The sequence below is a fragment of the Diachasma alloeum genome, unplaced genomic scaffold (assembly GCF_001412515.2).
Source record: "Diachasma alloeum isolate Michigan unplaced genomic scaffold, Dall2.0 Dall_scaffold_01026, whole genome shotgun sequence".
NCBI classification, from domain to species: domain Eukaryota; kingdom Metazoa; phylum Arthropoda; class Insecta; order Hymenoptera; family Braconidae; genus Diachasma; species Diachasma alloeum.
Window position 1 is genome coordinate 121,468 of NW_021681138.1, and position 72,089 is coordinate 193,556.

Sequence of the window (72,089 nt, forward strand, 5' to 3'; positions counted from 1 at the left end):
TCGGAATTCATGGCTGAATTCCTGTCCGGACGTGAGCCTGAAATTCAGATCTGGACGTCATTTTTTTATTGTATGTGGACATAAATTGATGGCTAATTATAAATTCATCTGCCGACTTGACCATGAATTCCTGTCTAGACATAAATTCATGTCCGGACCTTACTCTATATCCAATAATCATTCTCTGGAACTCATTCAAAAGTTGTTACATCACTCGTGTCTGAAACTTTTAGCAATTCATTGACATTCTCCCCTTTTTTGTTCCAGGAGTTTACGAGTTTGTACCTTTGGAGAAGGGCGATGGACAGAGGCTACAGATCAACGCCCAGAATTGTATCCACTGCAAGACGTGTGACATCAAGGACCCCAGCCAGAACATCAACTGGGTGGTGCCAGAGGGTGGTGGCGGCCCTGCCTACAACGGCATGTAAGATCCAACGATTAATGATGTTTCGATTCATCCATCGCATGATCAAGTACAAGTCTTCCCCCAGTGAACTCATGAAAGTCAGGGTTCATTAGTGAAGTGGTGAAGCGTAAACAAATAAATAATTCTCTGAAATTTTGATGAATGAGCAATCATCACGAGAATTGACAGTTCGGGGAAATCGCGTTTGACTTATTACGTTTTACCATTTCGTGATTGAATTCTTGTTGTTCATCCTATACGTACTGTATAAATATTTTTATATTAGTCTTTTTTTTATATTACTGTAACTTAAGTTAAGCCTAATGATCATTAGGAATTTCTGCAAGCCAATCAATGCAAGACTGTAGAGAAAACAATGAGGTTTATTCATTGAGAGAATTATCCCATGTTCAAGACTACGCACAAGTGCCTTTAAAGTCTTATCTATGTGTAAATATATTCATTAAAAAGTAAATTGGAGGATCTATTCAATGGTCATGTAGATATTTCGTGGTTTGATTAGTGCGAAAGGCAGGCAGGTATTTTTATGAGGAATGAGTTTATGTGGATCTCTTTTTATATCGTGTTGAATCTGTTTTAAATTGTTTATTGAATCTGTAAGTCGATATTTGATATGATCGAATAAAGAATTTACGGTCATTTTTGGAATAATTATTGGATTAATCGTCGTTATTTCGGTTTGATTGCCCCCCGATAATAGAAATCGCGTCATTTATTTCTGCGGATTGTTCATTGGAGCGGACAATTGTCAATCATGAAACTCAATCTCCTCCATTCAAATCAGTATTGATTCTGTTATGAATTACCAATCAACGGAAAATGATTCTTCCCAGAATAATAATAATGATAAATTTTAATATTATCTGCTATAGAACATACGTTGGATATATACATAATTATCACCAAAATGTTCATAAAATTGAAGGTGAGTACGTCGAACATTCGGTGGAGATTATTCACAATCGAGTCATCACAAACTTAGAGTTGTAATCAAATTTCTCATTCAATTTATTCCACTTTGTTTGACTTTGTTGGAGTTAATCATGAGACAATCATAACCCCATCCATTCAAATCAGTATTGATTCCGTTAATCCTCTGATGGAAATATCAAGTTCACCCGCAATAATCGCGAATTATCAATCAACAGAAATTGATTTCTGTTAGAATGATAATAATGATAAGTTTTAATATTATCTACTATATAAAATACGGTAGGGATGTAGGTAATCATCATCAAAATGTTCTTGAAATTGAAGAGCAGAATGACGAACATTCGGTGGAGATTATTCACGACCGAGTCATTACAAAGTTAGGGTTGTAATCACTCTCATTTTATCGCTTCAATTTCATTTGACATTTCTGCGGTTTGATTAGACAGAAGGTATTCCAGTATTTTCACGAGGAAAGAATACATATAAATGTTTTTTTACATGATATAACGAAGCATTTGAGGTCATTTTCGGAACAATTTTCGGATTAATCATCATCACTTGAGTGTGAATAGCCCACGGTAATATGAATTGCGCCCAAATCCGCTGAATCTACATAATAATAGCCATTGGCCGGGGGTAATTCAGTATTTCACCGCGTACATATTGATTTGTTATCGAAATTGCCGTTATTATCATTCTTGGGGTTAATCTTACCCTTCCGCCTCACCCAAAATTGTCGTGATATATCTACGGGGATTTTATCATGCCAACCGGTGGGTGAAATACAACCCGGAAGGTGCGTCATCGTGTACGTAATTTTGCTGCTGTCAGGATCCATTTGTATCACGTTGAAACCCCCCTGAGAAAGTAATCAAACATAATGGCCCACTGATTTCGATGGGCTTGTCATCCTCTTTGTGTTAGCTCTGTTTCCACGCCCCCTCGCCATATGCACCACTTGAGTGAGACTATTGAGAGAGACGTGGAAGAATCCAATATGATTTTTACTGTTTTTTTTCAATTTTTATAGACAATTGCGAGATACTGCGACTTTACGATTGAATTCTTCTTTCAAAATGAAAATTCTTCAGTTCCTTATGGTTGAAAATATAAAGGAGGGTAATTACGGTGCGCCAAGGTTTATGAGGGGATTTTTATTCACGACGCGATTAATTTTTGACTGAAGCGATTGAATATTTTTGCTCGGATTTCTAGTTTGAAATATCAAAATTAACAAATTTGTCAATTTTCATTCAAATATTTTTATTCGTTGATAAAAAATGGAAATTGTTTAAAGTTTTGACAACCGCATTGTCAACTGCATGTGGAAACAATGGTTTTCAGGATGAGAAATTAATTGTTCATGAATTAATTATAAAAAACTTTATTATTTCCAAACTCCCAATTAATTTTTCCATTTTTCTAAAAAAATTTCTTTCCAATTTTTTCAGTTTTTCAATTTTTTTCGACGGTTTTCTGATCTTTAACGATACCTTCAAATTCTTCAAAATCTTGAAAATTTACTGTACCCCCATTTCCTCCCGAATTATCCAAGACACTTTCTCCCCCTCGCCTTAATCCCCGAGGGAATAAATTGAATTTATCTCCCAAATATCATTAAAATCCCCTTCACAAAATTTTTTAATTATTCCAAAAACTCTGAAAGATGCAAATTTCCACTCGTTTCGCAAAAACCCTAAATCAATCCTTCCAGTAACACTTCTTTGTTCCTGTATCCCCCTATCTTGCCTTCAAGCCCCTCCCCTGAGCATCACTCAGTCAATTTAAATTCTCGGAACTGCTCCCTCACTCTCGCCATCACTCCAATCCTGAATCTAGCCATCTCTGTCTTAAACTTCTCCTTTCTGTCGGGTGAAAGCGGCATAGGGGCGCCGAGGGGGTGGAGGGTTTGTCGACAGAACTTTCCCGGGCTAGGCTGGCGTTGTCATGGCAACTCTGGCAACCCATTGCCAATTCGCAGGAGGGTTGCACTCGTACGTGCGTTTACCCGTCGCCCCTGGATAGCCCCCCCCCCCCAATGCGATCAGTGTCTCTTCTGAAAATGTTACTGGCTCCTGCGGACACTGTTGCGCTTGGCCTTCAACTCAATGTCTCATTACTTTGCCCACTGACAACGATGAGCTCACTCCAGTTGAGTACAAACATTTGGTGGAATTTATTCACAAAGTTGGATTAGTAATCAAATTTTCTCATTTTATCACTTCAATTTTGCTGGAATTTTCTGGAGTCAATTATGCATGCTAATTGTTCGTTGGAGTGAACAATTGTTGATCTTGAAATGTGTCTCTGGTGTTAATTCTGTTAATCCCTTGATGGAGATGTGTTGTTTAATTATTTTCAGAATAATCACAGTGACAGGTTTTTTCGTTGTCTGCTGTAGAAAATAGGTTGAAGATGAACGTAATTATGACTGAAATGTTTATTAAACCGATGATCAGAATGTCAAACATTTGGTGGAAATTATTCACAACCAAATCATCACAAAGTTATAGTTTCAATCAAATTTTCGCGTTTCATGGCTTCAACTTCGCTTGACTCTCCTGAAGTCTAGCAGGTCTGTTGATTATTCATTGAAGTGAACAATGATCAATCATGAGGCTTATCTCCATCCATTCAAATCAGTATTGATTCTGTTAATCCTCTGATGGAGATATCTAATTCACCAGCAATAATAGTGAATTATCAATCAACAGAATATGATTCTTTCAAAATTAACAATAATGACAGTTTGCAATATCATCTGATATAGAAAATACGTTGGAGATGTACCTAATAATCAACAAAATGTTCATGAAACCTACAATGAGAATTAGGAACCTTCAGTGGAAATTATTCACAAGCAAATCATCACAAAGTTAGAGTTTCAATCAAATTTTCGCATTTCATCACTTCAACTTCGCTTGATTCTCCTGAAGTCAATCACGTCCGTTGATAATTCACTGAAGTGAACAATTGTCAACCGTGAGATGTGTCTCCATTGCCTATCCATTCATCAGCCGTAATTATAAACCATTAATCAACAGAAAAACTTATCTTCAGAATAATACCAATAATGATAGTTTTTATAATTTCCTCGCGTAGAAATGACAGTAGAGATGCGCATAATCATACTCATCAAATTGACAAGCATTTGGTGAAGTTTACACGCGAAGAAGTCATTACAAAGTTAGATTAGTAATCAACCTCCTTATTTTATTTCCTCAGCCTGCTTTGACTTTTCTGCAGCCAATTATTTCCGCTGATTATTCATTCGAGTGAATAACTGTCATTCACAAGATGCATCTTCATTTCCTCATATCAATCTCATTGCAAATTATAAAACAGCAGATAATAATTAGCCTTTAAATAATGAAAATAATGAATGATGTTTGGGATGATGTTCAATGAAATAATTACTCGATCACGAAAAAGTATCTTCATCCATCCATATCACTGATAACCCCGTTAATCACTTGACGGACAAGTCCAGTCCATCAACAATGATCGTGAATGACGGAGACGTAGGCCCTGAAAAGGCAGCAATTAACAGATGATTGATGAAACATGTCGATAGCACAAGTAATTCCAATTAGTCTGTCACAGCCCTGTGCCGATTGGCCCGGAAGCTCTATCAGTGATGTTACTAAAATTAATCCGATTAATTGACACGTCGGAATAGGCAGCAACAGACAGGCTACAAAATGATTCCAAATGCTGCGCATACATCAGCTGAAATGGAGCATCAAATAAGATAATTCATTGGCATTCCCAGTATTAACACCATTGTACATCCGTATGCCCACTGATGATCTGCATTCTGGAGATACCGGAGAGATGTAATTACCCTCCATCATTAATGGAAATGAAAATTCTCATTTTCCGAGCGACTTGCAGCGCAATGATAGTCTATCACCTGCTGTGAAATGTGATATTGCGAATTCAGCGAGAGGCATAATGGACAAACAGTAATGAACTGGAGGATGATAGGCTATCGTGGGGTAATTTGTTGGAAGTGGAGTGGTTGAGATGGAGAGGGCCTTGACAGAGTTTATGTCATTCAATATTCCGTGGTCATTGGTAGGATTCTTGATTCCGGGATTACTAATTTCGGAATTAATAGTTGAGGGGGTTTGGATAGAAGACTGTATGAACTAGAATTCCTGAAATTTCTCAGACCCAGAGAGATGGTTCAGCTGAATTAAATAAACATTTTTTAATTAATCCTCGGCGTTAATTATATCCTAGAGTTTATATTTTTTGGATATTCAAGCTGGAGGATAGCTATTTTGGCAATCGAGTTTTTGTTCAATCAAATTAGACATAAAAATGTGTCTTATGGGCGCAGCGCCGCCCGTTTTGTTTTTTTTTTAATTTTAGCGTGTTTCTCGACGCTTAAAAATTCTGAAAAAATTAGTTCCAAGTTCAATCCGTTTATTAAGCGGTGGCGTTGTCCGTTTTTTTTCTCGGGAATCGAAAAGCGGCGCCGCGCCGCCCGGTGTGAGTGAGTCTCTGCCGACCACTCGAGCGCCAGTGTTGCTACATTCACTGCCTCACTCGAAACGCGCGTGTAGTGATAAACACTAATGTGGCAATAGCGCTATGCTAACCGTCTGACGGATGAAGGCTGGCGGACGAGCACGAGTGATCGAGGGTTAATCTAAGATGTTTGATAGACAGGACATTTTCATGTCTTGAACTACAAGTCACCAAATTGAAGACATTTCAAATCTCAAATGGATTCAAACATAGTATTATTGCAAAGTCTTATTTTCCCAACTCAGGGAAAAAATAAATTATTTTCATGCAACACCGTCGACTATTGAGAAAAAATGACTGAAGTATTTGGAAAAACAACTGAGACCTCACGACTTCGAAACAAAAAATCCTCGAGTGAGACACCTAGAATGCATGTCTCAGTATCTTAATTTGAGACACAAAAAATTAAGTCTGGGGACGTAAACGTCTGAAAAAGGCAATAAAACTGTCTTAAATGCCGATACAAATTTTTCGACTGTTAAATTCCTCAAAATTCTTTTCAAATTCACTCCCATTCCTCCAAATTGAATCTTCAATCAAATCCTATTCAACTATCAGATATCCTCTCATCATCCTTCACCAGACTGCCCAAACAAACGTGAAATCCCTTCCGGACTAATTCCCCTAATTACGCCGAATTACAATTAAACTCTAAAACACTCTCAGATTGCACCACCCATCTTCCGATTCAGCTGCGTACCCTCGATCAATGTAATAGCGTACATTAGCCAATTGTCACCGTAATTTCAGTCACGTCAGTGTCGTATAGCTCACTCAGTGTCCATGTAGTTTGAGCCCTTATCGCAAGGATACGAGCCAAAGCGTTTACACGCCACTACAGTGTGTCACACGTGCACGTGTGAATGTGTATAGTCTCGTGGTGACTCACAGCAAACACCATTGTCCATCGTGTATGGGGGATACTGGTCCACCTAACTGCACATTAGGAAATCGGGAATTATTAGTGTGGAAGGAAGCGTCTTGAGGACGTCTCAATTTGAGCGGCAAAGGGGTGAAAACGTCATCATTTAGTTTCACTGAAATTTCGAGGAAATTCGTCATTTAAAATTCAAAATTCCATGGAAAAATCTGTGGAAACTGCAATTTTCAATTCAAATATTCCATGACAATTGATAGAAATCTGGAAAATTCACCTGAATGTGCAATGAAAATGTCACTTAATTGAAAATTCAGCATAAATTAGAATTTAATGTAAAATACCAAATAATTTTCTCCGTGAAGCTTTCATTGAAAAATCAATGATTCCCCAACATGAAAGACTGAATTTTCCTTGAATTTTGAAGATGAATGAGAAATTTTGTGAGCATTTTCGTTTGAAATTGAATTCAGACTCACAACATCGATAATTCAGATCACGCTGGGGCTGAAATTTCAAGAAATTTCTAACGGTGTAGAATATCTTGAATGCGCGTCTCAATGTCTTATCTTAAGAGACTGTTTAGTCCCACACTACAATGACCAAACCTAAAGCAAACATAATTTCTCTGTTTCACCCTCCATTATGGTTTTGTTGTCTAGCTCCGGCAGTTGTTGCTCCTCATGGCGTAACGGAGAACAAAGAATGGGGGGGAAAAAAGTCAAAGAGACGTATACAGACTCGTTAGTGACAGATGCGGGGGAACGTTATCGATTAGCTCTCAGAGGTCATTTGGAATTGATGTTGGTTGAGGCATAAAAATAGAGATCTACAAGCGTGAAACTTCACATCTGTCCATCATCATTTTGAGCCCCAATGGAAATGTATTATCGGAATCATATTTCGGATGGCGATATTCTGACGCACATTCGAGTAACTGTGGGACAATTTTTATGATTATTGGGGGCCATCGGGAGGTGTTTGCAATGCACTTAGGGGTGTATAAAGTTGTTATTGTTTGAAGTTGAATGCGAATGGCTGTTTGCAAATTGCTGTGATTTCATGGGGTTTCCGGGGAAATTGTTTGTAATGGGGGATTACGCTTTATGGAACAATATTCTCGAGTAATAATAGTCGTTGCGGCGGTGACCAATTTTTTATTGAAGAAAATGATAGAGTGATGTATGACATTTAGTTGCAGGACAATTCTGTTAAAATGTTCAAAAAGAAAATATTCTATAGAAAAAGTCAATAGAATTAAATTTTTCTAAGCAATTCATTCCATGCAGATATTCATTTTTCTTTTCTTTTCATCAAGAAAATCAAAGCAAAAAAAACTTGGAAAACTTGAGCTGAGGAAATTCTATAGAAGATATCTCAACAGAATAAGTTGTATAGAAAAATCGAATTTTTTTGACTTTTTCTATAGAATTGGTTGCATTGAACATTTCAATCTATAGAAAAAGTCAATAGAATTCTATTTTTCTATGCAATTTATTCCATTCCGATATTCATTTTTCTTCTCTTTTCATCAAGACAATCAAAGCAAAAAATTTGGAAAACTTGAGCTGGGGAAATTTTATAGAAGATATCTCAACAGAATAAGTGATAGAAAAATCGAATTTTGTTGACTTTTTCTATATAATTTTTTGCATTGAACATTTCAATAGAATCGGCCGAAAACCAATAGAATGTTCAATATAAAATCAACAGAATTCTCTAGCGAATTCGCTACATTATTTCATCAAATTTTTTCGTGCATTATCTTCGAGTCATGAGGTCACTCAATGACGGAGATATTACCGATTTTCTGGAAATGTTGACCCGTGTCCCATGAAACGACTGTCAACCTATTATTCACCATGAAAACCACATGGTGATAAAGGATGGATCACTAAATATGATTTATGGATATCTTACTAAAGTTTCATATCTCCACATTTGTACAAGTCAAGTCATATCGTTGATGCACTTTAACAGCAAATCCAACGCACTGTAGACTTGGGCATTATACGCCGTTAACTCGGCGTATAGACACTGGGTTTCAGGTCAGTGCATGTTGGTGCACAAAGGTTGGCAATTCAGTAAGTCGTAAAAGTGGTGTTAGTGGACGAGGGCAAATTCAGGGAGAGAATTAGTTGGATGGAGTGTTACCATTCGCATTCGTATTTCCAGTATTGTGGCTCGTTTTGATGAGTGAGAAGAGGGGGAGGACTGTAAAGGGGAGGTTTATGGGGCTGACTCCTCAAATTTGATGATGATGAATGCATCCAGATAAATAACGCATTCGAATCGAATAAAACTCGTTATTTAAAGTTTTCATATTTATTTGAAGAATATTTGGTAACAATGTAGTCAATTAAAGTTTATGGATCCTAAATTTGCGATTTTTTTCATTTCTTTCCGTGAATAACTATATTGGACTCATGAAATTCGAAATCAGAACAGATACATTTACTTCACACGAAAAAATTTCGTAGGAAGACCCAGAGAATTCAGTAGAAAATTCTATTAAACTTGCAAATTATCTATTCATCCTAATAAAGAACCATTGGATGTTAATAATTGCTTATCTTATATAGCTAATCAAGTCTCCATTCGTATTTCCAAAATTGTGGCTCGTTTTGACGAGAGAGAAGAGGGGGAGGACTGTAAAGGGGAGGTTTATGGGGCTGACTCCTTAAATTTTATGATGGCGAATGCGTCCAGATAAATAACGCATTTGAATCGAATAAAACTCTTTATTTAAAGTTTTCATATTTATTTAAAGAATATTTGGTAACAATATACTCAATTAAAATTTATGGTTCAAAATTTTCGAAATCAGAATAAATATATTTATTTCACACGAAAAAATTTCATAGAAAGACCTAGAGAATTCAACCGAATATTCTATTAAATTAAATCAGTAGCGAAGTGGTCAAACGGTTTAAGTCGATTTTGGCTATTGTCCTGTTTTCAATGAATATCTTGAAATCTAAGGGAGCTAGCAAAATTTTGCTCATAATTTTGCCTTTTTAGGAGCACTCAATTCGCTCTACAGAAAAGTTTATTATGAAAATCTCGCTATCTCCCTTAAATTAGGAAATATGTCTGGAAAACTCAACTAAAGATTAAATTGACTTAACCCGTTTGACCACTTCGCTACTGGAATCCTTAACTGAAAATAATTTTTTGCTCAATTTTTTATTTCTATGAAATTATTCCTATCAAACTTGAATATCCTCTATTCATCCTAATAAAAAAATTCATTGAATCTTAACAAATGCTTATCTTCGATGTCTAAACAATCGTTCAATCCCAATCTAATGTATTCTTCATTCCTAAAATGTTTAATCAAATTGACTGAAAATTCTCAATCTCCTTTTAACGAAGTTTTCATTATTCCCACCTCCGCCACTCAACTTCTACAAATTCCACAGTGACCCAATTCCCCCAGATGTTTCTCTTCACAGATTTTTAGGGATTGATGTATCGTTCGCCAACTGTCGAGAATCGAAACCCCCAGTCATCGAAATTATTTGCAGTTGGAATCCCATTATTACCGGGATCAGTGGCGTTCATTTAATACATATTATCATTCATTCATCGTTCTCATCCACATTTTTACAAGCCAACGGTCGGCATGCTCACATGCCCGTGGAGAATCCTCTAGCATTTGAAAAGGCGAAACTGAGACAGACAGAGTGGCAACCGGCCGCTCGCTCTTGGCTATTCGTGCCACGTGTCGGCTGCGTGCCATTTTCCTCAGTATGACGCTCACCACTCAACTCTCTCTCTCTGTCTTACACCCCTCGTTATGCTAATTTTTATGCAGCCCTGTAGAATTGGTGAGAACATGTGCGGACGACAGCCACTGAAAGGCCTCTACTCTGCGCAGGAGCTTTGCATGAGTTTGCGAATTCTCGGTGTAAAGTATGTGCGGATGTATAAACACTTTCGTGAATGTAGATACGTGTTTCGATGGTTATCGATGCTGGTACTTAATGAATTGGTTTTATGGGGTTTTCAGGATGTGAATATTTGAATTATGGTGATGATGTATGAATATTCAAGCCGTTTTGTATTGTTTTTGCTTCCGAGTAGAAGTTTTGCGATCGTTCAAATTTAAGTTTTGAATTTTTTGTATTATGTCGACCCAATATGATCCAAAAAGCCCGAAAATGCAATTTTTAGACCTCGTCCATACGTGTGTGTATGTGCGCACGTATGTAACAAAGTTTGGCTTCAATTGTTCGCTAATGAATCAATCGCCAGTAATTAAAATTGCATTCATCGATTTTTTTTTTTAATTTTGGAATTTTTTCAAAAATCGGTTGTCCCAGGATAACTAAAAGAAATGTATTGCGTTGATTGAATGATGACTTAAAGAATTCGTTTGGATGTCCTTCTGACCGAGTTCAAAGATAATTACGATATAGTTATGTTGGTTGATTTGATTTTTATGATGATTGTTGAAAATTTCGAATTTTTCATGAATTTTTCTGAAAGTGAGCTTTCTGATGGTTTCTTCAAATGTGATGTTTCAAATTCATTCAAGTGTGGATAAATAAAATTTTTCTATCAACATTTCAGTAGTGAAGCGGTAAACCGGGTCAAGTCGATTTTGACTTTTGGCCATTTTTTGGCAAATATCTCGGAATCTAAGAGAGATAGCAAAATTTTGCTCATTACCTTTTTTATAACCCTCAGTTGGCTCTACAAAAAAGGTCATGACAAAAATTTTTCTATCTCTTTTAGATTCCCAGATATTCGTCAAAAACTGGTCAATAGTCAAAATCGACTTAACCCGATTTACCGCTTCGTTACTGATTTTATCGAAGGGCTGAGGGGAAAGATAGAACTGTAAAAAAGACGATCGGTTGTATAGAAGAAATGGATAATAAGAATAGTGATGATGATAACATTTAACTAAGTTGAAAATCTGACAAAAATAGTTGAAAAGAAATCTTATTCAATTTGATGAAATGAAATAAACAATGAATTATACGTGATAGAAGAACATTATGTGCAAAATAACCATTCGGAAGCATATTGCTAATTTATTAGCAAAAATAACTGTAACGTTTGAAGACAAAACCAATTTCCCACTTGTTTTTCTTGAAATGATGTTTATCATTTGCAGTTGTACATTTTACGATGCACAATATAATCTTTGCAAAATGGACTGCAAACAATTAAGAGTTTTGTCATTTTCTAATTAATTAATTAATCGTGAAGGGAACTGTCAAAAGATATGTTATTTCTCTTCGTCAAACTAAAAGTCCATTCTTTAAAATGGCATCAAGTCACCTGGATTAATCCTGACACGACGTTATTATTATTTTAATTCAATAAATCCGGTCATTAATTATGTTTTTAATCATTAATCAAATCTTCCACCCCGACAGCGTCACAAATTAAATCATCCTCAAAATTTACGACAAAAATGTCCAAAAATCCTCCCAACATTAATTATAACTCATAAAAAACAGTCTCAATTTCAAAATTTACGAGGTCGTCAGGAAAATCGAATGTAGTTGCCAGGGCGTGGATGGAAGACACCCGGCACATCTCGCTGGGCCCCTCGTCCCACTTTGTATTTTTTTTTCCTCCACTACTATACCGAAGATGTGTGTACGCACCGCACGGCAGATGGCACGGACTACAACGGCCAACAGCTGCCGAAAAAAGTTGCCTCTGTATATTACTTCACTCGATATCATCTTTCTCGCTCGCTTCGTTCTACAATTGGTGGCCGCACGGTTTTTTCAGGGTTGTAAAACGAGCCCCCCTCATGTGTCGTTACCGGATCCACGGTTAGAAACCTGTTGTTGCTGTGCGCACGGGGCACAGTGGTGGACCTATCCGGCACGGGCCGAAGCCTCCCAGACAGACGAAATAGTATATTTCGTAACGAGTGCAGAAAAGTGTTTTTTGGCGAGTGGGAGGTTTCGCCTCCCACTCGCCTTCGGCTCGTGATATAATCCCACGAGCTAAAAAACATTTTTTCACGAGTTACGAACAATATTTTTCATCACAATGTGGCGGAAATTGGACTTTTAGGCACGCGGAGCGTGCCGAAAAGTTCACTTTTCGTCACAGGGTGATGAAAAAATAATTATCGAATTAATTGTGACTCTTCATTCCGCGAACACACAGCTCTTGATCTCACCACTGCAGGAACTAGTATCTGGAATTGAGACACTTTTGTCCGTTTTCAAAAATATCGTTTGCAACTTATATAGCAAATACCTGCAAACAGGAATACAACATCAATTAATATGAAATTCCCCAAAATATTGCCATATTGATTAAACTCAAGAGTCACTCCTGACCAAAGTTTAGTAAAAAAATTTATCAATGATAGTTCATAGACTTTTTTAAATACTAGTTTTTAAGGAATGTAAATAATGTAAATACTGATTGTTTATATATGAATAAAAACCTGTTTAAAAAAAAATAAAGTGGGTAAGTTCGTTGCCTCACGTGCGAAAGGTTCCAAGTTCAAAACCCGGCCGGGCAAAATGGTGAGATCTAACCATTTAAGGTCTGGATCATCATCGCAACATACCCTAACTGGGTCGAAGCGATGTAAAATAAGGATAAAAAAATGCCTCAAACCAAGAAGTCTTGAAGAAACTAATATAACAGCGTTGGAAAAATCAAAAACAACTCAAGAACATTTTTTACGGACAATCAAATGTGCAGAATAATTCTGTTCTCATTCAACTCAAGACACATTTCATCCCCCAACTTTCATTGTTCCTTTCATTTCACCCAAAAATAGACACTAGAATTATATCAAGCCAAAGTTCAAACTAATTATGCAGCGGACAGTAGGAGACCATGAATATGACGTGCTCAAACATTTTCCCAAGTTCTTGATTAAATTAAAGTAAACTCATTATCAATTTAACCGGGATTTTCACAGTCACTTGGAATTCCTCGAGTTTTCATATTATTGAGGGTATACGGAGAGGCACTGGCAGCTGTGAAAACACCGCAGCTGCTGGCAACGGCAATCCTCTCTTTTCAGGAATATTCACATGTTTATGATATTTTCTTTTTTCCGTTTGCACCTATTGTCAGTTGAAATAATTTAATTGCGCGACTGGTGGAGTGATATTGTATCCGTGCAGAAGTAATCGGTCCACAGCGTGAGAGAGCGATTATCAAAATTGAGCAAGTTAACGAGGGTATTAATGAAATTTTGTGATGTTAAAAGATATTAAATTCGCAACGTAATCCCGAATGTCAATTTCAATTAATTCGCGTACAATGCGTAGGTTCATAATATTTTCATGGCATTATACACAGAATAATGGGGTTTTTGTATCCCGGGGTAATCATGAGTATCAATGATTTTCGCTCCAATCCATTATTACGACATCCGAGAATCCAATGTCAAAATTTTATCAGCGATCGTAATTCACAATGCGCTGTAATGATAATCGCTCTCTAGCGCTGTCATGATACCCAGTTCGTTCAGACAGATTTTAGTTGTGCTCGATAAAGCGTGTATGGATGATCCCAGCCACATGTTGCCTTTTTTCATTTAACCACAGGACCTTTGGGTTAAAACCGAAATACCTGACATTATGTCGATCCATTCGGGCCCCTTATTTCCATTATTTTCAACTGTCGAAGTTTGTTATTCGATTTTTTTTGACCGATTGTAATTGTTTGTTCAGAACTCGACAGAACTCTAATCTAGTTAATTCAGAACAATAATAAGAGTGAATTCCACTCGGTTTTATTTAATCATTTAATTTAATTCAATTTATTTTATCTTTATGCAATGATTCAGTTGCAAATTTAAATGTCGAAATTTTCATTCAAGTTAATTCATTTGGGATTAATGACTTCTGGGATTTTCAATATTTTTTGGTAGTTTCCGTCTAATTTTGGACGAATGTTGTTCATTCGTTGATAGTTTGCCTTTTGGAAATAAATTAAGGAATGCCCAGAGCTAAATATATATTCAGGGCCGAGATCCAATACTCTATTATGACATGCGAGAATCCAATACGAAAATTTTATCAGCGATCGTAATTCACATCCGCTGTAATGATACTAGCGCCCGGTTCATTCAGATAGATTTAGTTATGCTCGATAAAGCGTGTATGGATGATCCCAGCTACATGTTGCATTTTTTCATTTAACCACAGGACCTTTGGGTTAAAACCGAAATGCCTGACATTATGTCGATCCATTCGGGCCCCTTATTTCCATTATTTTCAACTGTCGAAGTTTGTTATTCGAAATTTTTCTGACGGATTGTAAGAATTTGTATTCACAACTCTAATAAGAGTGAATTGCAGTCGATTTTATTTAATCTTTATGCGACAATTAAATTGGAAATCAAATGTCGAAATTTTTATTCAAGTCAATTCATTTGGAATTTATGACTTCTGGTATTTTCAATATCATTGAGTAGTCTTTGTCCAATTTCGCACAAATGTTATTCATTCGTTGATAATTTCCCCTTTGAAAATAAATTAAATAATGTCTATAGCCAAATATATATTCATACCTGAGCATCAATGATTTTCGCTTCAATCCGATATTATGACTTCCCAGAATCCAATACGAAAATTTTATCAGCGATCGTAGTTCACATCCGCTGTAATGATACTAGCGCCCGGTTCATTCAGATAGATTTATTATAGTTATGCTCGATAAAGCGTGCATGGATGATCCCAGCCACATGTTGCGTTTTTCATTACCCACCGGACCTTTGGATTAAAACCAAAATACCTGGCACCATGGCGATCCCTTTAGGATACTCGGCCGCTCATTTCCATTATTTTAACCTGTCGAAATTTGTTATTCAGAATTCCTATGACGGACTGTAACAATTTATGCCACAGTAATTTATGTAACAACCTTAATAAGAGTGAATTCCACTGAATTTTGAAACATTGAACGATTTTCAGGCGACAATTTAATCGTAAATTGAAATGTCGAAATTTGCATTCCTCCAATTCATTTAGGATTCATGACGTCTGACATTTTTAAAAATTTTCAGTACTTTTTTCCCTCAATTTCGCAAAAATGTGGTTCAAAAAGGTATATTCGTGGATAATGTGCCTTTTGAAAATGAATAAATTGAAGCCACTGAATGATTTTAATTTGAATAAGCTGAATTATGTATTGTGAATACGTGAATTGCTTCTGCGAAAGATGTACAAATACTCTTTCCTACATTCCTTTTTATGTTTTCTTTTTTTATGTATATTTTTCTCCTATGTACATTTGTATTATCAGGATTTCCCCTGTGCACATGATCTCATGTATAAAAAAACAGTGAATAAATAACAATAAAAATAATAAGTTGATGTCCAGAGTTAAATGTCCAGAACGACTTTATCTCAACCTTTTGTTGTGGTATCGCTTATTCTTAGCAATTCAATAACAATTTAGTTTATGAACTAAATAATAATTATTGCCATTGATTATTAAATTTTTGGTTTTTATTCATTGCCCATAAAACGGAGGAAAAAATTCTTCCACAGTTATTTCCAAACGCAAATTAAGAACTGTTACAGTAATTTTTACCAAATTATCCAATAAAAATTTTGACATTAAAATTTATTGTCAGGAAGAAAAATAACTAAATACAAATAACTTCATTTCAACTACAAATATCTGCAATTCCAAAAAAATTCTACTTCCTTCAAAATTTTCTGACGTTATTTTCACAATAATCCAATCTAAAATCAAGATCGTCGAACTTGAATCAGAACTTCAACGAAAAAAGCCATCAAATTCGCAATAAAACTCGCTATAGCCATTTCATTCTCCCCAAATAAAACGGAATCTGATAAAATCACATGAAACACACACATGATCACAGCCAGAAAGAAAGGGGGATGTAAACCAGGATTTGCAAATTGCATGCAGAAAAAATAATGAGAGCTACATGTTATTGTTCGCTGTGCGCGCTGACAATGGCTCGTGGCAGGCAGCTGTTGCGATTTTTGACCCCCTCTCACTTCACTTTTTTTTTATAATCCGTCGCGCATAGGCCAGTTCAGGATCTAGACGTGTGCCCCATAGGAAATCATCAAAAGGGAAATCATTCATGGTTTTTGTTATGTCCTCAACTTGGCTGTTCAGGCGCAAATCGTAGTGTCAGAATTGCCTGCTATATTTCTCATCGAAATATTGAATGGTGCGACCCTGAATCACTGGGGGTTGAACAACAATGAAGAGGGGGGGGGGGACCTCCTGGAGCCACGTGCCACCTATGGGAATAATGCGGCAACGGTCCACGTGCCTCGGCTGTGTTCATTGGGCGTTGATCCTGGAAATAAGGGGGCCACTGGCGGCTGGCTCGATTCACTCGTTTCATTATTCGATAAATTCCTCTTTTTTATCCACCAGTGGATTTCATCCACTGATGAATTCTATCATGAAGAGCATTATTGAATTATTTGTCCCCTTGATCATGCGAGGAATGAGTTTTGGTGATCAAAGGGAAATTGGGGTGACAAATCAGTCGCGAAATGGTGGAAATTTGCAACTGTATTAAAAGATCCAAAAGTTCATTTTTGAAAAAAAATCGACGTGTTCGGCGTGAAATATTTTCTGGAGGATTTGAACCTATTTGAAATCCCGTTCTTTCGCATTCGCGTATTCATTGAAATTAATAATCGGATAACTTGTCGATCGTTTTACATGATTTGATGACGATTTTTTTAAATTAATTCGATTTTATGAAGGGGTTTCAAAATTCATTTAAAATATTTTTTTAGGTATATCCAATTTATTGTATTGTTCATCAGTAGATTTCCTTTTATTAACTAATTCTATCATTAACAACAGCATTAAATTATTCATTCTCTTGATTATACGAGGGATGGGTTCTGGTAATGAAGGACAAATTGCAGTAACAATTTTTTTTCATATTATTATGCATATTCGCTAGATTTGCATTGTCAGAATATTTCATTAAAATTATCAATTGGACAACTTGTATTTAATTGTTCTAAGTCATGTTTTAATGTAGAAATAATTATTTCTGGGGAATAGGTATATCCACAATTTTGTTTACAATCCATTCGGATCAACGCGTAATTCCCTCTTGTATTCATCAATGCGTTTCATTTTATTGACGAATTTTATCACGAGAAACATCATTGAATTATTTGTCCCCTTCATCAAAAAGTTTCGGTAGTCAATGTAAAAATGCGTTAACAAATATTTTCTGGACGCAAAAATTTATTTTTCGTATTAACTAGAATTTAATTGTCTGAGTATCCCATTCATTGTCATTCTCACATTCATCGACATTTCAATTAAATAACTTTGATTTAATTGGTTTATCTCTTACGTGAGACTTGTCAAATCCATTAGTTCTAATGTAGAAGTTTGGGAATATAATAAAAATACTTTATTAGGCATTCATCACAACATCATAATTCCTCAACACATGAGCCTGTGGATTTCAGTGTTGAACCAAGACCTCGTATTGTCTCAAAGGAATCTCCTGTCCATTGTAAGGGATGTACAGACTTCCATGGCTAGGGTGTACCTGGCGAATGAAGAGAATAGCGAGATATGTTGGATTACGATGTCAAGACGTATAGTGCTATTTCAATAGTGATGATGATTGCGGCGAACGTATTCATTCGCTGTTGGTTTATCGCAGAGGAATATCAATGATCTTTGCGCTATTATGATATTACCTTTCCTACGCATGGTACCCCATTGTGGATGGCTCGACCCACGTAGAGAGGCTCTCCTGAACTTGTTCGACCACCGTCGACAGCGCCAGGAGGAACGTGACCGTTACTTGATGGTATCCATCTAAACTCCGCTGGCATCAACACCTGATGCCAATGAGGACACAGGACATTTGATAATTAGACACAATTTTCCTTGCAATTTTCAATTTTTTAAAATTATTTTGCTTTCATTCATCTTTCATTGATTTTAAGGGTATCCAAGTATCTTTCATAATTTGGTATACACCGCACTATTGATTCAACCATTTTTAATCATCAAATTTGTCAATTTAGTAGCGAAGCGGTAAACCAGGTCAAGTCGATTTTGACTATTGCCCAGTTTTTGACGAATATCTCGGAATCTAAAAGAGATAGAAAATTTTTGGTCAAGACCTTTTTTGTAGGGCCAATTGAGGTTATAAAAAAGGTTATGAGAAAAATTTTGCTATCTCTTTTATATTCCGAGATATTCATCAAAAACTGACCAAAAGTCAAAATCGACTTAACCCGGTTTATCGCTTCACTACTAAATTCAATTGCGTGAGAGAAATTTAAAAAAATATCACAGAATTATTATTTTTTTAAACATTCATTGTTTATAAATAAATAATTGAAATTGTTTAAACTTTCGGAATAGACTCTCCAAAACCAGTGACATTTTCCTGAAAGTCGATTTTTTTCAATTTCCCCATGAATCTTCCTAAAAGTACAATTTCTATATTTTTTAAGATTATTAGAATATTTCAAAAGAACAACGCTCATTGGAGAATTGAAACAATTCAAAACTCCACTTACGAACTTAATCACCCCCTCTCCCTCTATTAAAAACAAGAGAGTCAAAAATCATTAAAATACTACACTAATTTACCATAAATAGTAGACTAAATATCTCAAATTAATGATTTAAGAAGCTAAATCAATAAAATTAATGATGCAAGAAGTGCAAATATTTCGCTTAAGTTAACAACACATTACTACTAGTGTAAATAAATCTTGCAGATTTGCGCACTTTAAACAATAAAAAAAAATTACAAAACAGTTCAAGGCAAGAAATCACACCAGACTTCAAAGACTTTAAATAATAAAATTCCCCGGCAATGAAAATTATCGCGCTACCAAAGGGTTAATTAAATTTGATGAATTACCTCAAAATCATGTTTTATAATTTCACTCCCGCCGTAGGCAACATAGGCGACCCCATGCTCGGGTTTAGCCTTGGCCGGTAGAATATCGCCCTGATGATGGGCCCTGCCGACAACAAGACAGCTACCATCGAGGTCATGGCCCACTGTTACCATCCCAGGTACGACATAACGTGCACCTGAGTACCTCACCCACCTGTAACCTCCTACCAGAGAAGATATCCAACCGATGCTTTGATTCGGCATTACAATTCCGTGTGGTGAATTTATATGAGCACGGGGAAATGGATGAATCCGAAGCGCTGTACTGTGAAGCCAATTGTGACAAGCAGTGTGTAACTGTGGAATGGATTTGCTCGGTGGATTACGTTTGCGGTTAGACAGTAAACTTGTGCATGAGAAATCCCAACAGTTCACTGCTTATCAGTACTTGGCCACAATTATATTCTGAGGTGGAACATGAATATTCGACGAGTGATTTCACTGTTTTTTTATTCTGGGGTGATTTGCCGGCGGAGGAAGGGGAAATTACTTCTGCCGGAAGAGTTTGCTTTCTAACAAAAGATATGGGCAATGTCACAAATCGAATCTCGAGTCGTTCTAATTGAACTGAATACCATTCTATGAAACATGAATAAACGAATCATAATTGTCCAAATCATTTAGGTCAGAGGAAAATGGAATAATTCTACTTGCTTAATACTGCGTTTACTCAAGTTTTCTTCGAACAAAGGTGATTAGAATTAATAGCTAGAATTGCGGAGCAATTCACGTAATTCGCAATATAGAATCGTCTTCCGGCAATTTTTATAGGAATGGAAGAGAAGAAATGTGAAACGTTCCGCGAATTCTCAGGTTCATCACCGGGAAATGTACGAAATTGTCACGTAATTTTTCCCGAAGAAGTAAAATCTTAGAGAAATTTGCCGACTTATTGTGCCTCGAAAATCAAAAATTCTTGAACATTGAACAATTTTTATGAAGCTGGTGAGTTATTTCTACGTTCCGTCCCGTAAAATTTCTCAATCGTTGGGGAAAAATTACGGAACGACTTGTTGTCCCCACAGCGGTGAGTCATCAGACGGGTGGTTAATTTTTACGGAACAAATCGTAGAATTTACGTGGCGATTCGTACAATTTCAATTCCGACTCACACTTTTTATTGAATTTCACTTTGCTCGCAGATTACGTTTCGAAACGTAATTTTTACGTTTTGTTCTGGTAATTTTTATTGAGTTTTTCTCTCCGTATATCTCATATTTGAAACTGCAATGCATCAGATAATGAATTGATACTGACCACAATCTAATCGATTCCCAGGAAAAAAAAAAAAACTACATTGTCTCAACAAAAACATCACTTTACAGCGATGTAGATATAAATCGAGTGTCCACGTTCTTATCAAAACGACATTCGTCAAATACAAAGTACTGAACATATTGACCGAGCAATATTTACGATCCCCTCCATCATATCTGTGTGCATTAATCGAGATTTTTGACATTTTCGAAGGTTTTGTTCGGCCTTTTATGCTCGGTTGCTTCTGAGGCAGTTGGGGGCCCTAACTACGCTAGATTTTCATATTTAGATGGGAGTGCCACCGTGATTACCATATATATCGCCACATATCTGCACACAGGGGCCAGATTTATGTATACGACAAAATAACTGGAGAATATTTCTGGCAACTGAGTATGACGGCGCTTATCGTTTTCCGATATCCGGAGCATTTTTATCAGTAAAGCCTCTTATCTAGCTCAGGTGGCGTCCTTCCTCGACTGTCGACTTACGGAATCGAACCGAATCGCGGCTGCTATTAGCGCACTGTCGCTTTTTTTGGGAAGTTAGAAAATAAGGACAACTCATGAAAAAAAGTTGTTTAATTAGTACGAGGAAATCACTAGAGCTTACGGTGTTTGGTGGAATTGTGAGTCGTCTACGGACGAAGAAATTACGTAGAGAAACATAACGAATTGGCTAGAAAATTTTATTGGACAATATTTGGCCGATTCTATTAAAAAATTCCGCAGTTAATCTTCGCGTTTTGTAAAAGAAAAATGTTCATTGGAGAATATTCTATAGAAAAAAAGCAATAGAATTAAATTTTCCTATACAATTTCTTTTATTGAGATATTTTCTATAGAAATCCTACGGTTCAATTTTTTTAAAATCTTTTTCAAGTGTTGTTTGATTTTTTTAAAGAAAAGAGAAGAAAAATAGAGTGGAAAGAACTTGGAAAACTCATGTAGAATTCCTATAGAAAGTCTCTCAATAGAAATCGTTGTATAGAAAATTGCCATTCTACTGACTTTTATCTATAAAATACTTTTTCTATCGCACATACTCCATAAAAAAAATCATGGAATTTCGAATAGAAATTCAATAGAATTTTCTATCGATTTTACGAGGTTTTCTGCAGTTCTAGAAGCATCACTGCTCTCCGCCTCCTCAGGAAAAATTACGTTTCAATACGTAATAAATGCGCTTCAATCCATAAAATTCCCAGAACTCAAGAGGGAAAATTTATCTTGCACTCGGCATTTCTTCCGTGGTTTCACGTAAGAATTCCCGAAAGGGCATTTCGCCTCACTTTTACATTCTGTCACGTAGTATTCCCTGAAGTTTTTTTTCCCTTCCTCGCGGAATGCAAAAGGAGAAAAAATTCCTGGAAAAATTCATGAGCAAAACGATCAACGTTTCGCAATTTGCTCAATTGGAAAAATTATCGTGCAGCACTGGAAAAAAATCTCTCTGTTCAAGGAAAGTTGCTGCAAGATAATTTTCCCGAGGGTGTGCTGACGCAGGAATTGTCCAAGAATTTTTCCTCCATGCGGCTTTTTAATCTTTTTCCACTTCCGGTTATTGCAATCTTGCGCATTAACATAAAAAATAATTCACACTTAATATATTTATTCAAAACTAAATAATGCCTGAAAATTCCAGGCAGAAAGCCCATTCGGATTATTAATGTCTAAGCGAAAACTTTCAAAAATTCAAGAGATCATAATTTTTTTAAATTTTTTTTTCATCAGTAAATAATCAAAATTGTCGCAACTTCAGAAAAATTCTGAATACGTGAAAATTTTTGACAACTGCGAAAATTATTTTCAAGATTATGATTCAATTGTTTATAAATTATTCATGAAACTGAGATAACAAGCTCTAAACTTGCAATTTGTTACTCATTTTATGAATCTCTCTGACAAAGTGGACTTTCTAGTTTTTTTTACATTTTTGCAATGTTTGCTAACATTTCAGTAGTGAAGCGGTAAACCGGGCTATGTCGATTTTGACTTTTGGCCAAATTTTGACGAATATCTCGGAATCTAAAAGACACAGCAAAATTTTTCTCATAACATTTTTTATAACCCTCAATTGACTCTACAAAAAAGGTTATAATAAAAAATTTCTATCCCTTTTAGATTCCGAGATATTCGTCAAAAACTGGTCAATAGTCAAAATCGACTTAACCCGGTTTACCGCTTCGCTACTGATTTCAAATTGTAGTATAAATAATAAACCGATATTGAACAAAAAAAATTAGCAAGGAGATTGAGTATTCCTGAATAGTTGAACAACTATCCAAACCGAGGATATTTATTCCCCTCAGAAATGCCGATCGCACATTAAAATAATTCCCGAAACCCCGAACTTTCTCCGGAAACTATAATCACGATTTAATACATCGAATTTCAATCAATTCAAAATGGCAATGATTGAGATGAGTGGGTTTGAAGAGGGATGGTCCCCCAATCACGATCGATTATATCATTATGGGATGATTTAGAGAGGAAAAAATTTCTACCTGGCATTTTTGATTTTGAAATATTGCTGAGCCACCGATTCCCGAGTTTCTTCTCCTCGATCCACTTCCTCGCTAGTGGCCTGATCGTAGAGCAACTGCCAAGTGCCAACCGAGTCGGTAGACCCACTCGACACCGCCCACTGTGACGTAATTCAGATAACAGGGTGAAAAAACGGTTTGACTGACAAGAGAGGGAGATTGGATTCGCGGAAGGGCTGACGCACAGAGATTCGGGGTCCGGACGTCTTGACATGTCTGATAAATTCAAGGCCATTTCCAGCAAAACTTGAATACTTGTATGGAAATCATTTCTTTTTTTTTTTTTTTTTTTTTTTTTTTATTGGTTTATAGTATAGAACCCATATGAGGGTTATTTACACTGTCGGTGAAAAATCATTTCTTGAGAAGATGTTTGATAAATAGAGAATTAGTGTCTGCAATTAAGACACTTTTATCAAACTTGATATTAATATTGATTGGAACAATGCACGGAGAAATTTTTCTTAGAATCCTTTCTTAAAAAAAGCATGGGCAATATCTCGAATGGAAAATGAGAACAAACAAAAGAGAATTGACTACCACTCTGTGCAACACGAATCAACGACTCATAATTGTCCAAATCAAGATTCCAAATGAAGTTTTGTTTTTTAATTTGGTGCTGCAAACACGAGACGACAATATTCTAAGCGCGGAATTATATTGATGAGGTGAACAACGGATTAATTGAAGTGCCGCGTGAACTAAGTAAAAATTGATAACAGCGTGGGCACAGACTTTTACCAGAGTATCAACAAACATTGAATTCCAGAAATTCATACTCTAAAGTGTGTTCTAGAAGGAACTTAATTGTCATCATCATGAAAATTTAACAGCTGATAAATTGGGATATGATTTTGATCGCTTGTATTGCTTCTTTCAATGAGAATGATTGTAAACAATTAATTGAAATCCCGGCCGCCAGCGCTTTCTGCAAAAACTCGTTAATTTTCTCAAGAATCCAAAATTTTTCCAAAATTCTCCAGAAGACCAGAAAAAGTCCGGAAATTTTTTAGTAAAGCTGCAAAATATTTACCAAATCTCTAGAAAACCTAGCAATTTTCTCAATTTGTGATAGGAAACCCCCGAATTCTCTCGAACATTCTAGCAAATCCGAGAATTATTCACCTTAGAAAAAATGCTATAGGATTTCATCTAGGATTTCCCAGGGTAAATTCAATCGGTAAAATCCAATAGGAAATCCTAGAGGCGGTCTCATTCGAAATATCCTACAAAAAATGTTCGAATTTTCTATAAAAAATTTCTTTTCACGTGAATCGCGTAAAAAAAATGGCCACAGACTTATTTCATCTAAAATCAATGAAATATTCTTGACGTCCACCTATAACTGCTGGACAGAATTAATTTCTCCCCCTCCACTACTCCGAGGTTTCAGGACAATGTCCTTTGTTCCACTTCACTGCAAACTAAATCGAGAGAATAAATATCAATCAGTGAATTTAATGGTAGGATTTACGCCCGGAATTACATTCTATCTTTACAGCAAACAGTTTACGACAATGTTCGGAAATGGAGTCTGAGGTTGTGAACAATTGCGTAATTATCCTGCTCAGCACAAAGGAAGAGCGTGGCATAGGGCAAAGCGGTGTTTGGTGTAAATAGTGAACCCCTCGCCTTCCCCTCTCCGCCCCCGGGAAAGCACTAGTGCGCATCGAGCTTCATTCACACCACGGAGCAACGATAAATTACTTTTTCACGGACACTGATCGAATTTGCCCGGGGAAACGGTATTCCTGGAATTCTATTCGGACAGATATCCAGATGAAGGGTGTGAATGATAGTTTATGGAGTGTAGTATTTTTTTAGAGAGCTTCAAAGATTTTTAAGTGCTTCAAACTTTTTTTTGCATTTAAATTTTTTCTTCAAGATTTTTTGAAATCTTTTTTCGTAAGTAATTGATGGGCAATCATTTTCACAATTTCATAATCAATTTACTTATATTCAAAATGTTTTCAGGAATCGATTTTTTGTAAAATAATCATTTCTAAGGAGAATACAATGATTTACATTATTAATTCATCAAAAGAATATGGATGAAAATAAATCTTTTGTAAAATCTATTATTTGATGTCCTCACACGGATTTTAATCCTTTTCCACCAAAATCTGATAGCTTCTGCTGACGTACTCCGTCCAATAATAAGAATAGTATAGCAAGCCGCTGTTGTGTGACACCTGACAAAAAAAAGAAAATGCACTTTCCTTCTGCATTGGATGACTGAAATTATTAAAGGGATCATTACCTTCCCTGCAACGTCGTAGTCATTGTGAGTGGTTCGACCAACGTAGAGAGGCTCGCCTTCTTTCGTTCGGCCCGCCACGATTGCATTGTCAGGGATTCGAAGATTATTAACCTTCACCCATTCATAGTCATCCCTATCCATCATCAAAACCTGCATTGAATTGACGTTGAAGACATTTGATATTGATTTACTGGATTAATCGATGGTACACTGTTAGAAATTTCTTGAAATTTCATAGAAATCTGGTAGTAATTCTCATAAAAGTGACATTGAATCCAATTCAGGGGGAAAATGGTGATGAAATTTCACAGTTTGATTGAATTTTCAATGAAACATGAATATTCAGAAACAAAACAAAATGATATGGATTTTTAATTTTTCCTCGAATTCTCCGAATTTTCACTGAATAATTGAACTGAAAAATGAAGTATTCTATTCATTTTCTGAAAATTCAAACTGAAAATCAATCTAATATTTAATATTTCAATTTTCAATCACGAGATTTCCGGAGATTTCAGTGGCAATTTAAAAATTTCTGAGATTTGACACGGAAAATTCGGACAAAAATTTTGAACAGTGCAGTGCTTCGTTGTGATGTAAATATTGTCCGTGAAAAGCCACTGATTACCGAAAAACGATACATGTTCCATTCTCTGTTCTGATGAGCGCAGAAAGCTATCCCCTGTGCCGGTCTAGCCTTGCAAGGAATGAGATCGTCGTCCCTCCAGCACCTAGCGACGACGAGGGTAGATCCATCGCTGTCCTCCCCCACTTTGACCATTCTACGTTTGACAGAACGCTTGTCGGACCAGTCCACCCAATCTGTTTCGAAAACAAACCCACTGTAACAATCTGTCGCATCTTCAAGAGGTCTTAATTTAAGGATGTTTAGCCAGTGTCGATAAATCGTCGGTAAATGTATATTTTTTACTGGTCAAGCAAAATTCTGTAAAAAATTAATCGCCATAGTCTCAGCAGAAATGGATAAACTAGAATAGAATACTTTATTTCCCTGATGCTACTGTTACAGTTTTACATCTACACAAGCCAAACAAAAATATCTCCAAAACAATCCAATAAATTGTTTTTATGTCTGTAATGTATAATAACTAATGATAATATCACAGTGTCACAATTTGAGCGAGTGTTCGATTTCTAGTCTCTTAAAATTTCTTTTCACCATAGTCTCTCAACACTTTCTCTATCTTGGCTAGCCCCGAATAAACTGATGGGGCTCTGATGGGGCTGTGAATAAACTAATTTTTACTGATACACAAGCTCTTATGAAATTTATGTTTAAATTGATAATTCACTCACTAGAACACTCTAAAAATAGAAATAAAAATTGAAGGTAATGTGTAAAATCATACTGAATTCAATGGCCAGAGAAAAATCTGGGGTACCCGGGCAAAAAGAGGAAATATTTGAATGATTCTATCCCATATAAGCGCATGTTAGCGCATGTATTTGGTGCATTTTGTCCATTTCATTTCTAAATAATGAACGTCGCTTGGTGGATTGAAATTTGTATCAAAGTAAAGGGAATACCTTCATCTCTCAGTGTAAAAAAATTAAGTGTTTTTAAGTACTTGCGATTTCCGATAAACATCTTCAAGACACAAAAATGTTATTAAAATGTTAATGTCGTTTTCCGTCGGAAAACAAGAGGTTTGATGGACAAGACATTTTTATAATGCCTTCAAGTACAAGCCACCGAATTTAAGACGTTTTTTATGTCACAATTCAAGGCACGTGAAGACTATTCAGTCGCTAGTCATTTATGGCGGCGGAGCCACGAGACGACATTAACCCCGCTGAGACCTGGAATCATAAAACGTTTTCGGTGACTTATCCATTTTCTTCCGATTTTCTTCAGTTCTGAATGTATTACATTAGATTAGATTAGAAGCAATTTACTATTTTCCTGAGACACAATAATCCCCGAAGGGAAAACCCCAATATAACATCATTATTACAAAAGAATCATATTAATTATTTACATTATTATAACTTTGTTTTCGTTTAATTTTTCATCGCTGATTAGTTTTCATTCGCTATTTAGTTTACGTATTTGTTTTGTTTACTATTTTGTTTGTTTTTAATTTAATAATTTAATTATTGAGAGCGTTGGAGGAGTGATGAGGATGGGCAACGTTAACAAATGTAGAATAAAGTAATGATTGGATCTGCTGACATAAATGATGCAATTATCATAATTATTGTGCCTTTTTGACAGGTCATAGTCCAGAGCAGTGAATACGTCGATCAGACAAACAAGTCGTACCGTACAATTCAGTAGCGAAGCGGTAAACCGGGTTAAGTCGATTTTTACTATTGGCTAGTTTTTGACGAATATCTCGGAATCTAAAAGAGATAGAAAGATTTTTGTCATGACCTTTTTTGTAGAGCCAATAGAGCGTTATAAAAAAAGTCATGAGAAAAATTTTGCTATCTCTCTTAGATTCCGAGATATTCAGCAAAAACTGGCTAATAGTCAAAATCGACTTATCTCGGTTTACCGCTTCACTACTGAATTCATTGACAAATTTCTTGAAAAGAGTACGATATTCGTCAGCTGCGTATTGCCGCAACAGAATATGATCATCATAGGATAATGAATGAGGTGGACTTACGCATTATTTATCGCGAATAACTGAACTGGTCGTGATACTCGGACGATTCTCGCCTAACTGCGCCTCGAAAAACGCATCCGACTTGATGACTCAAAGTTACTATATTTAGCTATATGTGTTTGCAATAACGTTCTTATCATCATTCAACGGAGCTCTTCGGCTAGGGGAAATGCTCAATCCCGAGAAATACAGATACCTATGTGCAGCGGCAAAATACAAATCGCTCGAGTGCTCATTTTATCTGGTTTTTCATTAATTTTTTTTCAATTTCTGGATTTACCGGAAAATTATGACGATAATTATCGTAATTGGGGTATCATCTACTGTTATCATCTTACATCTGAACATCTTATCATTTATCTTATCATTTGCTGGGAAGACTATTTTCAAAATCAAGGTCAAGAAACAGTCACCATGAATGGAATTGGAATTTTCAAAGAGTGAAAGAAAGGATTTAAAAAACATTGTGATGTAGTTAACGGTCTTGTTAATTTAATTACTCGCATTCATTTTGCAACTATGAACATATATTCAGCATTTATTCATTAACATTAATCATTCAATCATCATCATTTAGTCATTTAATTTTATTCATTTACTAATAATCTCAAACAGAAATTCTGTTTGAGATTTATAGTAAATGAATAAAATTATAATTTGCTGTTTCATGTAACAAAAAACTTAATCTCATCGGTTCGTTCCGAGGAATTTTATATAGAAAATATATCAATTGATTAAACTTGTACAGAACAATCCAATTCAATTGATTTTTTTTATAAAATATATCCCAATAAAGATTTCTATTTTTAAACAAGTAAAAAAAAGTAATAACAAGAATTAATGCAATAAAATTGCAACTATGAAATATTCAGCTTTTGTTGAACTGAAAACGACTCTCAGTCCGAGTCTTTCAATAAACTTGTCATTCACTGTTACCAGTAACCAAAAATAGTGAACAATACTTGGGATGGCGAATAATGAAATTGATCACATAATCACTTCCACGCAGATTGCCAAGACAACTCCATTCATTCAAAAAGAGATAATCCCAACCCCATCAGTCGTAAACACTGTCAAATAACAACAAAGCGACCCTGCGTTACGCAAAATACCGACTGGAATACCCTCCATAACACAAAGGTATACGAAATTAGAACAGCCCCCAGCTTATATCACAGGCCTGCGGATTACACCGTAGGACACGTTTACCAATGTCCACGTGCAAACGATTTGTTGAGCTCATTACTCAGCGCAAATACGAACCGACATGCGTAATTACCAAAAATCCATAAAACATTGCATCACCTCTGTAATTCAAATGTCACCCATATTCCACCAAAATTGTTGCATTTTCCGTTTCTCCATCGAGTCAACAAATTTATCATCAAATGCATCTCCCACTCGCTTCCTATCTCATAATTAGCGAAACTTTTTGCCGTGAACAGGCCAAACAATAACAACCCCGCGGCAAAAACATATCTGACATTATAGTCTAGCACTGGGGATTCAATTAGCATGAAATTATCCGATATGGCTCATGGCATTCAATGAAAAGTTAACACGAGATAAAACACTGACACAAGAGTAATTACCACTCGCCGGATAACGTTAACATAGTAAATCTGTTTTTATCGAGTTAAGATGGATGAATTATTCATTGAATTTTAGCAATTAGTAGTCCTCAGAGTTGTTTTAATATCATACGGGATAGGGTTGTTTAATTTAGGGGGTGGGGGTAATTAGATATTCTAAATATCGAATTAGAATATAAATTCAACGGAATTCATAATTTTTTCAGCAACAGGAAGCGAATTTTTCAAACTTTTAATAATGTGAAAATTCAAGAACACATTTACCGAAATTTTTGGGATTTCTATTTATTTTTATGAAATAATTAAACTGGAAATTGTGAATTTTTAGTGACAGAATTTTTTGTAATTTCGGTGGAACTGTCATTCCATAGAACTCTACATCAATTTCGATTTTTGGATGAAGAGGCGAGGGAGGGGATCATAAAGTAGCAAATATCACGGAAAATTTGATGAAGTTTTAAATATTTAAACAACAGGAAGATGAGAATTCCCCACATAAATATTTATCTGAATTTTACTCATTTCCGTTAATTGTACGGAATAATTGGACTGAAATTTACTACTTTCATTTATTTTTTCATCAAATTTTGTATTTTTCATGACAACATTCCTGGAAATCTCAGAAAAAACAGTGACTAGATGGGAATTCCCAATAATTTTTAACAATGCAGTACTGAAAATCGAATTGAAGAATTCTTCGTAAATACTGAATATTATTAAAAAATATACGTTACATAATGACACACATCTCAACAATTTTTATAAACGAAAAATTAATTGATACACTTAAAAATTGTCGTCTCAATTTTCCGTGCCAAATTCCGGAAATTTTTATCTTGTTCAAGTACCACTGAAATTTCAGTAAATCTTGTCATTGAAAAATCAAATATTCCATTCATTTTCCATTAAATGATTTGGAAATCAATAAAATACTTGATATCTCAGTTCAATTATTCCGTGAACATTCATAAAAATCAGGAAAATTCAGGGAAAGATTGAAAATTCATGTCATTGTGTTTCTGAATCTTCATGTTCCCCTAAAAATTCAATCAAGTTGTGAAATTTCCATCCCAAACTAGAATTTTCATAACCATTTTTTCCCTAAATTCGATTCAACGTCACTCTCCTAAGATTCACTATAATATCTCCCACGAAATTTCAAAAAAATTTCAACAGTCTAGCAAAACATCAATCGAATATTTTTGATACTTGAAAAAATTGATGGGCTCACCCTCAAGGGACTCCCCCGTCACGCCCATATCGCATAACAAATTGCTAAATTTCTATTCCCGGGTTAATACACATTTTTATCATGTCGCGCTAATGAATCTGGTATTATTTAGCACGCGATGAGGTTTGAAGTCCAGGGTCTCATTGCAATTATGCAATTTCTCCGTAGGTATAATTTTAACTCGCGTGCCATGCAAACGTTCCTTCATTAGTCAAGAAAGAGAAATAAATGAAACGAATGAGACGTGATTAAAGAAAGAATTGCTGGGATATTGTTGTGGGGCTTTTGCAATACCGCAATGCGACATCCTCAGCGGTTTCAACGGTTTTTACTGCGCTCAATATTCATGGGATTGTAAGTGGATTACTTTGCCAAATATTTGGATGGAGTGATTCGTTGAGGGAGAATTGTAATCACGCAATGCAAATGTTTTTTTTTATTTGAATGAGTTATCTCACGTTGGATAATCTCGCAATGATCCTCCCCATTTCCCTCTGGGAGGATATCACTCCTTTCTCGTTGGGTCAATATAATAAAAAAAATGAGACAATTGGTTCCGAAAAATAAGTCTGAAGACGGGATCTTCTGTATTGGTTTGTTGCTTTGCTTTTGTATTGGCTTTCACATTTACAAAATCTTTATTAATGTCTCCACTGTGAGGAGTTGAATATTTCGCGGTTAAAATTATTTGAGAGGGCAATTCGTTCGTTGTCTGCATCTGATTATTTTATTTTTTACGTTAATACTGAAATAAGGTAAATGATTAGGTATTTTTATGATTTTTTTACCTGATAATTGGTCTTTGTGCTGTTGGATCTCTATACAGTGATAAATAAATGAATAAATAAATAAATAGATGAATAAATGAATGAATGAATAAATAAATAAATTCACTACCAGTCCCGCATCGTCAAATTATGATACGGATTTCGCCGATAATTTAATGAAATACTAATACATTACATTACATTTATAGTTTATACTTTTTTATTGAATTTTTAACTATCCGTAACCTTAGTCAAGGACATTTTCATCTATTCTACTATTACGACGGAGATATCATTATTAAAAAATTGCGAATCCCGCAACTTGCAGCGTGACGTAGCACCCCTCGGGAGTAAATTATTGAAATTTCTTACGGAAATTTCGGGTACACTTCTGGAAATTTTTATCACGCTTCAGTTCCACTGAAATTGCGAGGAATTTCGTCATGGAACATTCAGAATTTCATGGAAAAATGAATAACTGCGATTTTCAGTTCATTTATTTTCTGAGAATTTGCAAAAATCCAGAAAATTTCGGTAAATATGTTCTTGAATTTTCAATTTATTGAAAACTCACTATAATTCGGCACTGAATACTCAACAATCGGGAAATATCCGATAATTTTGGAGGTCTCGTGGTATTACTACTGAAAATTCAAATTTTGTGAAATGCTGTTCAAGTCATAAATTTCATCGAATTTTCCGTCAATTCTGAAATTTAACTTTTTTTCCCGTCTAAATCGCATTCAATATCAGCCTCCTCACAATTCCAGTCGACTGTCCACGAAATTTCAATTTTTTTCTAACAATATTGCACCAGTTGACGTGAAACGGATTTTTCTCTTTGATTTCCCAAAGAACCACCGCCTTCAGCCGTCTACGACTGTCCTTATCAACTAAAATAATTACTCAAATCATATTGCACTCTCCAACAATCCCTAGAACTGTCAGAATCCTTCAAATTCAATAGCCGACGTCATCCGGACGGCCTCGGGGACAGGGCTAAAGAATTTTATTGGATTCAAACTCAAAAAATCCCACGGACATAATTTTTCGACAGTTCATTCAGCAGCAGGTGCTCGCCCACTCTTCAATTCCAAAGTGGATGGCGGAGACTCGGGATGTTTCAGGGTAAAAGCCGAGTTATTACACTGGATATCCCATTGATTTAGATGTGGGGGAAGGGAAAGGGGGGGGGGGGGGGGTCGTAAAGTTTCTCGGGGAAAGTACATTGACGACATTGAGAGGCACTGCGATACAGTAAGCCCCTGGATGTCCTGAGCTATGAAGCCAATTTATATCGGGTGGTAGTAAACGAGGATGGAACAGCGAGCCGGTCATTCTTCGTGTTGATGACTTGTCCAGTGGTGAAGGTTATCACGGCATAAAAGGAGCGTTAAAATTTTGGAATTGAAGACAGTGAAACGGTGGCTTAACAGCGAGATTGATGAATTCAGGGGGGGGGGGGGGTCGGAATGGAAAAAAGGGGTGGAGTTTTAGAGGGGGTTTAATATTTCAAGGATCAGAGAAGTAGGTCGGAGAGGCTGGGAGCATGCATCAGTGTCTTTCGGAGTGGATTCTCTTGCAATTCGAGAACTAGGAAATTACTGACGATTTGGTTGACTCACATTTCGAAGAGCAGTCGAACAATAACGTAGGCTGGTGGATATTTTTGGGTGACATTGCCGATTACATCTTTGGGGAATTGTTTATGAAGGGATATTTACACTGGATCGCAAGGAATTGAGTGCTTGAAAGTTGCGGGTTTGATGCAGAAATCAAGAGGAAATGCAAATTTCAATTCAATTGTTTCATAAGAATTATTTTAAAGAGGAAAATTGTGATCAGGGATTAATTTAATTAGGAAAACTGTGGTAAACAAATTCTTGATTTTTCATTTGATGGTAAAGTCAAGTAAGTTGGAGAATTCACGTTGAATTCCTATTCTTGACCATTTGAATTATTTGTGAAATTTGAAACTGCAACTCCACCCTACAGCCATAGAGGGGTGAAATCCATCCTTATGGCACACTCTTTACCCCCTTCTGGCTCTACGACATTGTTACAACTCCCCTCCCCCGATAACATAAATTTTAAATTGATGGAAATTGTTATCCACTGACAGTTCTACTAAAATTTCAAAGAATCGCATAATTGGAATTTCGCAATCAACTGAAAAAATCAATAAGAAATGTTTATTAAAAAATCGGATAATTTGAAATTTCGTCATTCCTTCATTTCCTCCTCAACAAGAATGATCAGAATGAAATAATAATAAGTGAAATTGTCTCATGTCAAATGAATTATTCCAAACACGTAAATTGGGTATTCTAATGCAGTCCTGAAACAATCCGTTGGATTTCATCGCAACAATTGTTCAATTCACGGCGTTTAATCCATTCCCGCGCTCTTTCCCCAAAAGATTGAAATAGTTTCCCCCTATGCCACAACGCAATAACATTCATTCCTGGAATAGCTGTCCATCTCCCCGAAATTTTATAATTAATGTTCGCTTCCCCGGGAATGAGTTCCGTTACTCACCCCCTGACACGGCAAATTGATGAAATGAATTCGTTTCACGTGTCGGGACTCTTTGTTCACACGAGTAGAAAAATATTTTCATTGAATTTTCCACGTGTACCGGTGAGAAAACAGACGACGTGAGCTACTAGTAATGCAGGCGCAGCTCTTATTACATTATTTTGCTTTGTGAAGCTGTTCAGAGTTGTTCCAAGGGTTTACAGTGACAAAGTGGTCTCCGAATGAAAATGAAAATGGAATCGTGCGTGATGTTGAACATCTTGCATTAATTATTTACATACTGACGGAAGGATTTAATTGCTGTTAACGAGGCTTTCAACTATTAACACCATTCAGTAATAGTTAACGAGTGGCATTAATAATTAAGAAGTCTTGTCAACAGCCACAGGTAATTGCCAATGCGATTCGGAGGGGACAATTATGAAATTTTAATTGTGATTAAAAATTCAATGGAACTGGAAATTGTTAAGCAACAGGAAAAATGAGAACTCTTAAATTTTATTTAATTCTGAATTCATTTCTAGCGAGTTTTATGGAATGATTGAAATAAAATTCACTTTTCCCACTGACTTTTTTATCAAATTGCAGAATTTTGCAAATTTTAATAACGAAATCTCTTGGAATTTCAGTGGAAATGCCACTCGATGAAAATTTCCAAAAAGTTTACTTGGAGCGATAAATTTTCAACAGTGTATTTGAAGATTGATGTTTTGTTTGATCATGCGAGTGTGAAAATATGACTGCAAATTCAAAGGATTTTAACATTTTTGAGCAGCAGGAAAACGACAATTCCCGAACTTACTGGAATTTTCAATGAAAAAATGAATGTTCAGTATTAAATTTCCCTAAATTTTTGGTTAACTGAACGTTCTAAAATATATTTACGTGAATTTTCTCGATTTTTCATCAATTTTCATGGGATAAATGCACTGAAATTAACAATTTGAATCGATTTTTTTGGCAAATTGTGAGTTTTCCTGATTTTCATGGGCTAATTGCACTGAAATTAACAATTTCCAGCGGTTTTTTTGCCAAACTGTGAATATTCGATCAAACCACGAACATTAACTACAAAATTACGGAGAATTTTCAATTAATTTGAAAATCAAAAAATATATTTCGCTAAATTATCATGATTTGAATTCAGTCTCATGGAGTAATTGAATTGGAATTCACTTCCCATCGATTTGTTCATCAAATTACGAATTTCCGATGATTTGCCAAAAATTCCCTCAATAAAAAATCACTTAAAAATTCTTGGCTTGTCCATCATATGTGATTATGGCTTTTTCAACATTTTATTATTGAAACAGATACCCTGAGTCTCCTCAAGCATTAAAATCCTTAACCCCTCGGCCTGCTTCACTCAAATCCCCCTAATTCAGCCCACAAAATAGAGAAACTCCGAGCCCAGTTTGCAGAGAATTCCACCCATAATTATGAAATTAATTGGAATACCGTAGCGTCTCTTAACTGAAGCGAAACATCGAACGGATACATCGAAGTACCACGTAGAACGTACGTAATTGGGACAATAGTGTCATAAGGGCAGCTCAGAGTTGGTCCAATCAAACTTTGACGAGGGCAGGTCTCTCCTTTGATGCATGAGAGACCCACCAGCGCAAATACCCCAGGCTGCGTGAAACCTTCTAACGAGAGAAGCCCTTTGCACCGATACCCGCTTATTATTTCGTCGCATTTCACGTGTACACCCGCTCTGCGTTATCCATGGTGTGCATAAACCGGTGAAAACTTTTTGAAAAGTTTTCCGACTGTGACGTCAGGGGGCAATAGAGAACTGCGGAAGTGATTTACTCGGATGATGGAGAATGGCTTAAGCCGGATTTATGCATAATCTCTGTTTCCAGAGTTGAATGGCTAAAGGAGTTTTCAGTAACTTTTTAATATTTTTAATTATTCATTAGAATTTTAGCAATTTGGAGAAAACTCCATTGAGCGCAAAAACTAGTGTTTTTAAGACGTCTTGATGTAAGAAATGAGATACAGTTCTTAATTTTGTGATGACTAAAAATTCAAATGTCTTGGAATCACATGTTTTTTGTTTAAAAATAACACATTTTATTTATGTTATTATTTTATTCATTATTTATTCATTTATTTACTTATTCATTGATTCATTTATTACCCCATTTAAAAAATTCTTGAGGAAAACTTTATTGAACGCAAAAACTAGTGTTTTTAAGACGTCTTGATGTAAGAAATGAGATACAATTAATAATGTCTTGGAATTGTCATGGAGTCAATTTTTTTTTGTTTAAAAACAACACATTTGATTTACAACACACATTTTATGTTATTCATTGTTTATTTATTCATTTATTTACTTATTTACTCATTTATTTATTCACTTACTTATTTAGTTATTCATTTATTCATTTAATACCCCATTCAAAAAATGTTTCGTTTTGTAAGAAGTTCCCAATTGTTCATAAATCCAAAATTTTTCACTTAACATTTGAGGAATAACCCTTAAACATATGCAGAAACATAAAAAAATAGTTTACAGAGAATAAAAACAAAATACGGAAGCCGGGGAGTGAGAAATGAAGGGTCGAATGGTTGTGGATAAACCATGGGCCAAAATCCTGCACCACATCCTGCAGCACTTGAAAAGTTCACCGGGTGTTTCCCGTACATCACTTGTGAATAAATGTTTTACGATATACAATGTCGTAACGACACCGAGGGAAAGCCAAAGACCCAGGACGTATTGCGACCTTCCGACCGGAAATTCGTGGTTGACTTCATACGTTGGACACGGAAATCCGATTTGGCTCGATTTCTCTTCACTCTTATTGTCACCAGATGCATCATGTGGTCTTGGTTGGATATTTCATTAGGTTTTCGATTTCACGGGTATTTCACGAGAGAAAATTCAATTTCTGGGGACAATTTCGAGGGGAGGTGGTTATCTTCACTGTTGAAATTGAAAAAAATTAAAATTTTATCGGGAGATTAGCAGTATTTTTTTAGGAAAGTGGCATGGGCGATGGTTTGTGAAAAATTAAATGAATTTTTATGAATTTTATCATTTTTATGTAATTGTTGAACTAAAATTTAGAGTTTTCCTTGATTTTCCATGAAATTTGCAATTTTTAATGATTCATTCCTTTCGAATTTCAGTAAAGCTGTGACTTATGAACAATTTCCATATTTTTAATTTTTGTAGAGCGGGGGGTAAATTCTTGAGCAGCAGAAAGTCGAAAATTCCCCAACTCGCTTGAATTTTTAGTCAGAATGTGATTGAAAACTAAAAAATTTATCCAATTTAAAAAATGAAAAAAATTTATTTCTCTGAATTTTCCTGATTTTTATGAATTGTTATGGAATAATTCAATTGAAATTAACAATTGTTCTTTATTTTTCCCTCGACTTGTTAATTTCTAATGACGGATTTCCTTAAAAATTCAGCAGAAGTGGCGCATGATAAGAATTTCCATTCATTTGCAATTTTCGATTTAGGGGAAGGAATTAAATGTCGAATAATAAAACGTAAATTTTCGTCCTACTGAACGATCAATAATATAGTTTCGTGGAATGCACTCTAAAAGTTATAATAAATAAAAATAATGATGAAAATCATAATTTTCAGAGTGTAATTGAACCGAAATTTAAAATTTCCATTCATTATTTTCTTCAAATTATAAATTGTTCATAATAAAATTCCTGGAAATATCCGTATAACCGTCATCATTGACCCAAAAAATTTCCAAACTAATGTCCCATTCACGTTCAAGTATACTGAAGATTCTGAAATTACTGTTGATTCCATTCCCCGATTAGTCAGGTCAACAGCTGTCACTCAATCCCTCAATGACAACTATCTCCAAAATTGAATACCTGCGAGCCTCCAGCATCCACCGAATGATCCCCGTAATGCATTTCCCTTCGGCGTCAGAATCACCCATTGAAAACACGCAAATCCATTGTCAGCGTCAAATCAAACAGAAAATCCTTCATTCGCTTCAAGTTGATTAGCCACTGTACCATGAATTTCTCTCCACATCTCCCTCGCATTACCCAGTTAGGCTGGTACATCATCCAATTAGGATAACCATTCCACTGTTGCATACCGAATTCATTGGCACTTGCGCATGTGCACCAGTTGAATTACCATTATCAAATCCAGTCATGAGCGTCAGCCCTTTCTGATCCCGCCCCAGGATATAAAACCCAGCTCCATGACCATCAACACGTCCCACCGCACCTCCTACGCACGGAAAACACCTCTGCGTTATTTGATATTCATCCAATCCGAACTAAATCCACCGAGGAGTTTTTTTCACCGTTATGTATTCCTCTCCACTTTTTCATTTTCCTGTGGAAAGGATTGTTACATTCACACGGTGAATGGGGCATGGCCAGCGGGTATTTCAGGAATGAAAAAAAATCACGGTGGAAAATATCGAATAGGAGTTCACTGTACACTCAATAAAACGGGGAAAACTTTTAACAAGAGTTTCGAAATGTTTTTTAACTGCGGAATGGAAAACTGTTGGCGATGATTTAGGTACAACAATGAATGCTGATTGCCGATACCCGGGGGAGTGTTTTTTGAGAGAGGGTAAGCGAATTTTAATGAGCGAATTCAATTTTCAATTGATCTCCGAGGAATTTTTAATTGCAGTGAGGGAAACTATTAGTTCTGCTGAACTAATAGTGGTGAATCAATTTACTTGGGGGCAATAAAGAAAGTTTTCACTTAAATAGGATAATTTTCGGAGTAGTAATTGTTCTCGTGAGACATTTACATGTCTTTCGGGTAAATACATTCGTTCTACGGAGACTTATATGAGCCTCCGGTTTTATCAAGGGAATGTTATTGAGTTGTGTGTATCTTTGTCCAATAATCACTTATCATCTCCACGGAACAAATGATAATTTGAAGAAGAAACTACAATTCTCTTGATAACTGTGTTATTGTCAAACTAAATAATTTCGAGGGGACAATTTTTTTTTTGGGAAAAAAATATTTTTTCGTCGTTAATGTATTCTTTCTATGGTATAAATCTGTGGAGTTTTCACAGATCAAATGATTGTCGCACAATAGATTATATTTTTCCTGCCACCAGTTCGAATTCTTCTAGGGATATTTCTGATGATCACGAAAAAAATTTAATTTTTGTGAAAGATATTAAATTTTCTTCTATTAAGTTGGTTAATTTCCCTCAAGTAAATCTGTTTCACTCCATCAAATATTCTCACGTGGAACATATAGTGTTTCGGTAGAGCTAATTTTTTCTCTCAGTACGCGGGAGATATTAAGTTCCAAAACAGAAAGCCTGGATCGAAAAATAGCTCGGAGAAGATATCTCATGTTGAAAGTTGTGATTTTTCTTGAAAATTTTTATCAAGTGACAGTTCCGGTGAGATTTTGCGGAATTTTGTTATTCAAAATTCACCATTTGCTGAAGAAATCAGAATTTTAAATTGAATAATTTTTGAAAATTCCTAGAAATCAAGAAAATTCATGGAAATATCGTTTTTAATTTTCCTTTCATTGAAATTTCACAGTAATTTGTTACTGAATACTAATATTTTGATAAGAAATTTCGGTAATGCGACTAAATTTAATCCTCTTGCTACTTAAAAATTCACAATTCCGTTAAATTTACGGTGAAATTTGAAATTTCATTATCTTTTCCCCAATTAATCGAACTCAATGTCGCTTTCCTGAAAATTACCACTAAATTCTCGAAGAAATTTTCAACTTTTCTACCGGGGGGTTAAAAAAAAGCGTATCTCCACACATTCACCCCTTACAATTACGTCCGACTTGCGACTTTGTAATATTATATGAATATTAATAACAATTATTACATAAACTACAAGAAAACCTTTCAACTTCGCGGCGGTAAAAATATATAATTTATATATTCTCGGAAATAATCAGTTCTTTTTTCCACATCAATTTTAACTTCCCAGTCGTTCCCAATAACGCAAGCAATTACAAAGATTATAATCCACCCGATAAAGCTGCTGTAAACAAGCAGTTATTTGGAAGAACATTGGGCACGCATTGTGCGGAATACACTATTCAATCGATTGGGTGGGATCGCTAGTTACTGGCTTCAGATTCATATAATTAGGCGATCGGTGTGTGGTGGAACATTAATTGGAGGATTTGTAATCCATCCCTGAAGAAATTAAATGCCTGTGGGTTCATTACAATGCGCATGAATTAAGCCAACTATCTGCATAAATATGCTTGGGGACAATAGCGCCTGGTGAATTAGTGGTTCAACTCGATTAGTGTTATGGGTGATGAACAAACAACAATAGTTTCGATTCATTAATTATTCATTGTAAACCACGGGAAAAATAGGATTCTTGTTGCAAATTTTCGAATGGAAATTTTTTATTTGAGAAAACGGGTGGAAAAAATTCACAAACGGGAATGCAAAGGGACGATGTCAAAACATGAGGGATGTTGTATCTATTGTCGATCATATGAATAGAAAATTCAGACGGAAAATTAAGACGAGGAATTGAAAATTGAAGTTAAGGGTAATTAATTCGATAAAAACTTCCAGTGCATTTCTATTGAAGACTATTAGCTTTCGACTAATTCTATTGAATAACTCCACAATTTTATTGTGCATTTTTTTGGGTAGAAAATATTTTATAGAAACAATTATAAGAATTTCATCTGTCTATACAACCTCGTTACGACAAGGCAGAACCTCTCACGCACGGAAACAATTAATAGAAAAATCGAACGAATTCGTTGGAAAATTCTATTGGTTTTCTATTGAACTTTCTTAAATAGAAAATAATTTTTCAATCGAAAAAGGCAATAAAATTCGATTTTTCAATATGACTTATTCTCTTCAGATATTTTCTACAGAATTTCCTCAGCTCAAATTTTCTAATTTTTTTTTCACTCTATTTTTCTTTTTTTCTCATCAAGAAAATCAAACAAAAAAACTTGAAAAATTTGAGTTGAAGGAATTCTATAGAAAATATCTCAGTAGAATAAGTTGCACAGAAAAACCGAAATCTTTCAACTTTTTCTATAGAATATTTTCTTCTGAACATTTCAATAGAATCGGCCAAAAACTAATACAGATCACCAGAAATCCAATAGAATTGTTTAGCGAATTCGCTAGGTTTTTCTATCAATTTTTTTCCTCCCTGCTAGTTCATTAAACAATTATTTATGCGAATCATGTATGTTGATTCAATAATTTTCTAAATTTTTTCTCTTCACACCTCGCATACATCCCCGAAACCGCCCAAAGATGATCTTATCATGCTGATGCCCCAGAGGCTATGATCACTACCACTTCCTTTTATGATCTAAGTACGGCGGAGATGAAATTTTCAAGGGGTACGATAACCGTGAATAATACGGATAGACCGTATGCTGAATCCCCAGGGAGTTCATGGGGTTTCGCAGAGAGCATAGGTGGGTGGGATCGAAGCGGAGCGCCCGGTTTTTTCTTCCGGTAGTGAAATAGGTATGCGTATATGTGTGAAAGACTGGCATACACTTCCCAGAATATGGACCGTAACTTTATTCTCCCCGGCATTCTGATTTCACCTCGGTGAGCGCTATGACATTCCGGGTCCATATCGATTTTCGGAGATATGAATTAATATCGTCTTTCCAGGGAATTGCCAGGGACTATTTGTCTGGGAATTTGCGGGCTTGGGTCAGCGCAGGAAATTCCACGGGTTTCGAATATTCCCCGCGAAGAGTTGTTTTTTACGGAGTTATTTTCAGGGGAGAATACCGAGGGGGGAGATATCAGGAAGGAGGGGAAAATTCTTGGATTGTACTGGTAGAGAAGGAATTGAACACGGAGAGAAATTTTTTAGAAAAATTCTAGTGCTAGCACGGGAAAAGAGGCACAAAGTGACGGCCAGAAAAAAATTCAAGTGACGGCACTAGAAATTTTATTGGGGAAAACGTGAATTTTTCTCCGTATTTCTGCGAAAATTTCACAGAAATCCCCAGAAATTTTACTAGAAATACCAAGAAATTTTACCTTAACAACACTAGAATTTTTCACAGCCGGTGGATTGGGATTTTTCCAGTACTCGTACTAGAATTTTTCTAGAAAATTTCTCGCCGAGAAATTTCACGGAAAGCTTGGCAGCAACTAGACCCGACGCGCGCACGTCTATTGTATCACTTCATTGACTTGTGAACCGCTTGCTTTTCTTCATTTAAATTTTAAGTGTATTAACTGTTAATTTATTATTTTTATGTACTCATAAATGTATTATAAAAATGAATAAGACATGGAGAACAAAGTTAGAGAATAATTACCGAACGAGTCAAGTAATCGCGAAGTGAACCCGATTTTCAGGTCTTTTTCACGCTGTTCGAAATTTTTTGAAATTTCATGGAAGATATTATAGTAAACCTCATGAGAGTGACGTTGAATCAGATTTTGGGGAAAAATAGTTATGAAATTTTAAGTTTTAGGTAGAATTCAAGGAAATTCATGAGCTTTCAATGGGAGTAAGATGGAAATTTCATAACTTTATCAAATTTTCAATGGAACATGCGTATTCACAAATAAAATCACATGAATTTTCAATTTTTCCTTGATTTTTCTGAATTTTCACGGAACAATTTAACTGAAAAATCGAGTATTTTATTGATTTTTAGATCACTTGAACCGAAACTTAATGGAATATTTGATTTTTCAATGTCAATATTTCCTGCAATTCCAGGGGAATTTGAATTTGAAGCATGATATCCAAAAATATCCCCGGAATTCCAATTTTCAAAAAAAAATCAAAATTTTTGCAAATTTTCAAATAAATCACCATAACGATTATTGCTATCACTTTCATCTTGGAACTCGGTCAAAAGAACATCCAAACAAATTTTTTAAGTCATCATTTAATCAATTCAGAACATTTTTTTCGCTATCGTCAGACAACCGATTTTCGAAAAATTCGAAAATAAAGGAAACTAACCGATGCATTAAATTTTAATTAATGGCGATTGATAAGACTCAACAATACCAAGATTTAAAAAAAAAGATTCAATTCCACCATCCTCGATATAAGACAAAAAATCCAAAACTTAAATTTGAATGAACACAAATCTTCCATTCAGAACCAAAAATGAGGAAAATTGAAAATCTCCAAATTTATAGTACAGCCAAGCATGAAATCAACCCCGTGTGAGAAAAACCCGGCGGTCCGTAGGTTATTAAGCTGACATACGATGGTAAAGACGGGGGGAGGCAAGAGTACGACGGTATCAAATGAACGAGAGCACCACCTAGTTCCACTGGGCTTTAATAATACCCATAGTATATACAGTTAGAAGGTAGCTTGCTGCCATTATCTTTGAAAGCATATTCTCGTGCAAAGTGCCGTGCGAGACCACAGGCATGGACCCAAAGTCCTTTTCCTCGTAATCGCTTCGAGAACGTAAAGCACACTTCGTAGTTTCTGTGAAGAGTACTATAGGCTCACTGGACAATCTCCACTCTTTTTTCGCCCCGTATCTCGAGTGTCTGTTATTAGTTCGTGTAGATTACACATCAGGAGTATAAATTTTCTCCGCAATTGAACGAGGAATGTGTAAGAAGCACGTAATGACATTTTCACACTATCTTTACGCGCGAAGAAAATTTCAGGGAAATTCTCCTGGTGTTCTGTTGAACGTCTACTGACAAAATTCCACCGGTCTACTGCACATTTTTTTTAATACAAAATTTTATAGAAAACAACTTTTAATTATTTCTCAGAACTTCATTTTTCTATACAATTTTTTTTGTTCAGTTGGAAAACTTTTTTCTCTCAGTCTGAGAACGAAATTATTCATCAGGAGATTTCAGGATTATTAAAAATGACCAGAGAATATTTTCTTGTACCAAGTACACTGTTACAAAATTTTGTCTGTATTTTCCGTGCCAAATTCCGAAAATTTTTATCCAATTCCATCGAAATTTCAGGAAATCTTATTGAAAATTCAGAATTTCGTGGAAAAATCAAACAGAACTGTAGAATTTCGTTCCATTTTTCCCTGAAAATGAATAGAAAACCCGAAAATTCAGGTAAATATATTCTTGAATTTTCAGGAAATTTCAGGTTTCACTGAAAATTCGATGCAATTTGACTCTGAATATTCATATTAGATTAGAAATTCAAATAAATTAAGGAATTCCCGTCTTTATGTCCCTTAAAATTCTGGAAGTTTACTGAATTTTCAGTGAAACCTGAAATTTTATTATTCTCTTCCCCCAAAATCGTATTTAGTGTCACTGTCCATGAAATTTCATTATTTTTGCTAACAGTGTAAGCCTTTTTTGTCAAAAATAATTTTTTCTCCCCCTATATTTCATTTCTAAAAAAGACGCACAGATAAATTGCGGAATTGTTCACCGGAACCTGTCAAAAAATAACAAAAAGTTCACTAAAATTCCCATAGAAATGTCTAACGAATTTTTCGTACATATTACCTCTCAATTAATTTATTATTGCAGTAAAGAACCATTTCGCGGTCGCTAAAGCCACTTCATGCACTTAATTTTATTACGAAATTCACTGCGCTCTGAATTTCTCTCTTAACAATGGTCGAATAAAGCTTGAATTGAGTGGGGATTATTTAGTTCCATGTATCTCGAGCTGTTGCACTGATTATTCTACCCAGAAACCCCTTGAAATACGTATAAACGTGTAGGAAACATAACTCAGTATGGAAAATTTAATCACGAATTTGCGGCTTGCACTGAGCGCACACCAGGATGATGCAAGGGATATTCCTGTTGTATATACCCCACGCGGTGGAGTTTGCAGTCGACAGTGCAATTTATCAGAAAGCTATAGGAAAGCCATTCGTAAAGCATTCATTGGCCGGAGACACGAGGCCACCCAGGGCCATTTCCGCAAATGAAATCGCACGGAACTCATGCTTAGCACCATTGCACTCACTTCACTATGAGCAATACGCTTAACTACTTTAAATTGGTCATTCCGAGTGGAGGTGGCTTCAGGTGAAACAATGAGGGGAAAAAATGTTGAGGGTGTTTTAAATGGGTTTGGAAATGGCATTAGCTTGCTGGAGAAAATTAAGTTGGCGGTATTGAGCGATTGTTCGAGGGTTTTAGTTCATTGGGGATTTAGTGATGAGGCGTGATGGGGGTTCATTCAATTCTTTGAGGCATTTGTGAGAGTTATGAGTGTTTGGGATCAAAATCCTGGATTGGGCGTTGTGAGCAAAAAATGTGAGAGTTATATGGAAAAAATTGTGAGAGTTATGAGTGTTTAGGATAAAAATCCTGGATTGGGCGTTGTGAGCAAAAAATGTGAGAGTTATATGGAAAAAATTGTGAGAATTGTGAGGGAAAAGTTATGGGAGTTCTGAATAAAAAAATTAGGGAATTATGGATATAGGATTGTGAGAATTGTGAGTAAAAAATAATGGGGATTGCGAGTTGAAGATCAGGAGGATTTGTGAGGATTTCAAGGATTTGAAAAACTTTGAGAATTATAAGCAAGACATTGTGAGAGCTGTGAGCATAAGAGTTATGAGTTATGGTTAAAAATCTTGGATTGAGTGTTGTGAGCGAAAAATGTGAGAGCTCCATGAAAAAAATTGTGAGAACTGTGAGGGATAAGGTTAGGAGACTTCTGAATAAAAAAATGAGGGAGGTATGGACATAGGATTGTGAGAATTATAACGGAGGAGGAGTTTGAGAATTGCGAACACAAATTTGTGAGGATTGCAAGGATTATGAGCAAAACATAGGATTATGAGCATTGTGAGCAAGACATTGTGAGAGCTGCGAGCAAAAAAATTGGGAATTATGTGTTGAAGATCTTATGAACTTGCAAGTGATTGTAAAAATTATGAGCTAGAAATGTCAGAATCTTATAGTAAAAATAGCAAAAACTTATGAGGAAGGGAAAATAGAAAAATTATGAGAATTCTCACAAATAGAATAATCCCATCATTATGCGAATTGTAATAAAGAACAAATCATAAGAATTGTGAGTAAAAAATAGCGAGAGTTATGAGTAATAAAATCATGAGAAGAAAAGAAATTATCGACTCATGAGATCATCAAAATTGTGAGAATTCTGAACAAGAATTTGTGATAATTATGAGTGTAAAACAATCAAAATTATGAGAGCTTGTGATAATTGTCAGAACTACAACCAACGCATTTTGAAATTCCCAATTCAGACTCGGCCTTAAATTTTACCTAAAAAATGACGAGATTTTCAAACAAAAAGATTTATGCAACCAATTGACAAATTACTCAGCCTCTTTTATATTTCCCTCAAGTAAATAATAACTCTACCGGACTAAAGCCTCCGAAGAATTTGAAATTAATGCCCTCCCGCTGGAAACTTCCGTTTTACGAGAGAATACTTAACCGGACGAAAAGTTTTATTCAATGCTACAACGCTTTCCAAGTACCAGAACCTTTAATTTCAACGGCCGAATGAAAAACGAACGGCCGTGAAAACATCGTAACCAGCGTCCCCCGGTTGGCATTTGTATCAGAATTATCGAGCAATAGTTTGCTTGTTCATTATTCACAACTCAAACACCGCGGCGAGTATCGCAATTTCCCTGATTTTTTAACGAGTAGTTTCGAACTATGGCAACAAGTACTCGACGAACACTGGCACCTGGTACAAGTGAGCACGTGACTTCGGAAACATTTATTCCGGATTTATTCCAACAATAACAGCCGAGTGATAAGATCTCGGGGTACACGAGTTGAATGAGCGAGAGTGACACTGAGTGACGATCAATGCTTATGTACTCTGCCAAGAGAAATGACTCTTGACTGGTGTAATTGAGCAAATGGAACCAAATACCCTGGATGTTAACCTTTGGATCAACAAACGCCTCGAGTGACACATGTTACCTCGGTATCTCTCGAGCCATTCACGGGCAATCACTGGAACACCTGAAACCTCCACACGAGTCTTACGGGTGAAGTAGATTGAGTGAGCATAAGGTTATGGTGGGGTATCTCTACGTTACTCCATAAGAGGCACTAGAAGAATGCAATGTTAAGCCACTTGTTGCTGGGGTGCTTCGAAACGCGATTAAAAATTCAAGCCCTTTCCCACGCTCGATCACTCGCCCGCTCGAGATTGTTATCGAACCGCGATGCATATATATCCCTCATTGATTGCCTTCCTTCCCGCCCGCTCCTCCCGAGTTACTATACTTTTCCTATTTTATTGGACTAACGGGAGTGGTCGGGGAGTGGATCGGTATTGCTAAATTCTAGCGTGTTTATTGTCTTCGGATATTTATTTGGAATTGATGGATCATGTTTGGATCGTATTTCGTTGGGTGTACAGAATTCTATTCTATGGAAGATTAATGTGAAATGTTTTATTTTTTTTTAATAGAAAATTTCCAATAGAAACTATTTTATAGAAACTATTTTTTTTTAATTTTTAACTATTTTTATTTTATTATTTATGATTTTTAGAGTTTTTTGCAATTTATTTTTCTTTTGTTCTTGTTTAAAAAATTGAAGGAAAAAACTTGGAAATTTAAGTCGTGAAATTTTCACAATAAATATTTCAATATAACAAATTGTACGGAAATGGGTTTATTCGAAAGGCTCGCAATAAAATTTTTAGTTCAACTTGGGCTTGATTTCTATTCACATTAAATAAATTGTTGAATTATTTTGAAGTCAGAAATGAAATTAGTGTTTAGACAGTGAATAGAATAAATTTATTAACATGTATTAATCCTTTATTTGAATCCAATAATTCCTTCATTCGCTTTGAAAACATTTTTATTGGACAAAATACACCAGTCCACGAATTTTTTTCAAAAATATTGTCGAAATGAATACCAAAATTCAAAATAAAAGTTACAGACACGGCATGAAAACGCAGCGGTATTAAACTTTCCTCCGGTGAAATACCTGAAATATTGTAATTGCAGGATAAAGAAGCCTCCATACTCTAACCTTACCCTCCTCCTATTTACATAAACTGAAACCAATAAATAACCCCGAGAACTGGAATCTCCATCTCACCGATAAATTGAAAAGTTTCCGAAGGAAACCGAAGAACTTTCCAATATGATACAAAGTTTGCCCAGTTATTGGCCCTCAGGAAGATGAGAATTTGAAACCCAATGGGAGGTTTCAAATTATCAGTTAATTGATTTTGTCAAAGGGCTGGCAACATCCGAGTTGAGTTTCATAACTCGTTGGACTTGAATTATGTGTCCCCGGAAATGGGCGAAGTGTCATGAGTGCCATGTAACACCGGTTGCAGTGCCTCTCAGACGTCTGCTTTCACTCTCAAACGTGATTTTAACCAGCGTAACAAGTGCCTCAATGTGCGATGGTAGAACAGAAAATTGGCAAATTGACACCAGAAGAGTTTTGATGATGAGTGAACTGTAAAAACTAGTGTCTCCAAATGAATTCAAAAATGAAGCGTGTCAAATGAATTTTAAAAAAATATCATGGCAAGTTCAAAAGAACATAAAAGCCTCAGATATTATTCTGAGGAAAATAACTGTTGATCACTATTTTTGATCACAAGAATTCTCTTACCCCTTTTTTCCCAACTTTTAACACAACCAAAATTACCAATGAAAACAAACGCGAAATTGCTCTTGAATTGCGCATAGTATAGTTATTATTTATTATTTATTTTTATTTTTAACGGAATTTGTCACAAGACGCTTTTGACCGGCCATCGCCCGGGGCCTTCAGCCTAGTATTTACATATGATGTACAATGTTTTAATTATAAAACAGAAAAAAAACAAAACAGTGGATAAATAATTCAGTAGTGAAGTGGTAAACGCAGATAAATGGGCTCATCTCCCAGTTGAGTTTTTGAGGAATATTTCCGAATCTAAGGGAGATAGCGAAATTTTTGTAATTACATTTTTTATAGCCCTCAATCGGCTCCCCAAAAAAGGTTATACCAAAAATTTTACTATCTCCCTTAGATTCCGAGATATTCACAGAAAACTGGTCAATAGTCACATTTGACCCGTACCATTTTACCACTTCGCTACTGAATTATTGCTATCGCCTTCATCTTCGAACTCAAAAAGCCTCGAATCATTATATAAAAAAATTCCATGGGTAAGCCACCTAGAATCCAAAATGCATGCCTCAATATCTTAATTTCAGACCATACCGTCTTAACAAGGGAGGCAAAAATGTCATAACTTCAACCCCCAGTTTTTCGAGTGCGTCTAGACAAATTTCTCTCTCTCCCTCTCCTCGTTGTGAGTCGCATTCCGCCGCAACTGCAGACTGTGGCTTTAGTCTGCAGGCTCACTCTGCCGCAGGTACGTGGGCTCGATCGATCGTAATAACATCGATGCAGTTTCCCCGGCGAAGTGGGCCGGGGTCGGGAAAACAGAAATGAGAGAGGGCGGACGGACGGAAAAGTGGAAATTGAAATAAAAGAATGAGAGTGACAAACTAATTCCGGTTGTCCTCCGTTCTCTGCTGCTTATCATTCCACGTCTCTCTCTTTATTCTCCCAGTGGTTTTGTTACCAATTTTCGTGCAGAGGCTCATATGCATACCTATTTTCGCAATTTCTCGGGGGAGAACAATGGCATTTCAGGGATTTTGCAGGGGTATGAGTGGAAATTGCCGACGGGAAAATTTTATCTTTGCCGTGTCTATTCATTCAGCTCGCGTTTGTGGGATGTAATTCACGAGTGTCATTTGATGTGAGAGACGGGGGAGGATTTTAGATAAGATAATCAATGGGCAAACAATTGTTGTGTTTGTTGGCTCAATGAAAATACCGAACACTTTATTCCCTCTCATTTATTAAGCAAATAATTCTAGTATTGTTGTGACTTCCGCTTTATGTAAAGGTTTAGTAACAACGAAAAATCGCGCGAATTGTGAGCGAATAATTCACCAATTGTACAGAGATGAGTGAAAATTCGAAGTCTGAATTTAATTTAAAGTTTATAATAACGAAAGAATGCAAGCGAAGACGAATAATATTTCCGAGCAAGAAATTGTGCGAATCATGATCTAACAGATTTACATTATCATGAGTTTAACGATCATGATCACATCCCAATGAAAACACATGACATTTCCTTCGCTTCTATTCACTAAGACAAGTGCCTCCAGTGCAACTGCACTTCAGCGTACTAAACCGTAAACACAAAGTGGTTTGTTCCATTACAGAAGTCAGCTAGTTGTAAGAAGTCTTTCACAGAGATGCTGAGGCGCCAAGTTCTAAGGTTAAGCCGGGAGTGATCCATCCCCGAAAGTTTTCCGAAATGCTACAAGTGCAGAATAAGTCTAATTACAAGTTGACAGAAGTCGAGATTTTCGGATGCATCCAGGACGACTTTTCAACGAGTATTCCTTCACAAAAGTTTGGTTTGACGTGAATTCGCTTCGAGTGGATTTAACGGTTCGGTAGCAATAAATTCGCGGGGTTTGAGAGAATTAATGATATTTCGTGTCCCACAAATCTGCTCCGGGAGATGTATTGTACGTGGTATATCGCTCCCAATCGTGGACAATAAGAACGTTGAGAGGATTCCAGGGAGACATTAGACCAGTTTACGATGTATCGTAAAGGCGAAATAACTTCGAGAGAGGACAGAAGGGATCGTATAATTCCTAGGATATTTCTGCCTTGTTCGTTATCTCGGTACAATACGACGTCAACGAGAAGCTTCTGTGAATCATCCCAGAGAAATGATGTATTTTAATTGGAGAAAACTACACGGGAAAGAAATACTTGAATCAAATATATTTTATACTCAATTGAGGGATGGGTGTTTCAATTCGAAGATTGTTCTCTTGTATCAGACCGGGTTGTAGCAAGCCCTCTTGAGGGTAATATAAGGATCAGGCAGCATGTGTCAGACCATAAGGATCAAAAAGTGGAGGTTAAAGAATGAGGGTCAGAATATTAGGGTCACAATTTTAGGGTCAGAATATAAAAGTAAAAAAAGTGGTGTCAGGCAATGAGGGTCTAAATATAAGTAATGTATTATAACTTATATCCTCTTATCCGCTTGCATGCGTTGTCTAAATAAAAAATGAAATTGTTAAAAAATCTGACTCTTGAACAAAGTGAAAATGAACATTTTTTATTTCGACATATCTGGCACCTCCGAGGGTTTCATCAGCATCAGAATCGTCAGTAGATTCAGAATCAACCTTCACTTGGCGAAAAAATTCGATTTTGGCGAAAGTCAACTTTCCCTCGGGAAAAATCCAAGATCTGACACTTTGGTTCTGGGTGAAATTTTTTTTTTCATTTTGATCTTTTTCCCACTTCGAAGGGTGTCATTGGCATCAGAATCGCAAGTAGATGCAGAATCAACCCTCACTTGGCGGAAAAATTCAATTTTGGCGAAAGTCGACTTTCCCCCGGCAAAAGTCCAAAATCTGACACTTTGGCGCCAGGTGAAAAAAAAAATTTATTTCGACATTTCTGGAATTCACGTAGTGAGAGGAATATTGGGAACTGGAGATGTGAACCCGGGCAATTACTGCTGAGCTACTAGGAAGAGTTCGTCTTGTTTCTGAAACCTGATACTCGGAAAAGCAGCCGGGGCAAACAGTTTTTCTCGTAGTGGAAAATTGAAACGCGAGGAGATAGCGACGAGAAAATTAAAGAAAGTAAAAGAGTCGAGGAAATCGTATAACTCGGCCTCTTAGCTTTCCCCCGGTGTAAAATGAATAAACAAATGAATGAGTAAATCCATTTCATTTCACCAGGGGTTCCGGAGATTCTTTTCCGCGAGCTAGCCTGTGTTGTTTGTCCTGTCGCTGCTTTTTTATTTTCTTAAGAACCTTTTTCCTTTAACGTGGGGAGGTAATACGAGCGGAGGCAATGGGCTCACGGAGGGACGCGCCTTGAGATGCGCCGGTATATTTCATTTGCAATTCAAGCCCAGCAACAGATGTCAAAAAGACTTTGTAGTCTTCGCAAAGGGGAATAGACGAGCGATTATCCGTGAGAACGGTAGGACAATATTTGTCCTCATTACAGTTTCAAATATCAGATTTGCCGGGGGTAAACAAATCCATGTTTAGTACTGAATTTGCATTCATAAAATTACGGTTGCCGATGATTTCACGCGGAATTATAGGGATGCAGCGGGCTATGCAGATTCGTTGGAAAATGGAGATTTAATTTGTATTCACATTCTGATGTTGATCATGGCTGGTATCGACAGTTGTGTACTGAAGGCGATGCATCCAGACACGAATTTCATTTTGTGAGCATATATTGATACCCGAGTAACCTGCTTCGAGGGTCTTAGAGGCTGCGGGAAATGAGAACAAAGACAACCCATATCAGAAGTTGAATCGAACAAACACGACTTGAAAGGTCGAGTTATCACGCACTTTATTAAGTGAGTTGAAAGTTCCACACGGAGAGAAATGGTCAGTAAAAATTACGGAACTCACAGTTCGCTCGCCGATTACGGTATCGACTCAGAAAATTTAAGTGACGCTATCGTAAATTTTCACAGGAAATTCAAATAAAAATTACGGAAAAGATAGGTAATTTTGATTGAATATTTCTCTCCGTGCAGGTTATTTCGTTAGTACATATCAACTGTGGATTTTTCATCGATTCCGATGGCTATCGAAATTGTCACATATCTTGGGAGTGAAAAATGGAGTGAGACAGCTGATGAAATTGACTGGAGATTGGGATGTGTATCATGACGTCAATATGTATCTAGAACATGTCAACAGAGGTGAAGCCCGGTTGACCGTCCCCTAAGAGCTATAATCCGATGCTAGTGGCCATTCCATCGTGCATAAACGGAGTATGCAATCAGCGTGAACCTCTCGAGAAACACATTATTAGGTCAAGCATTAATAAACGAGCTGATCATCCACTCCGGTCTTAGATACTCAGTTTTCGATTACCATTCAGTGTTAGGGGTAGTTTGATTCGAATGGTGGTGATTGCTTTCAACGGAATTAGGAATATTTGAGACACATTTGCTTTTGAAGGAATGGTTTTATTTGATACATAAATTAGGATGCATTCTATTGAATATAAGCAGGATCAACCTGTTATGAATGATGATGCATGTTTGAGTATAATTATTTCATGGCCTAGCGATTCGTCAACGTGATCTGCAGCTTCTGGTGGTTCCACCATGGATCGATATATTCACTCTTCTTGATCCCACTCGATCTTTCCGTTGACACCAACATGCCCCTCAGTCCTGCTTCCTTCACCTTTTGAGGCTCCAGCTTCTACGCCGACGCTTCCGTGGACATCACGGGCTTCTGGCTCATCCTCATCCCACTCGATCTTTCCGTTGACACCAACATGCCCCTCAGCCTTGCTGCCTTTACCTTTCGAGACTCCAGCTTCTACGCCGACGCTTCCGTGGACATCGCGGGCTTCTGGCTTATCCTCATCCCACTCGATCTTTCCGTTGACACCAACATGCCCCTCAGCCTTGCTTCCTTTACCTTTTGAGGCTCCAGCTTCTACGCCGACGCTTCCGTGGACATCGCGGGCTTCTGGCTCATCCTCATCCCACTCGATCTTTCCATTGACACCAACATGCCCTTCAGCTTTGCTTCCTTTACCTTTTGAGGCTCCAGCTTCTACGCCGACGCTTCCGTGGACATCGCGGGGTTCTGGCGCATCTTCATCCCACTCGATCTGTCCCTTGACACCAACAATGCCTTCAGTCTTGTTTCCTTCTACACAGATGATTCCGTGAACTTTGCGGGATTCAATGCATTTGACTCCGTTAAGCTCTAGTTCATCCTCATCCCACTCAATCTTTCCGTTGACACCAACATGTCCTTCGGCCTTGCTTCCTTTACCTTTTGAGGCCCCGGCTTCTACACCGACGCTTCCGTGTACATCGCGGGCTTCTGGCTCATCCCACTCGATCTTTCCGTTGACACCAACATGCCCTTCAGCCTTGCTTCCTTTACCTTTTGAGGCGCCGGCATCCACACTGACGCTTCCGTGAACATCACGGGGTTCTAGTTCGTCTTCACTTTCATCCCATTGGATCTTTCCGCTGGTATGAATGTGACCCTTCTTTCCTACACCAATGTGAATGTGTCCGTGAATCTTTCGGGCTTCTATCTCAGCGTCATCGGATTCAGTCTCTGAGACATCATATTCAGCAGCACGACCGAAACGGTGGCCGGATGAACTTGGTGGACGTGGACGATTCTAGGCAAAAAACAGGAAAATTAATCATCACACCAAAATATTGGAAAATAGTTGCAGATCAATTGCAAAATCATTGAAACAATCGATAATCCCAGAAATGCCTACTCACAATGTATTTAGGAGGTTTGACTCTTCCCCTAGTTAGAACCGGTACCGCAGCTGCGACTGCCAAAAGGATGGCAAAAAGTGCAAGAGTCTTCATTTTACTCGTATCTTGTTGTCTGAAGCAGAAAACTTTGACGACTGTGATTGACAGAGCTCATCGCCGGTTTATATATCCGGATACCAAAACACTCAAGCAATACAATATTGCAGGGGAAATCACCCATCTGCCAATGCTCGAAATTAATGATTATCAGAGATATGACCACAGGAATTACCAGGTGTCTCGTGCTCGGCCATGCAGCGTTAATACAGTGACTTTCACAGATCCGTATCGCGAAAGATTGGGTTGGTGGGTGGGCTAAGGGTCTTCAACGCTTCATTACTATAACACTATTCATTGTAATCAAATCTCATTAGGTAAGACAAATGTCTACTAGTTTGATCGTTAAAATTAAGGCACGGGGGATTTCCCCAAATTTGGAGATGACCTTGAGTACAGCTGATATCAGTCGATTAAATGCTTTTATCTCACCAATCTTCTGTGTATTAACTCGTCAGATAGCAAATCACGAAAGTTGTTGATTAATATTCTGTTAATTACGATTGATACTTGAACATTGGCAAATAGAGATTTAATTTACATTCATATTCTGAAGGTGATCGTATCTGGTATCGATAGTTGTGTACGGAATGCGATGCATCCAGGCACGAACTTCATTTTGTAAACATATATTGATACCCGAGTAACCTGCTTTAAGCGTCTTAAAGGTTGTGGGGAATGGGAACAATGACGACCCAAATTGAAAATACAATCAAGCAAACACGAGTTGATGGGTGGAATTATTTCGTAATTTATAAGGGAGACCGCAGTGAAATTCAAAAGTCCACATTAAAGTCTCGTCGATTTTACTCTGTGAATGAACGAAAAAAAAAGTTTTTCAATTCTACCTTTAAATTCGTTCAAGTGCTGCAGTTTTCATCCGAGTGAAATTATTTTTCAAAATGTTCGTTAGTTTCCAAACCATAAAGCACGCGTTCATTTTCCGCTTCGTTGAAGGACTCATGACCAAATTGAAAAAAAGATGGGATGATGAATCAAAGCGAAACAATAAACGAAAAAAAATTGTTCTATTTTTCCATCCAATGGAATGTAGAACGGATGCTTTTCTTGTGAAGTTTAACGAACATTTTGAAAAAAATGTCAATCGGATTAAAACTGATGCACTTGGACAATTTTAAAGGCAAAAATGAAAAATGTTGTTTTTCGTGGTACAAGCTAAAATCGGTGGGACTGATTTTTTTCCCCACTTTTTAACATGTTCCATCAGATATCAGAAGTCGCTCGATATGTCCCCTCAAGTTAGTTGATAGTTCTAGATTATTTCGTTGGTACATGCCACTTGCAAATGCTCCATCTAATCCGATGACTATCGAACTTGTAACGCATCTTGGGAGGCAAAATGGAACAAAAATTAAGAAAATCGACTGGAGATTGAATGTGTATACTGCGATCATGACGCCAATATGTATCTAGAACATGTCAACAGATGTGAAGTTCGGTTGACTGTCCCCTCAGAGGTATAATGCGATGCTAGGCAATTAGCAGAAGCGTCCCGGGGAGCACATTATCCGGTCGAGCATTAACAAACGAGCTGGTCATCCGCTCGGGTCTCAGATACTCAGTTTTCGATTACTATTCAGTATTTGGAGTAGTTCGATTTAAAGGGTGGTGATGAGTTGACTGTTACCGAGGGATTAGTCAACAGAATTGAGAGTATTCAAAACACATGTTTGTTTTTCACGAAATTGTTTTAATTGAGACATAAATTAGTATACATTCTATTGAATATTGGCAGGATTGAACTGTGATGAACGAACTGTGATGAACTGTGGATGACGAGCTGGTCATCCGCTCGAGTCTCAGATACTCAGTTTTCGATTACTATTCACTATTTGGAGTAGTTAGATTTAAAGGGTGGTGATGGGTTGACTGTTACCAAGGGATTAGTCAACAGAATTGAAAGTATTCAAGACACATGTTTGTTTTTCACGAAATTGTTTTAATTGAGACATAAATTAGTATTCTATTGAATATTGGCAGGATTGAAATATGATGAGCAATGTGTGATACATGTTTGAGTATAATTATTTCATGACACTAGAGATTCGTCAAGCTCCATGATCCATTACGGTCAGATCTACTCAGGCGTTGTGGTCATTGAAGCGTTACAGCTGCTTATTGCTCGGATTCAGAGGAACGACGGAATCTCCACTGTCCTTGAATTCCAACCTGAGGTCCAACCCTTGAACCATGCTGGCTTCCAACACCACCTGATGCGCTAACGTGTCCGTTTTTACCCTCATAAATTTTGTGCTGATAGTCCAAGCCCCACGATCCACGGCGGTCAGGTCCACTCAGGGGCTTTTGTCCCTGGAGAACGATCGATCCTTGTGGCTCGGGTTCGGGGGAACGACGGAACCTCCACTGCCCTTGAATTCCAACCTGAGGTCCGACCCTTGAACCGTGCTGGCTTCCAACACCACCTGATGCGCTAACGTGTCCGTTCTTACCCTCATAAATTTTGTGCTGATAGTCCAAGCCCCACGACCCACGGCGGTCAGGTCCACTCAGGGGCTTTTGTCCTNACCAAGGGATTAGTCAACAGAATTGAAAGTATTCAAGACACATGTTTGTTTTTCACGAAATTGTTTTAATTGAGACATAAATTAGTATTCTATTGAATATTGGCAGGATTGAAATATGATGAGCAATGTGTGATACATGTTTGAGTATAATTATTTCATGACACTAGAGATTCGTCAAGCTCCATGATCCATTACGGTCAGATCTACTCAGGCGTTGTGGTCATTGAAGCGTTACAGCTGCTTATTGCTCGGATTCAGAGGAACGACGGAATCTCCACTGTCCTTGAATTCCAACCTGAGGTCCAACCCTTGAACCATGCTGGCTTCCAACACCACCTGATGCGCTAACGTGTCCGTTTTTACCCTCATAAATTTTGTGCTGATAGTCCAAGCCCCACGATCCACGGCGGTCAGGTCCACTCAGGGGCTTTTGTCCTTGGAGAACGATCGATCCTTGTGGCTCGGGTTCGGGGGAACGACGGAACCTCCACTGCCCTTGAATTCCAATCTGGGGTTCGACCCTTGAACCGTGCTGACTTCCAACACCACCTGAAGCGCTGACGTGGCCGTTCTTTCCCTCGTAGATTTTATGTTGGTAATCCAAGTTCCATGATCCATGACGGTCAGGTCCACTCAGGGGCTTTTGTCCTTGAAATACAATTGATCCTTGTGGCTCGGGTTCGGCAGAACGACGGAACCTCCACTGTCCTTGAATTCCAACCTGAGGTCCGACCCTTGAACCGTGCTGGCTTCCAACACCCCCTGATGCGCTAACGTGTCCATTCTTACCCTCATAAATTTTGTGCTGATAGTCCAAGCCCCACGATCCACGGCGGTCAGGTCCACTCAGGGGTTTTTGTCCTTGGAGAACGATCGATCCTTGTGGCTCGGGTTCGGGGGAACGACGAAACCTCCACTGCCCTTGAATTCCAATCTGGGGTTCGACCCTTGAACCGTGCTGACTTCCAACACCACCTGAAGCGCTGACGTGGCCGTTCTTTCCCTCGTAGATTTTATGTTGGTAATCCAAGTTCCATGATCCATGACGGTCAGGTCCACTCAGGGGCTTTTGTCCTTGGAGAACGATCGATCCTTGTGGCTCGGGTTCGGGGGAACGACGGAACCCCCACTGCCCTTGAATTCCAATCTGAGGTTCGACCCTTGAACCGTGCTGGCTTCCAACACCACCTGATGCGCTGATGTGTCCGTTCTTACCCTCATAAATTTTGTGCTGATAGTCCAAGCCCCACGATCCACGGCGGTCAGGTCCACTCAGGGGTTTTTGTCCTTGGAGAACGATCGATCCTTGTGGCTCGGGTTCGGGGGAACGACGGAACCCCCACTGCCCTTGAATTCCAATCTGAGGTTCGACCCTTGAACCGTGCTGGCTTCCAACACCACCTGATGCGCTGATGTGTCCGTTCTTACCCTCATAAATTTTGTGCTGATAGTCCAAGCCCCACGATCCACGGCGGTCAGGTCCACTCAGGGGTTTTTGTCCTTGGAGAACGATCGATCCTTGTGGCTCGGGTTCGGGGGAACGACGGAACCCCCACTGCCCTTGAATTCCAATCTGAGGTTCGACCCTTGAACCGTGCTGGCTTCCAACACCACCTGAAGCGCTGACGTGGCCGTTCTTTCCCTCGTAGATTTTATGTTGGTAATCCAAGTTCCATGATCCATGACGGTCAGGTCCACTCAGGGGCTTTTGTCCTTGAAATACAATTGATCCTTGTGGCTCGGGTTCGGGAGAACGACGGAATCTCCACTGCCCTTGAATTCCAACCTGAGGTCCGACCCTTGAACCGTGCTGACTTCCAACACCACCTGATGCGCTGATGTGTCCGTTCTTTCCCTCGTAGATTTTATGTTGGTAATCCAAGTTCCATGATCCATGACGGTCAGGTCCACTCAGGGGCTTTTGTCCTTGAAGCACGATCGATCCTTGAGGCTCAGGTTCCGGAGAACGCCGGAAACGACTGCCGGTTCCGGTTGGTGGACGTGGGCGGTTCTAGTCAACAGACATTACAAATTAATCATCCCACCAAAACATCAGAAAATAGTTCCACATGAATTCCAAAACCATCGAAATAATCAACAGTCTAAGAAATATTTACTTACGATCAATGGAGGCGGCCCAACCTTTCCCCGTCTGAGACCTGGTTCAGCAGCTGCGACTGCCAAAACAATGGCAAATAGTGCAATAGTCTTCATTGTACTCTTCCCTTGTTCTCTGAAGCAAGAACTGTGGACGACTGTGATTGGCAGAGCTCATCGTCGGTTTATATATGCAAGTTCCAATGCACCCGAGCAATAAAATATTCACCGGGGAATCACCGATCTGCCAACTATCGTTCGTAAAACTGGTGACACAGTCCACCAGAAGATATAGTCACAGGAATTCCCAGCCGTCTCGCGCTCGGCTGCGCTGCACTAATACAGTGAATTTCACGGATCGGGAAAGATTGTGTTGGTGAGGGAATTGCGGGTCGTGGGGTTAACGCTCCATTACCATACCACTATTCATTGTGTTGACTTTGAATGCGTAAGACAAATGTCTACTTATTTGATCATTAAAATTGGGGCACGGGGGCTTCTCAAAATTTGGAGACGACCTTGAGGACGACTGATAGCGCTATCGGTCGATTAAATTGTATCATCTCATCACTCTTTAGTGCATAAACTCGTCAGATTGCAAATCACGACGGTCAGTGATTTATATACCGATAATTATCGAGTGTTTTTGATGCGCAGTTGTCATTCTATGATAATTCCCGCATCAATTGAGACTTGAACAATCAGACCTGTGACATCTGTGCGCACACACACACTCAATCGGCGTCATAAAATATCTTTCGTTGCCGCAAACATAACCGGGGATGCCCCGGGGCGTTATCATTCATCCGCTCGTGTGTAAAAGAATTTTATGACGCCGCGATAAGCTATTGACTTGTTACTTATTACTGCGTTGGAGAGTAAAAAGTACCTCACATGTCTTATGAAGCTGAGTGGATGAAAACTTCATCTCAGGTTTTTCTCGTCGTAAGTTTCACGGATGATTCAAATTATTTATAAATTGCCGGGAGACCCTTGGGTTGTGGAAAACGAGTAGGTATGTGATCCTGAACCAGTCGCCGGTGCGCAACCAAGTGGGGTTGCCGAGGTCAAGGCTACGGAGGGCGTTCACCAAGAACATTATCCTCTCCTGGGATCTTGCTCCAATCTCACTATCTCGATGGGAATGTACTTCAGGAAATCTGAAGACAAAATTACTACCTAATGTTTTCGTCTATCTTCAGCGGCTTGAGGTAATCCTAGTACAATTTATGGGCTTGCGGCGATCATCTCATGGGTTTCAAGATTTTTTGACATCATTTATGACCAAACTGGTTTCAAAACAAAATAATATTTTTTATTGGAATTTTTTCTGTAGTATTTTTTATGGAAGTTAATGGACTCGTATATTTATTGGAGGGAAATATTGGCTTAATCACATGGAATAAATTCCAAATAAATGAAAAATGAGGGATTGTGACATGTAAATAGGTTATTTATATAAAGGAAACCTTTCAACAAATTTTGTAATGTTTTTCAAGCGTGGAATGAAAAAGTATTGGCGATGATGTAGGTACAACAATAAAACGAAAATTGACACACAATAATAGAATTTGTAATGAGAGAGAGGCTAAGTGAATTTAAATGAACGAATTCAATTTTGAATTGATCTCCGAGGAATTTTTAGTTGCACTGTGAGAAAAAATTAGTTCTGCGGAAAAATTATATGCTCCCCTGAAGAGATCTTTTGTCGTGGGGAAACAATTTACTTGTGGATAAAAAAGAAAGTTTCCACCAAAACCAATTTCCATGGAACAAAGGATAATTTCGAGGGGACAATGTTTTTGGGAAAAAAATATTTTTTCCTCGTCAATGTATTCTTTCTGTGGTGTATAAACCTATGGAGTTCTCTTAGATGAAATGATTGTCGTACAATAGATTATATTTTTTCGTACCAACAGTTCGAATTCTTCTAGGGATTTCTGATGATCACGACAGAAATTTAATTTTTGTGAAAGACATTAAATTTTCTCCTGTCAAGTTGGTTAATTTCCCTCAAGTCAATCTGTTCTACTCCATCAGTGCATTTGCGCAGTGAAATTGCGGAATTTTCAAATCCGCCAAGAACTAATAGAATTTTCCACAGAATTCGCTGTTTTTCTATGAAATTTTTTTGTGCATGTTCCCAAGAAAAAAAAATTGTCAAAGTAGTTTGATATTCTCAACACACATATGAGGGGAGAACTTTTCTCATGAGTTTGTAAAAGTCGATTAGAGTGGATGACGGGTGTATCATCAGTGACAGGGATTGATGTAGCCATCAGATTGTTTACACTGGGGAGTGATATTGACGGATATCGATGAAGTCGCTGGGATCTGCGGTGGAATAATATCGAGTGGCAGGTGGAATACATGGGGAGTAGTATTTCTGAGTGATAAAATTCAGTGTTGCGCTTTCTACTCTGTACTTCGTGTCGGCGTGCCTGGCGTTATTCATGGAAAAAATTGAGATTGAAACTTCACGTCTTGTCGCAGATCTGAGTAAATACAATGGGATGGAAAAATCCCGGGAAATCGTGAGGTGACTTTACCACGATTTTCCCGGCATCTTTTGTCTTTTTTCGGGTTTTTATTAATGCACTGGCTCTACTGATGGTATTAAAGATTTTAGTTGATTATTTTTTTTAATCCACTCGTTTTTCATTCATTGGATTTTTGAAAGAATTTTAGACGAGTTTATTTATTTATGTATTTATTTTAGCAATTGGGGAAAAATTATGAAGAGAGAAGTTTTTTGCTTTTACAAAAATCCTGCACAAAAAAAATCCATAGAAACCCCTACTGAATTCAATTGACAGTTCTCTTGAAAAATTCTTCGTTCGATCTCCGCATTTTGTTTAATGAAAAATATTCTATGAAAAAAAAACAATCAAATTTGATGTTTCCCAACCATTTAAATAAATATTTTACTGACACATTTTCTGCAGAAAATCCTCGGCTCAAACTTCCCATTTTTTGTTTAATTTTTTTAATGAAGAGAAAAGAAAATCGAAGTGGAAAAAACAGAAAATGTCAGTCAAGGAATTCCTATAGAAAATATCTTAATAAAAAAACTTATTTAGACACATGAAATTCTGACGTTTTTTTTCTGTAATTTAAATTGAATATAAAAAAAAACTCATTAAATTTGCACAATTGGGCAATAAAATCAGCCAGAAACTAACGGAATTTTCACTCGAACTCTGCGAATTTTTTTCGTAAGTGAAAACGTAAGATTTTCTCCATCCAAAGTATTTTTTCCTGAAATCCATTCGGCTCCGTGCAATTCTGGGCAAAACATGTCTTCGTATTCTCAAATGGAACGGAGAAGATGCTATTATGGATTTATATGAAGTAACAAGGTGGAATGGTAGCGTCAGCAGCGGGAAAATGCGAGGAAAACATTGCATGCCCTCAGCACACGGGAGAGAAACGCACGTACATTTCAGAATGACGCGGCGAGTGTCGCTCCTCCGTGTCGATAACATCTGTCGTGATAAGGCAAGGGGGAGAGTTCGGTGTTATCGCGGCCCACCGACGTTTTAATAATGACACCCTTATTCCGTGCCATTCCTTCTTTACTTGTCTTGTTTGCGCACCATCTGCCTCAGACAGACGATACTATTTCCTCCTTCGGACCAGATTTTTCTTTCGCTTTTGAGGTTTATTTTTTTTCACATCCAAATGGAAAATTGGGAGGTTCTAGATATTATTTTTTGGGCTTGTTCTTTTAATTGCCGACATTTCAATGTAATGGTAATATATTAATATATGCTTTCATATAATTAATAAATATCAATATAAGTTATGCTCTTTCATTGAATCTTCAACTATTTGAAATCTCATTGCATTTAAACTGCGGCTTAAGAATTCACTCTGTCAATTCACTAGCATCGGTTGATATGAATAGGATTTTTCTCTTTCACTTTCCAATGAACTACTGTTTTATGCCATCTATAAATAAACATTTCAATCACATTTCACTGTCAAAAGATTCCGAGAACAGTGAAAATAATTACACTGTTAAACATTTTCCACTAAAATTTCGGGTAAGAGTTTTGGAAATTTCTGACAAGTAATATCACCACTGAAATTTCAAGGAATTTTGTCAGTGAAATTTGATGATTTCACGAAAAAATCCGTAGAAACGGTAAATTTTGATTTAATTATTTCGGGAAAATTCATGAAAAATCAGGAAAATTCACACAAATTTCTCCGTGAATTCCAGGTTCTTAAGAATGAATTACATTCCAAGAATTTGAAGGGAATTCCATGAAAATTCAAGGGAATTCGGCATTAATCTTCATTTCTAATTGAAAATACCTGGAAAGTGTGAGAAAATTTCCAGAAAAACTTGAAATTCCCATGACTTTTTTCCCTTAAGGAAATATGCAAATACTTTGGCTATTTTTTCTCCAGTGAAATGCTTTTCTACTTTTATAGTCAAACATCAGAGCTCATCAGAGTCATCATTTCATTTGAGCCACATTGGACCCCGAGTTTCCGGATATTTTACAATGATTTGATTATTTAAACTTGGAAAATCTGAATTCGAATTTCGATATTGAACCGTTGGAAAATATTTCGAAAACCTGATAAAAAATTGGAAAGTTTACTGTTAGGGAAAGATTGATAAAATAACTGAAAAATTGCAATTATTTATTTATAAGGAGCGAATGTTAAAACAAAATAATAATTCTGTGTAAAATTTAATTTGAATGATGCTGAATATTCACGATTTTTTTCAAATTTTTCTCACGCAATTTAATTAACAAATTTCCTGATTGAAAATGATTGAATCAATAGTGTGTCTATACCAAACTTTGAAACTATACTTTGATATCCTCAAATCGAATTGAAGGTCTTTTTCAGGAAAATTCAGTCAAATTTTTCCTACAGTATAGAATATTCGCCCAAAAAAATAAGCACATTAACCATTTTTCCGAAAATTCTCAAAAAATCGTCTAAATTATTTCCCTAAACAAATACAATGTATCCATCACAAAATGAATAAGATATTATTTAATACCCCAGATGTCACCCCGATCTCACATATCATTTTTTACATTCCTCCAAGGGTGAGATACGAAATGAGTTATTTTAGAAATTCACATCTAAGTCGTAGGGATTTGGAAACGGAAACCTCTCAACTCTATATACGTTAATAATACATGTACTTCCGCATATTCCTCTGGGACGCTGAAGCACTTAGGCCACGAGGGTTGGCGAGACCCTCGCGCAAAAAGAAGAGGGAAAAAGAATGGGGGAGTTGGCAGTGCAAAAGACAAAAGAAAAACGACAACCCGGAAACGAGGTACTCATTCCCTGTGGTTGAAAAATGGTACTAATAAGAAAGGCATGGATAGAAAAAGAAAAATTACAGAAAAGTGAAGATCTGAGTTTTTTTTTTGCATGAAATCCACGGCGTATTCCAGTGATTCATCATCCTTACTGATACTTCCTCAATATTCTTTTTTCGGTTTAATAAATTGAGATGATTGATCGTGGGACGCGCATCATCTGTAACTGTTCGATTTCTTCTTATTTAGTTGTCTCTAACCACAATTGATGATTTTTTCCGCATTTTTCTCCGATAATTATCATTCTTTATTGATTTTTTGTTCATTAGGAGATGAACAAGGAAATATTTTTTGCTGCAGCTTTTCTATGAAATTGTTATGACAACTAGGGGGTAACACCCCCTGCTCGCTTTGCTCGCCAATCCCCAAATGACTCACGTTATCCTTAGTCCGACCCTTGCGACCCTTAATCTGACCCTAGTGACCCTTTTTCCGACCCTCGCGAACCTTATTCTGGCCCTCTTGACCCTTATTTTGACCTCATGACCTGATCCTGACCCTTGTGATCCTTATTTTGACCCTCGCGAGCCTTGTTGTGACCCTTGCGACCCTTAAGCTGACCTCATGTCCTTTAATCTGACCCTCGTGACCCTTATTCTGACCTCATCACCTTATCCTTACCCTCATGACCATTATTTTGACCCTCGTGACCCTTACTTTGACCCTTGCAACCCTTAATTCTGGAGTTCTAATTTCGAGTACCAAATTTTTATGACCAGAAATCAATTTGAATTGTTATAACACAGAGAGATGATTATTATTGTAAAAATTATTTGTTTTTCCGTACGATATAAACGATCATTCACGAAAATGAGTAGATGAAAAAGCGAATGTCGCATGGATTTCAGTTCCGTCGCGTTAAAAACCATAATGTTCATTCTCTGAAAGTAATCAACATCCAAAACTATTTTCCCCCCGTTAGATACGATGCATATTCAATCAAGAATGAAGGATCGATCATCATTAATTGTTCATCAAACAACTCTCCTGTCTTGAGTCGCATGTACACATCTCCCTGCAAAACCAGATGTCCGTGTTATCGAGTGACCACGGTCCTGAATAATCAAGTGATACCAACTACGGATTTCGGGGGGATGGTTTGAAAACAGCCCCGAGGTGGGGCTCCCCCGGTGAAACGTGGCTGAGTAGATTCGGCTAAGTTACTGTGAACATGAGCAGGCGGTGATGGTTATACAAAGTAGCTGACTGGCGTCCGAATCACGTTTCCCTCGATGACTGCGTCATAATAATTCAGCAAGGATTTCCGGGGTAAAGTTTTCTCTTTACTCGGCGGGACAAGTGCAAATAATAACCCGAGGTGGAATGGGAAGTCATTATTTCAGGGAATATTTTAAGAAGAATGAAAAATAAATAAATACTGTGAACTCGTGTTGGAGGAAATTGTGGAAATGAGCGGTTTGGATGGATCTGTATTTGGCAGCCTCGACTGCAGTCCGAGTGTTAGGTAATCTCACTTGTTCGTTGCCGCTGTATGTGTGAGGGATACCCTCTTCATTCGCGGTAATTGAAAAATAATAACAATTACATTTGAAAGCGGTCAGCGATGGTGAAAGTGAAGCGTTTGGGGATTGCAGAGTGCACCTCTCACGTTATGATACACTAGATTACTCCACTCACGCGGAAATATGGAGGAAGAAATGGGGAAAATGGTGGCCCTAATGGAGATATTGTTGCTTTTACACTCACGCGAGAAAACTTCGTAGAAAAAACTAACGAATTCGGTGGAAAATTGTATTTCTCTCGAGTCCACTATTTTGACAACAATGTTTTCCAACAACATATGATAACTTTCGTAGTAGTAAGCGTTCTCGTGAGACATTTATATGGTTTTCGGGGAAATATATTTGTTCTACAGAGAATTATATGAGGCTCCGGTTTTATCAAGTGAATGTTATGGAGTAGTGTATATCTTTGTCCAATAAACACTTGTAATTTCAATGGAACAAATGATAATTTCAAGAGACAATTTTTTTTTGGGAAAGAATATTCTTTCCTCGTCAGATCAAATGATTGTCGCACGATAGATTATACTTTTCCGTGCCAACAGTTCGAATTCTTCTAGGGATATTTCTGATGATCACGACAAAAATCTAATTTGTGAATATTAAATTTTCTTCTATCAACTAGTCTCCCGCGAGACATATAGTTGTTAATTGAAAATTACTAAAAGCTAGAACTTTTTTTCTGATTATCAGAGAAATTTCACTGGAGTCCAATGATCGAAATTTCCGAAAATTTCAATGAAACTCTAATATGATGGAAGAGCTCAATAATTCTACCAGAAGCATCCCCAAATTTTTTCAACACTGCATGTTAAATTTCCTCTGCCACTCACTCCCAAATTAATTAACACCAAGACCATGACAAACGCCTCAATTAATAACTCCCAACAAAGGGCCCGAGGTTGTAATTTTCAAACCATTCCCTTTGCGATTTTCCTCCTTTGATGTCTAGAAATCCTGGCTATCCCTGAACAACATCTACTTGCATAACGAGAGGTACCTAATTAGTGAATAACGAAGTGGTCTCCCTAAGCCGGATTTGTCCAGTCCTTCGAGAGGCATTACCTGATCAATAGTCAACATCTCGAAACCCAACAATTTCGATGGAATATAATAAGGACCTCCAGTGGCCTGATGCCGTATGTCTCAGTTCAATTGAGTCTCTCCAGTGAGATTCTCATTACTCTCTTTCTTTTCCTCGACATAATTGGACTCGACGAGAGGGGATCCGCGATGAGAGCTGGCTCTCCCATTCCGTTGCTCTTTGTGTTCTTTGTGTATCCAGCATCTTTCTCACTTGGCGTTTCTCAACGTACACTTCTCTCCATGGTTCACGGGGCATTCTGGGAACTGAGAGTTGTATAAATTGACTTGTTTACTTTGTTCAAGTTGTCGGTGGGTGTAGTTGGAAATATTAGGGCAAAAATCAGTGGGTGAAATTTTATTGGTGGAAATATTGTAATTCAATGAAGTGAAGTATTTTGGACTGCCCTGCACGGGCGAAAAAATTTAATAGAAAAACTTAGTGAAGTCGTTGGGAAATTCTATTGGATTTCTATTGAACTTTCTATTAGTTTGTTGGCAGATTCTATTGGAATATTTAATGGAAAAAGTCAATGAATGCGATTTTTTTATATAATTTATTCTACTGAGGTATTTTCTGGAGAATTTCCTCGGCTCAAATTTTCCAAGTTTTTTTGTTTGATTTTCTTGATGAGAAGAATTGAAAAATAAAGAGGAGAATAGAGGACAATAGGAAAATTTTCCAAGATAATCTGCCAAAAAACAGAAACCTCCACCCGCAGAATTTTCTTCGAATCCGCTAGGTTTTTCTACGAAATTTTTCCACACGTGATGTGATCGACAAAAATTATCGGTCGAAATAGAGATGTGTGAGTAAACAAGTCGTGAATATTCATCATTTTATTCGGCTGTTATATCTGAGAACTTTCAGGACAAATCTCCCGGAGTCGTGCCTGATAGATCACCACTGGCTGTATCATTCCTCGACCTACCACCCCAACACAACATTCTACACTCCCTAAGTTCGCGATGTTAACCTCCAGTTATGCTTATAAATCATCGAGTTACTAGAGTTTCACGGCGACCTCGAGGTCCACCGGAGGACTCCTCAAACGCTCATGTTTGACATTTATGCATTCAGTGTTTATTTACATCAACCGGCAGGTGAACTTAATTTACTTTGCTGATATTCCCTCCCCTCCGCCGATTCAATTATGGAATCATAGGAGAAACAATGCAAAAAAATTTGATTTGTGACAAAAAAATATACCGATGCCCAGATTTTCCGTTTGAATAAAATCTCCATTTGAATTCTTGGCTCAAACAAATTTCTCTGGCACGAGTAGAATATCTCTGAACCAAAATTTTGAAGTACTTTTTATTTGGCATGTCAAGTGAATCTGAAATAAATTGTGAATATCGTAAATAGTTAAAACAAGCAAGCGAATAGTCTGAAAAACGCGATCATTCTCTCAATTTTGAGACTTCACTACATCCAGAGAAATCTTTTATTTGGATTATACATTACATAAATGGGTTCATTAAATTATATCGTTACAAAGCTTTCATTCAACTTGATTTTTGTTTTTTCTTTCATTTTCAAATACAATTTAATGAGACAACATTAATAAATGAGCCTTTCATTCATTCAAATGAAAATTTAATGAGCGAGAAATGAACTTATTGTTTAGACAGCAAAGAGAATGAATGTAATAACATGCAATAATCCTTCGTTTGAAACGAATGCATTATTCATTTCACATAATTAAAAAGTTTTTAGTTGAATAAATATATGGATTTAGTACGTTTAACTAAAATGTTGGAAGAATTAATTCAAAAACTTCAAATAAAATGTTATATTTCATTCAAATGCGCAATTTCTCAAAATTCTGCACATTCGACTTTTCCAGAGCTTCCAAATCCCCCGACAATTCCAGGTTTTCCACTTGGCCCGACTATCAGTGAGTAAGTAGTCGAAAACAATGGAGAAATAATCCCGAACGCAGTTCTGATGAATTAACCAGTGGCACAAAAAACCAGCGACGTTACTCGGATTAAGCAAAACGTTTGAGTAATATCATCCTCACAGCAGTCACATGAGTGCAGGCGGTTAAAAGGGTACTTTAGTGTCCTTACTCCAACGTAAACAAAATTTTTCTCTTCTTTTTTAAATACGAGACCGAACGCGCGCAACAGCGCGCTGTAATTGTAACAGTCACAATTGAAAATCTCAAAATTAAACGAATCATGCATTAAATTTGCCGCCTCAGACGAGTGGAACCAATGAGGAATAAGCGTGACAGACTTGCGAGATATCGATAGTTATCGACTTTAAGTGTATGTTCTTTTTAGAACAGGACAATTGAATAAAAAACGACTTCAAATAAAAATTTTCATTCCATCCAAATGTGCAATTTCTCAAAATTCTGTATATTCGACTTTTCCAGAGCTTCCAAATCCCCCGACAATTCCAGGTTTTCCACTTGGCCCGACTATCAGTGAGTAAGTAGTCGAAAACAATGGAGAAATAATCCCGAACGCAGTTCTGATGAATTAACCAGTGGCACAAAAAACCAGCGACGTCACTCGGATTAAGCAAAACGTTTGAGTAATATCATCCTAATAGCAGTGACACGACCAAAGAAACTGGAAAGTTACAGGGGGTTGAAAGGGTACTCCAGTGCTTTCTTGGTAACAGCCAAAAGGAGCGGACAGGCTGGGAAAAGGATGAAGACGGTGGGTATGGGTAAACTAATGCATTTTAAATGAAAAGCAAGCTGAGTTGAGATGCAACCGTGGAAGCCGGATGAGATACCCGCAGATGCCGCGTCGAGGGCGACGGGGGAGGATGGACTTAGAAAAGGAAGTAAACGTGGTTTTCCGTGGTAACCTGAGTTTGGGTTATCCTTATCGATTCATCGTACTCGAGGCTCCTCGAGCGACACTGATCCCCCGGGTTCAGACGATGTCAAAAAGCTTTTCCATCATCGGTTTAGGAGGGTCAAAAACGAGTACAAAAGAAAATTTATTATTTTATTCAATGGTATCCGAGAAAATGTCGAGAATAAAAGTTTTCAGTCGAGGGGAATGAATGATTGTTTTACTTTTTTATTTGAATGATGGGTTTTCTTCTGGAGGAGAAGTTGAGGTTGTTTTGCGGACGACAATAAGTAGTTCTAGCCGATGTAAGTCAGACAGTTGATCTGTTGAGTGACTTTAGACGAATTTTTTTTCCACAGGAAAAAGAGATGATTTTATTGATGAAGAAAATGAGGCTTACGATTTTAGACTACTGTTTTTAAGGAATGGACAATTGCCCTGGTTTGTACTATTCACGTGATTGGAGGTTGCGATGACATTGAAATAACACACGTAAATAATCCGTTTCGCTTGATTAATTTTCAATATATCAGAAAAAGGCATTTTATTAATTAGTTAATTAGTTAATGCATTAGTTAATTAATTAGTCAACGCAAAAATTAATCTGTTTCAATTGATTTTCATCAATTATTAATTATTTGGTTTTTATTCAATCATTTGCTATTTAATTTGCCATCTTTGTGGTAGTGGCTGCCTTATAACCTTAATATGGCCGTCACGTAACTTCTCTATGATCCCGTAAACCCTTTTGTGACCCATATGACCTCCACGCAGCCTTCGCAAGGCCTTCATATAATCTCCAAATGCATGTAATCCTTCTTTGATCCTCGTACAACCTTTTTATGACCCTCTTATAATATTCTTAAAGTCTTATTAGGGTCATATGGCCGTCATATAACTTTCTTACCCGTTTTTGTGACCTCATAAGGCTCATATGATCTTATTATGATTTGACAAGATCTTCATGAGATCATATAAAGATCAAGTGACCTTCTTATAACTTTATAAGGGTTATATGACCTTCCTATGATCTTATTCCGGTGTCATAAACATCATATGACCTTCTTATGGTCTTATAAAGGTCATGTGCCCTCTATTCAACACTTTTGTGCCTTTTCAATGACCTTATAAGGTTCATATGACCTTCTGATGATCTTACAAGATCCTTATGAGATCATAAGAAGATCATATGCCCTTCTTATGATTTTACAGGATCGTATGCCCTTCTTATGATCTTACAAGGATCAAATGACATTATATAAAGGTCATTTGAACCTTATAAGGTCATAAGGATGTCACAAAAGGTAACTAACACCAAATTTAATCTAAAAATTTCACACTATACAATGAGAAAAGTTTCTCATCTGTGTCTCCAGCCTGCCTTCAACCAAGAATTATTCTCAATTTCAGATTTTCTCTATCCTCCGTATATATTGATTTTCCCATGTACCCTTATTTTTGTTTGTTACAAAGAACACGTATCCATCCAATGTATATGATTCGCCGTTGGCAACACACTTTTCCCAGATCGGCTTATGTATTTATCGTAACAGCGACCGAAGGAGCTTGCTCCCCTAGAATGCCTCAACCCTTACAAACCCCTCAACACATTCCACCCGCACACTAACTCATACTGTGTAGAAAGGCCCCCGCCCCCTCTCCCGAATGATACTTACAGCGTGAACGAGCAGCGCGCTCGGAGACAACAAAGAGAACAAAGGGCGAGGCAAAGCAGACCGTGCGACGACACAATGCTTTGTCGCGAGTTAAATATTTATCCGTGTGCCATTATTGCAAGTGCT

General features: G+C 37.1%; 4 protein-coding genes across 5 annotated transcripts in view; 1 reads left to right on the top strand and 3 right to left on the bottom strand.

The window, feature by feature from the left end:
• Nucleotides 1-1,081, top strand: part of LOC107045613 (electron transfer flavoprotein-ubiquinone oxidoreductase, mitochondrial) — a 14,977-nt gene extending 13,896 nt beyond the window's left edge. For both annotated transcript variants that reach the window (XM_015267938.1, XM_015267937.1), the window contains exon 7: nucleotides 268-1,081. In XM_015267938.1, coding sequence (XP_015123424.1) covers nucleotides 268-431 — 164 coding nt within the window. In that variant the 3' untranslated portion in view covers nucleotides 432-1,081. The remainder of the gene's footprint in view (nucleotides 1-267) is intronic.
• Nucleotides 1,082-17,648: 16,567 nt separating this feature from the next.
• Nucleotides 17,649-28,451, bottom strand: LOC107045610. The gene is made up of 8 exons (XM_015267934.1): nucleotides 28,367-28,451; nucleotides 26,362-26,555; nucleotides 25,734-25,883; nucleotides 25,577-25,665; nucleotides 23,435-23,727; nucleotides 19,633-19,835; nucleotides 18,449-18,592; nucleotides 17,649-18,294 (listed from the first exon to the last, which is right to left on the bottom strand). The coding sequence occupies exons 1-8, from the start codon at nucleotides 28,368-28,370 to the stop codon at nucleotides 18,208-18,210; spliced, it is 1,164 nt and encodes a 387-aa protein (XP_015123420.1). The 5' UTR covers nucleotides 28,371-28,451; the 3' UTR covers nucleotides 17,649-18,207.
• Nucleotides 28,452-53,478: 25,027 nt separating this feature from the next.
• LOC107045611 (ribosome-binding protein 1) lies at nucleotides 53,479-54,885 on the bottom strand. The gene is made up of 2 exons (XM_015267935.1): nucleotides 54,766-54,885; nucleotides 53,479-54,656 (listed from the first exon to the last, which is right to left on the bottom strand). Exons 1-2 carry the CDS (start codon nucleotides 54,856-54,858, stop codon nucleotides 53,625-53,627), a joined length of 1,125 nt encoding a protein of 374 aa, XP_015123421.1. The 5' UTR covers nucleotides 54,859-54,885; the 3' UTR covers nucleotides 53,479-53,624.
• A 2,566-nt stretch (nucleotides 54,886-57,451) lies between these two features.
• Nucleotides 57,452-59,651, bottom strand: LOC107045612. Its single transcript, XM_015267936.1, has 2 exons — nucleotides 59,529-59,651; nucleotides 57,452-59,418 (listed from the first exon to the last, which is right to left on the bottom strand). The coding sequence occupies exons 1-2, from the start codon at nucleotides 59,619-59,621 to the stop codon at nucleotides 57,649-57,651; spliced, it is 1,863 nt and encodes a 620-aa protein (XP_015123422.1). The 5' UTR covers nucleotides 59,622-59,651; the 3' UTR covers nucleotides 57,452-57,648.
• Between the last annotated feature and the right edge of the window lie 12,438 nt (nucleotides 59,652-72,089).

What these genes read in the sequence shown, in the direction of transcription:
- LOC107045610 (XM_015267934.1), bottom strand. An exon ending in GGAACATGTATCGTTTTTCG is followed by an intron (nt 25,884 to 26,361) that starts GTAATCAGTGGC and finishes AATTCAATGCAG; the next exon opens with GTTTTGATGATGGATAGGGA. An exon ending in TTCAAAATCAAAAATGCCAG is followed by an intron (nt 19,836 to 23,434) that starts GTAGAAATTTTT and finishes CTTCTCTGGTAG; the next exon opens with GAGGTTACAGGTGGGTGAGG.
- LOC107045612 (XM_015267936.1), bottom strand. Translation starts at nt 59,621, where the DNA reads ATGAAGACTATTGCACTATTTGCCATTGTTTTGGCAGTCGCAGCTGCT. An exon ending in TTGGGCCGCCTCCATTGATC is followed by an intron (nt 59,419 to 59,528) that starts GTAAGTAAATAT and finishes TCTGTTGACTAG; the next exon opens with AACCGCCCACGTCCACCAAC.
- LOC107045611 (XM_015267935.1), bottom strand. Translation starts at nt 54,858, where the DNA reads ATGAAGACTCTTGCACTTTTTGCCATCCTTTTGGCAGTCGCAGCTGCG. An exon ending in TCAAACCTCCTAAATACATT is followed by an intron (nt 54,657 to 54,765) that starts GTGAGTAGGCAT and finishes TTTTTTGCCTAG; the next exon opens with AATCGTCCACGTCCACCAAG.